The following is a 59,104-nucleotide window of genomic DNA, read 5'->3' as shown; positions in this document are numbered from 1 at the left end:
GGAGAGACTGGGTTGATGGAGAACTGGGGGAGAGACTGGGCTGTTGGAGGACTGGGGGCTAGTGGAGGACAGGGGGAGAAACGGGGCTGGTGGAGGACGGGGAGAGAATGGGCTGTTGGAGGACTGGGGGAGGGACTGGGCTGGTGGAGAGACTGGGCTGGTGGAGGACTGGGGGAGAAACGGGGCTGGTGGAGGACTGGGGTAGAAACGGGGCTGGTGGAGGACTGGGGTAGAAACGGGGCTGGTGGAGGACTGGGGGAGAAACGGGGCTGGTGGAGGACTGGGGGAGAAACTGGGCTGGAGGACTGGGGGAGAGACTGGGCTGGAGGACTGGGTGAGAGACTGGGCTGGTGGAGGACTGGGGGAGAGACTGGGCTGGTGGAGGACTGGGGGAGAGACTGGGCTGGAGGACTGGGGGAGAGACTGGGCTGGAGGACTGGGGGAGAGACTGGGCTGGTGGAGGACTGGGGGAGAGACGGGGCTGGTGGAGGACTGGGGGAGAAACGGGGCTGGTGGAGGAATGGGGGAGAAACGGGGCTGGTTGAGGACTGGGGGAGAAACGGGGCTGGTGGAGGATTGGGGGCTAGCGGAGGACAGGGGGAGAAACGGGGCTGGTGGAGGACGGGGAGAGACGGGGCTTGTGGAGGACTGTAGGAGAAACGGGGCTGGTGGAGGACAGGGGGCTAGCAGAGGACAAGGATAAATGGGGCTGGTGGAGGACTGGGAGAGAGACTGGGCTGGTGGAGGACTGGGGGAGAGACTGGGCTGTTGGAGGACTAGGGGAGAGACTGGGCTGGTGGAGGACTGGGGGAGAGACTGGGCTGGTGGAGGACTCGGGGAGAGCCTGGGCTGGTGGAGCACTAGGGGAGAGACTGGGCTGGTGGAGGACTGGGGGAGAGACTGGGCTGGTGGAGGACTGGGGGAGAGACTGGGCTGGTGGAGAACTGGGGGAGAGACTGGGCTGGTGGAGGACAGGGGGAGAAACGGGGCTGGTGGAGGACTGGGGGAGAGACTGGGCTGGTGGAGGACAGGGGAAGAAACGGGCCTGGTGGAGGACTGGGGGAGAGACTGGGCTGGTGGAGGACTGGGGGAGAGACTGGGCTGGTGGAGGACAGGGGGAGAAACGGGGCTGGTGGAGGACTGGGGGAGAGACTGGGCTGTTGGAGGACTGGGGGAGAAATGGGGCTGGTGGAGGACTGGGGGAGAGACTGGGCTGGTGGAGGACAGGGGGAGAAACGGGCATGGTGGAGGACTGGGGGAGAGACTGGGCTGGAGGACTGGGGGAGAGACTGGGCTTGTGGAGGCCTGGGGGAGAGACGGGGCTGGAGGACTGGGGGAGAGACTGGGCTGGAGGACTGGGGGAGAGACTGGGCTGGTGGAGGACTGGGGGAGAGACTGGGCTGGTGGAGGACTGGGGGAGAGACTGGGCTGGAGGACTGGGGGAGAGACTGGGCTGGAGGACTGGGGGAGAGACTGGGTGAGAGACTGGGCTGGTGGAGGACTGGGGGATAGACTGGGCTGGTGGAGGACTGGGGAGAGACTGGGCTGGAGGACTGGGGGAGAGACTGGGCTTTTGGAGGACTGGGGGAAAGACTGGGCTGGTAGAGGCCTGGGGGAGAGACTGGGCTGGAGGACTGGGGGAGAGACTGGGCTGGTGGAGGCCTGGGGGGGAAACGGGGCTGGTGGAGGACTGGGAGAGAGACTGGGCTGATGTAGGACTGGGGGAAAGACTGGGTTGATGGAGAACTGGGGGAGAGACTGGGCTGGTGGAGGACTAGGGGCTAGTGGAGGACAGGGGGAGAAACGGGGCTGGTGGAGGATGGGGAGAGAATGGGCTGTTGGAGGACTGGGGGAGAGACTGGGCTGGTGGAGGACTGGGGGAGAAACGGGGCTGGTGGAGGACTGTGGGAGAAACGGGGCTGGTGGAGGACTGGGGGAGAAACGGGGCTGGTGGAGGACTGGGGGAGAAACTGGGCTGGAGGACTGGGGTAGAGACTGGGCTGGAGGACTGGGTGAGAGACTGGGCTGGTGGGGGACTGGGGGAGAGACTGGGCTGGTGGAGGACTGGGGGAGAGACTGGGCTGGAGGACTGGGGGAGAGACTGGGCTGGAGGACTGGGGGAGAGACTGGGCTGGTGGAGGACTGGGGGAGAGACGGGGCTGGTGGAGGACTGGGTGAGAGACTGGGCTGATGGAGAACTGGGGTAGAGACTGGGCTGGTGGAGGACTGGGGGCTAGTGAAGGACAGGGGGAGAAACGGGGCTGGTGAAGGACGGGGAGAGAATGGGCTGTTGGAGGACTGGGGGATAGACTGGGCTGGTGGAGAGACTGGGCTGGTGGAGGACTGGGGGAGAGACTGGGCTGGAGGACTGGGGGAGAGACTGGGCTGGAGGACTGGGGGAGAGACTGGGTGAGAGACTGGGCTGGTGGAGGACTGGGGGATAGACTGGGCTGGTGGAGGACTGGGGGATAGACTGGGCTGGTGGAGGACTGGGGAGAGACTGGGCTGGAGGACTGGGGGAGAGACTGGGCTTTTGGAGGACTGGGGGAAAGACTGGGCTGGTAGAGGCCTGGGGGAGAGACTGGGCTGGAGGACTGGGGGAGAGACTGGGCTGGTGGAGGCCTGGGGGGGAAACGGGGCTGGTGGAGGACTGGGAGAGAGACTGGGCTGATGTAGGACTGGGGGAAAGACTGGGTTGATGGAGAACTGGGGGAGAGACTGGGCTGGTGGAGGACTAGGGGCTAGTGGAGGACAGGGGGAGAAACGGGGCTGGTGGAGGATGGGGAGAGAATGGGCTGTTGGAGGACTGGGGGAGAGACTGGGCTGGTGGAGGACTGGGGGAGAAACGGGGCTGGTGGAGGACTGTGGGAGAAACGGGGCTGGTGGAGGACTGGGGGAGAAACGGGGCTGGTGGAGGACTGGGGGAGAAACTGGGCTGGAGGACTGGGGTAGAGACTGGGCTGGAGGACTGGGTGAGAGACTGGGCTGGTGGGGGACTGGGGGAGAGACTGGGCTGGTGGAGGACTGGGGGAGAGACTGGGCTGGAGGACTGGGGGAGAGACTGGGCTGGAGGACTGGGGGAGAGACTGGGCTGGTGGAGGACTGGGGGAGAGACGGGGCTGGTGGAGGATTGGGTGAGAGATTGGGCTGATGGAGAACTGGGGTAGAGACTGGGCTGGTGGAGGACTGGGGGCTAGTGAAGGACAGGGGGAGAAACGGGGCTGGTGAAGGACGGGGAGAGAATGGGCTGTTGGAGGACTGGGGGATAGACTGGGCTGGTGGAGAGACTGGGCTGGTGGAGGACTGGGGGAGAGACTGGGCTGGTGGAGGACTGGGGGAGAGACGGGCTGTTGGAGGACTGGGGGAGAAATGGGGCTGGCGGAGGACTGGGGGAGAAACGGGGCTGGCGGAGGAAAGGGGGAGAGACGGGCTGGCAGAGGACAGGGGGAGAAACGGGGCTGGCGGAGGACAGGGGGAGAGACGGGTTTGGCGGAGGACAGGGGGAGAGACGGGGCTGGCAGAGGACAGGGGGAGAGACGGGGCTGGCGGTGGACAGGGGGAGAGACGGGGCTGGCGGAGGACCGAGGGAGAGACGGGGCTGGCGGAGGACCGAGGGAGAGACGGGGCTGGCAGAGGACGAGGGAGAGACGGAGCTGGTGGAGGACTGGTGGAGGACTGGGGACTAGCGGATGACAGGGGGAGAAACGGGGCTGGTGGAGGACTGGGGGAGAGAATGGGCTGGTGGAGGACTGGGGCAGAGACTGGGCTGGTGGAGAGACTGGGCTGGTGTAGGACTGGGGGAGAGAATGGGCTGGTGGAGGACTGGGGGAGAGACTGGGCTGGTGGAGAGACTGGGCTGGTGGACGACTGGGGGAGAGACGGGGCTGTTGGAGGACTGGGGGAGAAACGGGGCTGGCGGAGGACTGGGGGAGAAACGGGGCTGGCGGAGGAAAGGGGGAGAGACGGGGCTGGCAGAGGACAGGGGGAGAAACGGGGCTGGTGGAGGACAGGGGGAGAGACGGGTTTGGCGGAGGACAGGGGGAGAGACGGGGCTGGCAGAGGACAGGGGGAGAAACGGGGCTGGCAGAGGACAGGGGGAGAAACGGGGCTGGCATAGGACAGGGGGAGAAACGGGGCTGGCAGAGGACAGGGGGAGAGACGGGTTTGGCAGAGGACAGGGGGAGAGACGGGGCTGGTAGAGGACAGGGGGAGAAACGGGGCTGGCAGAGGACAGGGGGAGAAACAGGGCTGGCGGAGGACTGGGGGAGAGACGGGTTTGGCGGAGGACAGGGGGAGAGACGGGGCTGGCAGAGGACAGGGGGAGAGACGGGGCTAGCAGAGGACTGAGGGAGAGACGGCGCTAGCGGAGGACCGAGGGAGAGACGGGGCTGGCGGAGGACCGAGGGAGAAATGGGGCTAGCGGAGGACCGAGGGAGAGATTCCCTGTCTTAGATCAGTTAGGATCAACACTTTATTTTAAGAATGTGAAATGTCAGAATAATAGTAGAGTCTGTTGACCTATTTGTCAAACCCATTTGCTCGTGCTCTGCTGTACAGTATAGTCATTTCTGACGAAGATCATAACATGGTGTCAGAAGTGCTTCAACCTCGTCAAATATAAGACCGAAGAGATTATTTCACAGAAAATAATAATGTTTGTTGAGTTTTGTTGGAGTTTAGAGTGATGAAAGTACCTAACAGCTAACTGCTCTCTCATATCTCTTCATTGAGCAGAGCAGTCCAGGCGGAGCCGTTGATATAGAAACACACACACTCAGAGCCGCCATGAGCAGAATGCATGCAGAGTTAGCGATCAAGTGACAAACAGAGAGGAGCAGCTAAGGGGATTTACTAATGGAGGATGTTATTTCTGATTTCGGGCCTTAAATTTGTCAGAAGCAATCGGGACAATTTTTTAAATTTTTTATTTCACCTTTATTTAACCAGGTAGGCAAGTTGAAAACAAGTTCTCGTTTAAAACTGCGACCTGGCCAAGATAAAGCAAAGCAGTGTGACACAGACAACAACACAGAGTTACACATGGAGTAAACAATAAACAAGCCAATAACACAATAAACAAGTCAATGACACAGTAGGAAAAAAATAAGGTCTATGTACAGTGTGTGCAAAATGCATGAGGAGGTTGGCAATAAATAGGCCATAGGAGCGAATAATTACAATTTAGCAGATTAACACTGGAGTGATAATTGAGCAGATGATGATGTGCAGGTAGAGATACTGGTGTGCAAAAGAGCAGAAAAGTAAATAAAATAAAAACAGTATGGGGATGAGGTAGGTAGATTGGGTGGGCTATTTACAGATGGACTATGTACAGCTGCAGCAATTCGTTAGCTGCTCAGATAGCTGATGTTTAAAGTTGGTGAGGGAAATAAAAGTCTCCAACTTCAGCGATTTTTGCAATTCGTTCCAGTCACTGGCAGCAGAGAACTGGAAGGAAAGGAGGTGTTGGCTTTGGGGATGATCAGTGAGATATACCTGCTGGAACGTGTGCTACGGGTGGGTTTTGTTATCGTGACCAGTGAACTGAGATAAGGCGGAGCTTTACCTAGCATAGACTTATAGATGACCTGGAGCCAGTGGGTCTGGCGACGAATATGTAGCAAGGGCCAGCTGACTAGAGCATACAGGTCGCAGTGGTGGGTGGTATAAGGTGATTTGGTAACAAAACGGATGGCACTGTGATAGACTGCAACCAGTTTGCTGAGTAGAGTATTGGAAGCTATTTTGTAGATGACATCGCCGAAGTCGAAAATCGGTAGGATAGTCAGTTTTACTATGGTAAGTTCGGCGGCATGAGTGAAGGAGGCTTTGTTGCGAAATAGAAAGTCGATTCTAGATTTGATTTTGGATTGGAGATGTTTAATGTGAGTCTGGAAGGAGAGTGTACAGTCCTACCAGACACCTAGGTATTTGTAGTTGTCCACATATTCTAGGTCGGAACCGTCTAGGGTGGTGATGCTAGTCGGGCGGGCGGGTGCGGGCAGCGATCGGTTGAAAAGCATGCATTTGGTTTTACTAGCGTTTAAGAGCAGTTGGAGGCCATGGAAGGAGTGTTGTATGTCATTGAAGCTCGTTTGGAGGTTAGTTAGCACAGTGTCCAAGGAAGGGCCAGAAGTATACAGAATGGGTTCGTCTGCGTAGAGGTGGATCAGGGAATCGCCCGCAGCAAGAGCGACATCATTGATATATACATAGAAAAGAGTCGGCCCGAGAATTGAACCCTGTTGGACCCCATAGAGACTGCCCGAGGTTCGAACAACATGCCCTCCGATTTGACACACTGAACTATCTTTAAGGTAGGGCTTAAACCTCTTGTACATGGGTAGGGCCTAAACCTCTTGGACATGGGTAGGGCCTAAACCTCTTGGACATGCGTAGGGCTTAAACCTCTTGGACACGGGTAGGGCCTACACCTCTTGGACACGGGTAGGGCCTAAACCTCTAGGACATGGGTAGGGCCTAAATCTCTTGGACACGGGTCGGGCCTAAACCTCTTGGACATGAGTAGGGCCTAAACCTCTTGTACACGGGTAGGACCTAAACATCTTGGACATGGGTAGGGCCTAAACCTCTTGGACATGTGTAGGGCTTAAACCTACACATGTAGCATTCCAGAGGGACATCAGAGACTGTAACGTCCTTTGCTTCACTGAAACATGGCTCACTGGAGAGACTCTATCCGAAGCGGTGCAGCCAACGGGTTTCTCCACGCATCGCGCTGACAGAAACAAACATCTTTCTGGTAAGAAGAGGGGCGGGGGCGTATGCCTCATGGCCAACGTGACATGGTGTGATGAAAGAAACATACAGGAACTCAAATCCTTCTGTTCACCTGATTTAGAATTCCTCACAATCAAATGTAGACCGCATTATCTACCAAGAGAATTCTCTTCGATTATAATCACAGCCGTATATATCCCCCCCCAAGCAGACACATCAATGGCTCTGAACAAACTTTATTTAACTCTCTGCAAACTGGAAACGATTTATCCGGAGGCTGCATTCATTGTAGCTGGGGATTTTAACAAGGCTAATCTGAAAACAAGACTCCCTAAATTTTATCAGCATATCGATTGCGCAACCAGGGGTGGAAAGACCTTGGATCATTGTTACTCTAACTTCCGCGACGCATATAAGGCCCTGCCCCGCCCCCGTTTCGGAAAAGCTGACCACGACTCCATTTTGTTGATCCCTGCCTACAGACAGAAACTAAAACAAGAGGCTCCCGCGCTGAGGTCTGTCCAACGCTGGTCCGACCAAGCTGACTCCACACTCCAAGACTGCTTCCATCACGTGGACTGGGAGATGTTTCGTATTGCGTCAGATAACAACATTGACGAATACGCTGATTCGGTGTGCGAGTTCATTAGAACGTGCGTTGAAGATGTCGTTCCCATAGCAACGATTAAAACATTCCCTAACCAGAAACCATGGATTGATGGCAGCATTCGTGTGAAACTGAAAGCGCGAACCACTGCTTTTAATCAGGGCAAGGTGTCTGGTAACATGACCGAATACAAACAGTGCAGCTATTCCCTCCGCAAGGCTATCAAACAAGCTAAGCGCCAGTACAGAGACAAAGTAGAATCTCAATTCAACGGCTCAGACACAAGAGGCATTTGGCAGGGTCTACAGTCAATCACGGACTACAGGAAGAAATCCAGCCCAGTCACGGACCAGGATGTCTTGCTCCCAGGCAGACTAAATAACTTTTTTGCCCGCTTTGAGGACAATACAGTGCCACTGACACGGCCTGCAACGAAAACATGCGGTCTCTCCTTCACTGCAGCCGAGGTGAGTAAGACATTTAAACGTGTTAACCCTCGCAAGGCTGCAGGCCCAGACGGCATCCCCAGCCGCGCCCTCAGAGCATGCGCAGACCAGCTGGCCGGTGTGTTTACGGACATATTCAATCAATCCCTATACCAGTCTGCTGTTCCCACATGCTTCAAGAGGGCCACCATTGTTCCTGTTCCCAAGAAAGCTAAGGTAACTGAGCTAAACGACTACCGCCCCGTAGCACTCACATCCGTCATCATGAAGTGCTTTGAGAGACTAGTCAAGGACCATATCACCTCCACCCTACCTGACACCCTAGACCCACTCCAATTTGCTTACCGCCCAAATAGGTCCACAGACGATGCAATCTCAACCACACTGCACACTGCCCTAACCCATCTGGACAAGAGGAATACCTATGTGAGAATGCTGTTCATCGACTACAGCTCGGCATTCAACACCATAGTACCCTCCAAGCTCGTCATCAAGCTCGAGACCCTGGGTCTCGACCCCGCCCTGTGCAACTGGGTACTGGACTTCCTGACGGGCCGCCCCCAGGTGGTGAGGGTAGGCAACAACATCTCCTCCCCGCTGATCCTCAACACTGGGGCCCCACAAGGGTGCGTTCTGAGCCCTCTCCTGTACTCCCTGTTCACCCACGACTGCGTGGCCACGCACGCCTCCAACTCAATCATCAAGATTGCGGACGACACAACAGTGGTAGGCTTGATTACCAACAACGACGAGACGGCCTACAGGGAGGAGGTGAGGGCCCTCGGAGTGTGGTGTCAGGAAAATAACCTCACACTCAACGTCAACAAAACTAAGGAGATGATTGTGGACTTCAGGAAACAGCAGAGGGAACACCCCCCTATCCACATCGATGGAACAGTAGTGGAGAGGGTAGCAAGTTTTAAGTTCCTCGGCATACACATCACAGACAAACTGAATTGGTCCACTCACACAGACAGCATCGTGAAGAAGGCGCAGCAGCGCCTCTTCAACCTCAGGAGGCTGAAGAAATCCGGCTTGTCACCAAAAGCACTCACAAACTTCTACAGATGCACAATCGAGAGCATCCTGGCGGGCTGTATCACCGCCTGGTATGGCAACTGCACCGCCCTCAACCGTAAGGCTCTCCATAGGGCAGTGAGGTCTGCACAACGCATCACCGGGGGCAAACTACCTGCCCTCCAGGACACCTACACCACCCGATGTCACAGGAAGGCCATAAAGATCATCAAGGACATCAACCACCCGAGCCACTGCCTGTTCACCCCGCTATCATCCAGAAGGCGAGGTCAGTACAGGTGCATCAAAGCTGGGACCGAGAGACTGAAAAACAGCTTCTATCTCAAGGCCATCAGACTGTTAAACAGCCACCACTAACACTGAGTGGCTGCTGCCAACACACTGACACTGACTCAACTCCAGCCACTTTAATAATGGGAATTGATGGGAAATGATGTAAATATATCACTAGCCACTTTAAACAATGCTACCTTATATAATGTTACTTACCCTACATTATTCATCTCATATGCATACGTATATACTGTACTCTATATCATCGACTGTATCCTTATGTAATACATGTATCACTAGCCACTTTAAACTATGCCACTTTGTTTACATACTCATCTCATTTGTACATACTGTACTCGATACCATCTACTGTATCTTGCCTATGCTGCTCTGTACCATCACTCATTCATATATCCTTATGTACATATTCTTTATCCCCTTACACTGTGTACAAGACAGTAGTTTTGGAATTGTTAGTTAGATTACTTGTTATTTCTGCATTGTCGGAACTAGAAGCACAAGCATTTCGCTACACTCGCATTAACATCTGCTAACCATGTGTATGTGACAAATGAAATTTGATTTGATTTGATTTGATTTGATTTGAACCTCTTGGACATGGGTAGGGCCTAAACCTCTTGGACACGGGTAGGGCCTAAACCTCTTGGACACAGGGAGGGCCTAAACCTCTTGGACACGGGTAGGGCCTAAACCTCTTGGACACGGGTAGGGCCTAAACCTCTTGGACACGGGTAGGGCCTAAACCTCTTGGACACGGGTAGGGCCTAAACCTCTTGGACACGGGTAGGGCCTAAACCTCTTGGACACGGGTAGGGCCTAAACCTCTTGGACACGGGTAGTGCCTAAACCTCTTGGACACGGGTAATCTACACACAATACCCCATAATGACAAAGCTAAAACAGGTTTAGAATTTAGCAAATGTATTAAAAATAGGACACAATCACATTTACATACAGTCATGAAAAGGTAAGTACTCCCTTTGGAAACACCCTTTTTAATATAATAACATATTTGGACACATGGATATTTGAGCTAAATTCCAACCACCAAAAAATGTACTTGAATGAAACTGTTATGCAATTAAAATAAACAAAAAGGCAATATGCTGAATACATTTTTTTTTACACCTCTACTTTTACCATCACCTACAATTATGATCAGGTGCACCAAAACAGATGGAAATGATTAGTAAATCATTAGAGTACCTTGGGAGGGTCCTACCTTCCATAAAGATTAGAAGCGTGGTCTGGTTTGGTCTTAACCATATGACTGTGTGGTAACACATCACGCAAAGATCAAAATACCTCCAAGGCCCTCAGAAGAAACATTATTGAGTCTGGGAGGGGTTTACAAATCCAGTAGTTCCAAGTATATTGTTCCACTGTCCGACGGATCATCTACAAAATGGAGGAAATTCCAGACCACTGGCAATCTACCTCGGACAGGTCGTCCCACCAAATTTAGCCCAAAAGCTGACCGAAAGAGGCTCAGAGAAGTCTCTAAGAGGGAAACATCAAGAAATCTAGAGGCCTCTTGCCACAATCAATATGGAAGTGCATGAGTCAACTGTCGGAAAGACACTGCACAAACTTGGCCTACATGGGAGGTCAGGAACGAAGAAGCCTCTGCTCTCAAAAAATAATATTAAGACAAGACTGGCATTTGCCAGACAACACCTGGGCAAAGACCAAACTACTGGAACAATAGGCTCTGGACAAATTAGTCAAAAAGGTGGAGTTGTTGGCTGCAATGCCAGACGCCATCTTCAGCGAAAACAAAACACTCATACCAACCGTAAAGCATGGAGGCGGTGGCATTATGGTTTGGGACTGCTTTGCTGCCTCAGGGCCTGGCCAACTTGCCATCATTGTCAACCATGAATTCAATATTGTACCAGAGAATTCTTGAGGAGAATGTTAGGCCATCTGTCAAAAGGCCGAATCAAACATGGATCTTGCAACAGGACAATGATCCAAAACAAACAAGCAAAGCTACAACATAATGGCTCAAAATAAGAAATGGAAGGTTATGGAATGGCCGAGTCAGAGCCCAGATCTCAATCCTGTCCAAATGTAGGGTTATGGAATGGCCGAGTCAGAGCCCAGATCTCAATCCTGTCCAAATGTAGGGTTCTGGAATGGCCGAGTCAGAGCCCAGATCTCAATCCTGTCCAAATGTAGGGTTCTGGAATGGCCGAGTCAGAGCCCAGATCTCAATCCTGTCCAAATGTAGGGTTATGGAATGGCCGAGTCAGAGCCCAGATTTCAATCCTGTCCAAATTGACTTTTTCACATGACTAATGATTCAAACCCCTTCCTCAGTACTTTCTTGAAGCACCTTTGGCAGTGATTACAGCCTCGAGTCTTCTTGGGTATGACGCTACAAGCCTGGCACACCTGTATTTGGGGAGTTTCTCACATTCTTTTCTGCAGATACTCTCAAGCTCTGTCAGGTTGGATAGGGAATGTTGCTGCACAGCTATTTTCAGGTCACTTCTGAGATGTTTGATTGGGTTCATTTCCGGGCTCTGACTTGTCCCGAAGCCACACCCGCGTTGTCTTGGCTGTGTGCTTAGGATCGTTGTTCTGTTGGAAGGTGAACCTTCGCCACAGTCTGAGGACCTGAGTGCTATGGAGCAGATTTTCATTAAGGGTCTCTGTGTACTTTGCTCCGTTTATCTTTCCTTTGATCCTGACTAGTCTCCCAGTCCCTGCCGCTGAAAAACATCCCCACAGCCACCACTATGCTTCACCGTAGGGATGGTGCCAGGTTCTCTCCAGATGTGACGCTTGGCATTCAGGCCAAATAATTCAATCTTGGTTTCATCAGCCCAGAGAATCTTGTTTCTCATGATCTGAGAGTCTTTAGGTGCCTTTTGGCGAACTCCAAGAGAAACTCCAAGAGAAACTCCAAGTGGACTGTCATGTGCTTTTTACTGGCCACTCTACCATAAAGGCCTGATTGGTGGAGTGCTGCAGAGCTAGGAGAACCTTCCAGAAGGACAACCATCTCTACAGAGGAACTCTAGAGCTCTGTTAGAGTGACTTTCGGGTTCTTCGTCACGTCCCTGACCAAGGCCCTTCTCCCGCAATTGCTTAGTTTGGCTGGGCGGGCAGCTCTCGGACTAGTCTTGGTGGTTCCAAACTTCTTTAATTTTAGAATGAGGGAGGCCACTGTGATCTTGGGGACCTGAGCTTAATTTATAGCAAAGGGTGTGGATACTTATGTAAATAAGGTATTTAGTTTTCTCTTTGTCATTATGGGGTATTGTGTGTAGATTGATGGGGGGGAAAAAATATTTATTACATTAGAATAATTTATTATTATTAGAATAAGGCTGAAATGTAACCAAATGTGGAGATAGTCAAAGGGTCTGAATGCTTTCCGAATGCACTGTCCATTTTAAATCCTAACTGACGAACTACCCGTGTGCTTCTGTCTGCAGACCTGCCAGGTAAAGTGTTCAATTTGTTGAGTAACAACTGACAAGGAGTTTGGAAAAAGAGAATAAACAGATTTGCACAAAGAGATTTAATAAACATATCCCAGAATCTTACACTAATCACAATTTCTCTGCCTCTGTGTTGGTCAGGTTTTCACCTTCCCCATGGTGTCAGACATGGCCCATGTGAAGCTGAAGTTCCTCTTCAACGTCACTGTGTGTCTCCGGGTTCTTCACTGACCTCCGGAAGACCCAGTCCCTCTTCTCTATGGCTACTAGAGCCCACAGCAATGACTTCATCCTTTATAAGCCCAGTGTTGGGGTCTACCAGGAAACTGATGAAGGTGATGAGTAGAGACTGGACTTGAACAGACTGATGAAGGGGATGTGTTTGTAAGAGACTGAGTATTTGTATTTACTATGGATCCCTATTCCTGCCAAGGCAGCAGCTCCTCTTCCTGGGGTTTATTATGGATCCCCATTAGTTTCTGCCAAGGCAGCAGCTACTCTTCCTGGGGTTTATTATGGATCCCCATTAGTTCCTGCCAAGGCAGCAGCTACTCTTCCTGGGGTTTATTATGGATCCCCATTAGTTTCTGCCAAGGCAGCAGCTCCTCTTCCTGGGGTTTATTATGGATCCCCATTAGTTTCTGCCAAGGCAGCAGCTACTCTTCCTGGGGTTTATTATGGATCCCCATTAGTTCCTGCCAAGGCAGCAGCTACTCTTCCTGGGGTTTATTATGGATCCCCATTAGTTCCTGCCAAGGCAGCAGCTCCTCTTCCTGGGGTTTATTATGGATCCCCATTAGTGTCTGCCAAGGCAGCAGCTCCTCTTCCTGAGGTTTATTATGGATCCCCATTAGTTTCTGCCAAGGCAGCAGCTTCTCTTCCTGGGGTTTATTATGGATCTCCATTAGTTCCTGCCAAGGCAACAGCTCCTCTTCCTGGGGTTTATTATGGATCCCCATTAGTTCCTGCCAAGGCAACAGCTACTCTTCCTGGGGTCCAGCAGAATTTAGGCAGTTATACAATTTAAAGAATATTGCAATACATTCATAACATATTTCACAACAGACTAAGTGTGTGTGGATGCGTGCTTATTAGTAACTGGGATAAGTAATTTCATAAATGTGTGAAGTGCAGCGTCTGGTTGCTCCTCATTACACACCACAGACCAACAAATATTCTTTACGTCATCAACATATGAATCACTACGAAACTTATTGTATGACCTCTTATACACTATATTAGGCCCAGCCTTTGGAACTTTGGTTTTCCTAGATATGGCTACTATATTGTGATCACTGCAGAGCTGTTTCCTACAGCCATGAGCTGTTTCTTACAGTCATGAGCTGTTTCTTACAGTCATGAGCTGTTTCTTACAGTCATGAGCTGTTTCCTACAGCCATGAGCTGTTTCCTACAGCCATTATCTGTTTCCTACAGCCATGATCTGTTTCTTTCAGTCATGAACTGTTTCTTACAGCCATGAGCTGTTTCTTACAGTGATGAGCTGTTTCTTACAGTGATGAGCTGTTTCTTACAGTGATGAGCTGTTTCTTACAGTCATGAGCTGTTTCCTACAGCCATGAGCTGTTTCCTACAGCCATGAGCTGTTTCTTACAGTCATGAGCTGTTTCTTACAGTGATTAGCTGTTTCTTACAGTGATGAGCTGTTTCTTACAGTCATGAGCTGTTTCCTACAGCCATGAGCTGTTTCCTACAGCCATGAGCTGTTTCCTACAGCCATGAGCTGTTTCTTTCAGTCATGAACTGTTTCTTACAGTGATGAGCTGTTTCTTACAGTCATTAACTGTTTCTTACAGTCATGAGCTGTTTCTTACAGTGATGAGCTGTTTCTTACAGTGATGAGCTGTTTCTTACAGTCATGAACTGTTTCTTACAGTCATGAGCTGTTTCTTACAATGATGAGCTGTTTCTTACAGCCATGAGCTGTTTCTTACAGTGATGAGCTGTTTCTTACAGTCATGAGCTGTTTCTTACAGTCATGAGCTGTTTCTTACAGTCATGGGCTGTTTCTTACTTGCTGAAACAGCATGATGTTATGGCATTCAAGATCAGAGCCACTTTCCCTAAGAATCAAAACTCTTCAGTTAGTTGTTCTACCTGGTTACAATGCCTTCAGAAAGCATTCATACCCCTTCACTTATTCCACATTTTGTTACAGCCTAAATTCAAAGTGATTTTTTTTTTTTAAATGTTGGCAAATTTATTGAAAACTAAATACAGAAATATCTAATTCACACCCCTGAATGTGGCAAAGCAATTCACTTTTGGTCCTGAATATGAGGCAGTATGTTTGGGGCAAATCCAATACAACACATCACTAGGTACTACTCTCCATATTTTCAAGCACATTGGTGGCTGCATCATGTTATGGGTATGCTTGTAATCGTTATGGAATGGGAAGTTTTTCAAGATAAAGAAATTTAATGGAGCCAAGCACAGCCAAAATCCTAGAGGAAAACCTGGTTCAGTCTGTTTTCCACCACACACTGGTGTCACGCCCTGACCTTAGAGAGACGTTTTATTTCTCTATTTGGTTAGGTCGGGGTGTGATTTGGGGTGGGCATTCTATGTTGTGTATTTCTATGTTGGCCTGATATGGTTCCCAATCAGAGACAGCTGTTTATCGTTGTCTCTGATTGGGGATCATATTTAGGCAGCCCTTTTTCCCACTTTCTGGTGTGGGATCTTGTCTACATTTATTGCCTTAGTGCACAACAGTAGCTTCACGTTTTGTTTGGTTGTTTGTTGTTTTTGTTCAGTGAGTTTCGGTTTATTCAAATTATGTGGAACTCTACTCACGCTGTGCCTTGGTCAGATCATTACGACGATCGTGACAGAAGGTCCCACCAAAAATGGACCAAGCATTTTTGGGAGGAGATCCTGGATGGAAAAGGACCCTGGATGCAGGCCGGGGAGTATCACCGTCCTCAGGAGGAGACAGAGGTAGCGAAAGCGAAACGGCGACAGTTCCCAGTCCAGAGCTTCCGGCGACAGTTCCCAGTCCAGAGCTTCCAACGACGTTTCACAGTCCGGAACCTCCAAAGATGGTCCACAGTCCAGAACCTCCAAAGACGGTCAAAAGTCCGGGATCTCCAGCGACGCGCCCCAGTCCGGGGTCTCCAGCGACGTTCCCCAGTCCGGGATCTCCAGCGACGCGCCCCAGTCCGGGATCTCCAGCGACGTTCCCCAGTCCGGGGCCTCCAGCGACGCGCCCCAGTCCGGGATCTCCAGCGACGTTCCCCAGTCCGGGGCCTCCAGCGACGCGCCCCAGTCCGGGGTCTCCAGCGACGCGCCCCAGTCCGGGGTCTCCAGCGACGCGCCCCAGTCCGGGGCCTCCAGGGACGCGCCCCAGTCCGGGGCCTCCAGCGACGCGCCCCAGTCCGGGGTCTCCAGCGACGCGCCCCAGTCCGGGGTCTCCAGCGACGCGCCCCAGTCCGGGGCCTCCAGCGACGCGCCCCAGTCCGGGGTCTCCAGCGACGCGCCCCAGTCCGGGGCCTCCAGGGACGAGCCGCAGTCCAGAGCCTCCAGCGGTGGTTCCCAGTTCTGAGCCTCCAGCGGTGGTTCCCAGTCCAGAGCCTCCAGCGGTGGTTCCCAGTTCTGAGCCTCCGGCGATGATCCACGGTCCGGTTCCACAGAAGCGGAGGGATCAGTGAAGGGAGCGGGGACTACATCCCGAACCGGAGCCACCACCGAGGGTAGATGCCCACCCGGACCCTCCCCTATAGGTTCAGGTTTGCGGCCGGGAGTCCACACCTTTGGGGGGGGGGGGGGGGGGTACTGTCACGCCCTGACCTTAGAGAGCCGTTTTATTTCTCCATTTGGTTAGGTTGGGGTGTGATTTGGGGTGGGCATTCTATGTTGTGTATTTCTATGTTGGCCTAATATGGTTCCCAATCAGAGACAGCTGTTTATTGTTGTCTCTGATTGAGGATCATATTTAGGCAGCCCTTTTTCCCACTTTCTGGTGTGGGATCTTGTCTACATTTAGTTGCATTAGTGCACAACAGTAGCTTCACATTTCGTTTGGTTGTTTATTGTTTTTGTTCAGTGAGTTTCGGTTTATTATAATTATGTGGAACTCTACTTACGCTGCGCCTTTCTATTTCTGTGTTTGGCCTGGTATGGTTCTCAATCAGAGGCAGCTGTCAATCGTTGTCCCTGATTGAGAACCATATTTAGGTAGATTAATTCACCTTTCAGCAGGACAATAACCTAAAACCCAAGGCCAAATATACACTGGAGTTGCTTACCAAGAAGACAGTGAATGTTCCTGAGTGGCCGAGTTAAGTTTTGACTTAAATCTACTTGCAAATCTATGGCGAGACCTGAAAATGGTTCTCTAGCAAAGATCAACAACCAATTTGATAGAGTTTGAAGACTTTTGAAAAGAACAATGGGCAAATGTTGCACAATTCAGGAAAACTCTTAGAGACTCGCAGCTGTAATCACTCTTAGAGACTTACCCAGACAGACTCACAGCTGTAATCACTCTTAGAGTCTTACCCAGAAAGACTCGCAGCTGTAATCGCTGCCAAAGGTGCTTCTACAAAGTATTGACTCTGGGTTGTGAATACTTATGTAAATGAGATATTTCTATGAAAACATGTTTTCACTTTGTCATTATGGGGTATTGTGTGTAGATGGGTGAAAACAAATTAATTGAATCCATTTTGAATTCAGGCTGTAAGTCAAGTGGTATGAATACTTTCTAAAGGCCCTGTATACCCACTCCATAGACACTCCAACACCTTCTACATTCCATCTTAAAGTCCGGCACAAATTATGTTGTTAGTGGCCATCAGAGAAAAGGAAAGTCAACACATTTTTTATTATTATTAGCGTTCAAGCTAGTCAATCATGTTCAGTTTAAACTCCTGAGAAGTCAGAGGTGAAAGGTCAGAGGTGATTCTGCACCAGGACACGGTAGAGACAGTAGAGCTCAAATGTCCGTGACACAGTAGTTGAGCTCATACAAACATCATGAAAGACAAGGTGGGACTCTATCAAGATACAGTATGCTGTCATGATCTCTTCTCTTATGAACATGGTTACCATGTTCCATCTCATAGTTTAACGCATCCATGTTTATTTTTTCTGTCTGTCTGTGAGTTCTGACTCAGAGAAAATAGAAAGGAAAATATGTTTCTTATCATTTCATGGTGACCTTCATTCGGTGACGTGTATTCATGGATGCCAAGGTAAGCCAGCCTTCCCCAAAACATTGACGAAGGAAAAAAAAAATACTTAAAATAATTCATCTTTGGTCTCTCTGCGTTTCATAATGTACCTTCAGTTCCCAAGAGGCTGAATGTATCTCACAGAAGAAAGCATTCAGGCGAGCAAAACAGCGCCCCTCTGTCTCTCTACATAGAGCCCATCTATCTGATGCAGTCTGGTCATAAAGAGTATGATATTGTTGCCGCCTGTAGCATTGAAGGCAAGGGAAGCCAATCAGCATTGAGCTCAACTGTGAATGTTCCTGCCGCACGTAAAGAAAGAGTTAAGGGAAGCCAATCAGCATTGAGCTCAACTGTGAATGTTCCTGCCGCACGTAAAGAAAGAGTTAAGGGAAGCCAATCAGCATTGAGATCAACTGTGAATGTTCCTGCCGCACGTAAAGAAAGAGTCAAGGGAAGCCAGCTTGGATTTGGCGTCACTCCTATCAAATCATACGTCATTGACAGAAAGACTTGAATTGTTGCATCTCGTTGTGTTGTTATCCACACACACACACACAGAAATCAGGACCGTGGACAGCCACATCATATTTAGCTTACGTTGATTGGACTAAATTGTTTTCGGTATATTTTAATTGTCACTGTATTAGACTAAGCAGAGGTGATTTGATGATGTTGAAAAGGTCCTAGAATAGTGGAGGCAGCTCCTGTTTTCTTTGCGCCTTTCAGTACATCTCTACGGGCTATTTAACCAAGAAGGAGGGTAGGAGGCACAGGCCTCCACAATCACCCGACCTCAACCCAATTGAGATGGTTTGGGAAGGGTTCGACTACAGAGTGAAGGAAAAGCAGCCAACAAGTGCTCAGCATACAGTTGCAGTCAGAAGTTTACATACACTTAGGTTGAAGTCATTAAAACTTGTTTTTCAACCACTCCACAAATTTATTGTTAACAAACTATAGTTTTGGCAAGTCGGTTAGGACATCTACTTTGTGCATGACACAGGTAATTTTTCCAACAATTGTTTACAGACAGATTATTTCACTTATAATTCACTGTATCACAATTCCAGTGGGTCAGAAGTTTACATACACTAAGTTGACTGTGCCTTTAAATGGCTTGGAAAAGTCCAGAAAATTATGTCATGGCTTTAGAAGCTTCTGATAGGCTAATTGACATAATTTGAGTCAATTGGAGGTGTACCTGTGGATGTATTTCAAGGCCTACCTTAGAACTCAGTGCCTCAGTGCCTCTCATCATGGGAAAATCAAAAGAAATCGGCCAAGACCTCAGAAAAAAATTCTAGCAATTTCCAAACGCCTGAAGGTACCACGTTCATCTATACAAATAATAGTATGCAAGTATAAACACCATGGGACCACGCAGCCATCATACTGCTCAGGAAGGAGATGCATTCTGTCTCCTAGAGATGAACGTACTTTGGTGAGAAAAGTGCAAATCAATCCCAGAACAACAGCAAAGGACCTTGTGAAGATGCTGGAGGAAACAGGTACAAAAGTATCTAAATCCACAGTAAAACGAGTCCTATATCTACATAACCTGAAAGGCCGCTCAGCAATGAAGAAGCCACTACTCCAAAACCACCATAAAAAAGCCAGACGACGGTTTGCAACTGCACATGGGGACAAAGATTGTACTTTTTCGAGAGATGTCCTCTGGTCTGATGAAACAAAAATAGAACTGTTTGGCCATAATGACCATGGTTATGTTTGGAGGAAGAAGGGGGATGCTTGCAAGCCGAAGAACACCATCCCAACCGTGAAGCACGGGGTTGGCAGCATCATGTTGTGGGGGTGCTTTGCTGCAGGAAGGACTGGTGCACTTCACAAAATAGACGGCATCATGAGGGAGGAAAATTATGTGGATATATTGAAGCAACATCTCAAGACATCAGTCAGGAAGTTTTGCTTGGTCACAAATGGGTCTTCCAAATGGACAATGACTCCAAGCATACTTCCAAAGTTGTGGCAAAATGGCTTAAGGACAACAAAGTCAAGGTATTGGAGTGGCCATCACAAAGCCCTGACCTCAATCCCATAGAAAATTTGTGAAACTGAAAAAGCATGTGCGAGCAAGGTGGCCTACAAACCAGACACAGTTACAGACACAGGCCAAAATTCACCCAACTTAACGTGGGAAGCTTGTGGAAGGTTACCCAAAACGTTTGTCCCAAGTTAAGCAATTTAAAGGCAATGCTACCAAATACTAATTGAGTGTATGTAAACTTCTGACCCACTGGGAATGTGATGAAAGAAATAAAAGCTGAAATAAATAATTCTCTCTACTATAATTCTGACATTTCACATTCTTAAAATAAAGTGTTGATCCTAACTGACCTTAGACAGGATTTTTTTACGAGGATTAAATGTCAGGAATTGTGAAAAACTGAGTTTAAATGTAGTTGGCTGAGGTGTATGTAAACTTCTGACTTCAACTGTATGTGGGAACTCCTTCAAGACTGTTGGAAAACCGGTCCAGGTGAAGTTGGTTGAGAGAATTTCCAGAGCGTGCAAAGCTGTCATCAAGGCAAAGGGTGGCTACTTTAAAGCATAATAAAAAATATATTTTGATTTGTTTAACACTTTTTTGGTTACTACATTATTCCATATGTCTTATTTCATAGTTTTAATGTCTTCACTATTATTCTACAATGTAGAAAATAGTGAAAATAAAGAAAAACCCTTGAATGAGTAGGTGTGTCCAAACTTTTGACTGGTACTGTATAAGCTTACCTCTCAAGCTGTCTGTTCCCTCCTGACTGGTGGTTATTTTTTAAAGAAACTACATATGCTTCTCTGCATCTCTGCTAAAATCTGAGTAAAAGACTGAAAGGAATATGGGTATTATTTAGTAAATTGAATAATTGCTTGCCAGCTAAGAAACGTAGACAAGCTAGCTACTTGGTGGCTTCTTGGTAGCTCGTTATGAGTTTGGGAGATTGGGACCCTGTCTGGACTAGCTAAAGCCAACTTTATAAAATTGCTAGGTGGCTAGTAGTATTACAGAGAAATAACAACAAAATAATGTACCAATTATTTTGTGAATTATTAAACATTTTAAGGGACAAATCTGGGGGCACTTGCCCCTGTGCCCCCTATTGGCATGACGCCTCTGATTCTTTCCCCAAGGCAAGTGTTTGGTCCTCGCTTCAGCAGCTGGCGACAGACGGGTCTGACCCATATTTCCTCGTCATAGCGAGGTCTCCCCCAGCTGATTGCGTGATTCTCTCACCTCCGGATCAAGCTGCCTTCTGTTGGAGCTCCTTCCTCAAACGGAATATGCAGAAACACAAGGGACATTTTGGTGAGAGACACGGCACAGCCACAGCAAGCGGCTGATGAGACAATAGCCTGTAGCTCACCGTCAACAATAATACATATCGTGCTTCGTGGTCTGTCGTCATTCCATCCGGTCTGGAACGTTCCGCGGTTTACCTTTCAAGATCGTTCATCCCCATCGGTGTGATATTTGACAGGTCCCTTTGTTGGGTGGAGTCAAGTCCGCAATTTTCTATATTGGAATCATCACTGGCATCATTTCAGGTGGGGGAAACAAATCACGTTCATAACAGTTGTTTTCAGGGCTCCTACATGCATTATGATATATTCAAATATTGTAAGTTCATTTGGAAATGTTAATTATGAAACTAGTGGATTTATAGCGTATTGGCTTTAAAGTAATCTAAAACCATTGTAGGCTAAGGAAGGGGGGAGAACAGCAGGAGAACAGCCCTTATTGCCATGGTGATAAATAACGCAGTAGCGCCTTAGTTCCACCGTTAGATCTGGTTAAATAAGCCCTACAATGAGCCCTATAATTAAGGCTATATATTTAGTGCTTATAGTCTCTGGTTATAATGGTGTGTGTGGGGTGTTGGGGTTAGGTTATTACACTAGATGATGCCCGGGTCTGTAACAACGTTATCAGTTGCTACCGGGTTATAACAGGTTGTTTTGGGCGCACCAACCATTGAAAATGATTCAATTGAATAACCTAGTAGCCTAGTTGTTATGTCTCGTGGGTTTCATAACCATGTCATTATAACAATAAACAAATGTTGAGATGAGAGGCAGGATTTCAGTTCAACCATTTACAATGCATCAGGAAACTATTCAGACCCCTTGACTTTTTCCTCATTTTGTTACCTTACAGCCTTATTCGAAAATGGATTTAAAAAAGGTTTACTCTTCAATCTACACACAACACCCCATAATGACAAGTGAAATTTAGACATTTTTGCAAATTTATGAAACATGAAAACATATACATTTACATAAGTATTCAGACCTTTTGATGTAAGACTCAAAATTGAGTGGTGACCAAGTACCTGATGGTCACTGACAGAGCTCCAGAGTTCCTCTGTGGAGATGGAAGAACTTTCCAGAAGGACAACCATCTCTGCAGCACTCCACCAATCAGGCCTTTATGGTAGTGGCCAGACGGAAGCCACTCCTCAATAAAAGGCACATGACAGCCTGCTTGGAGTTTGAAAAAAAGGCACCTAAAGGACTCTCAGACCATGAGAAACAAGATTCTCTGGGCTGATGAAACCAAGAATGAACTCTTTGGCCTGAATGCCAAGCCTCACGTCTGGAGGAAACCTGGGACCATCCCTACAGTGAAGCATGGTGGTGGCAGCATCTTGCTGTGGGGATTTTTTTTCAGAGGCAGGGACTGGGAGACTAGTCAGGATCGAGGGAAAGATTAATGGAGCAAAGTACGAAGAGATCCTTGATGAAAACCTGCTCCAGAGCTCTCAGTACCTCAGACTGGGGCAAAGATTCACGCCAAGATAACGCAGGATTGGCTTCAGGATAAGTCTCTGAATGTCCTTGAGTGTCCCAGCCAGAGAACAGACTTGAATCCGATCGAACATATCTGGAGAGACCTGAAAATAGTTGTGCAGTGACGCTCCCCATCCAACCAGACACAGCTTGAGAGGATCTGCAGAGAAGAATAGGAGAAACTTCCCAAATACAGGTGTGCCAAGCTTGTAGCGCCATACCCAAGAAGACTCAAGGTTGTAATCGCTGCCAAAGTTGCTTCAACAAAGTACTGAGTAAAAGGTCTGAATACTTATGTAAATGTAATATTTCAGTTTTTATTTTTATAAATGTTTTACAAATCTCTAAAAACCTGTTTTTGCTTTCTCATTATGGGGTATTGTGTGTTGACCGATGAGGGGAAAAAAACATTGAATCAATTTTAGAATAAGGCTGTAATGTAACAAAATGTGGAAAAAGTCAAGTGGTCTGAATACTTTCCGATAGAAAGAGACATACCAATACACAACATCTCCTCCCCACTGACTAAAATTGTCCCCATCTAAAGTAAAATGAAGAACAACCTTACAAGTCCAACCGTCTAGGTGATATCTCTGGTAGGAAAGAGGAGGTCAAACTGACTCTCAACAGCAATGTCTCAAGACTGGGGCGTTATGGTTAGACAGGGTTAGACTGTGGAGTTAGGGTTAGACTGTGTTCCACTGTGTAGTTAGGGTTAGACTGGGTTAGACTGTGGAGTTATGGTTAGACTGGGTTAGACTGGAGTTAGGGTTAGACTGTGGAGTTAGGGTTAGACTGGGTTAGACTGTGGCGTTAGGTTTAGACTGTGGAGTTAGGGTTAGGCTGGGGAGTTAGGGTTAGACTGTGGTGTTAGGGTTAGACTGTGGCATTAGGGTTAGACTGGTTTAGACTGTGGCGCTAGGGTTAGACTGGGTTAGACTGTGGTGTTAGGGTTAGACTGGGTTAGGGTTAGACTGGATTAGACTGTGGTGTTAGGGTTAGACTGGGTTAGACTGTGGCGTTAGGGTTAGACTGTGGTGTTAGGGTTAGACTGGTGTCAGGGTTAGACTGGGTTTGACTGGGTTAGACTGGGTTACACTGTGGAGTTAGGGTTAGACTGGGTTTGACTGGGTTAGACTGGGTTAGACTGTGGAGTTAGGGTTAAACTGGGTTAGACTGTGGAGTTAGGGTTAGACTGTGGAGTAATGGTTAGACTGGGTTAGACTGGGGCGTTAGGGTTAGACTGGGTTAGACTGGGTTTGACTGTGGAGTTAGGGTTAGACTGTGGAGTTAGGATTAGACTGTGGAGTAAAGGTTAGACTGGGTTAGACTGTGGAGTTAGGGTTAGACTGTGGAGTAAGGGTTAAACTGGGTTAGACTGGGGCGTTAGGGTTAGACTGGGTTAGACTGTGGAGTTATGGTTAGACTGGATTAGACTATGGAGTTAGGGTTAGACTGGGTTATACTGTGGAGTTAGGGTTAGACTGGGTTAGACTGTGGAGTTAGGGTTATACTGTGGAGTTAGGGTTAGACTGGGTTAGACTGGGTTAGACTGTGGAGTTAGGGTTAGACTGGGTTAGACTTGGTTAGACTGGGTTAGACTGTGGAGTTAGGGTTAGACTGTGGAGTTAGGGTTAGACTGGGTTAGACTGTGGTTTTAGGGTTAGACTGGGTTAGACTGTGGAGTTAGGCTGTGGTGTTAGACTGTGGTGTTAGGGTTAGACTGGAGTTAGGGTTAGACTGTGGTGTAGGGTTAGACTGTGGTGTTAGGGTTAGACTGTGTTAGACTGTGGAGTTAGGGTGTGTTATAGGGTTAGACTGGGTTAGACTGTGGAGTTAGGGGTTGACTGTGATGTTAGGATTAGACTGGGTTAGACTATGGAGTTAGGGTTAGACTGGTGTTAAGGTTAGACTGTGGAGTTAGGGTTAGACTGGGTTAGACTGGTGTTAGGGTTAGACTGGTTTAGACTGTGGAGTTAGGGTTAGACTGTTTTAGACTGTGGAGTTAGGGTTAGACTGTGGTGTTAGTGTTAGACTGGGTTAGACTCTTGTCTTAGGGTTAGACTGGTTTAGACTGTGGCGCTAGGGTTAGACTGTTGTTATGGTTAGATTGGTGTTAGGGTTAGTTAGGGTTAGACTGGGTTAGACTGTGGCGTTAGGGTTAGACTGGTTTTAAGGTTAGACTGTGGAGTTAGTGTTAGACTGGGTTAGACTGTGGCGTTAGGGTTAGACTGGGTTAGACTGGTGTTAGGGTTGGACTGGGTTAGACTGTGGTGTTAGGGTTAGACTGTGGTGTTAGGGTTGGACTGGGTTAGACTGTGGTGTTAGGGTTAGACTGTGGTGTTAGGGTTAGACTGGGTTAGACTCTGGTGTTAGGGTTAGACTGGTTTAGACTGTGGCGCTAGAGTTAGACTTCTGTTAGGGTTAGACTGGGTTAGACTGTGGTGTTAGGGTTAGACTGGGTTAGGGTTAGACTACATTAGACTGTGGTGTGAGGGTTAGACTGGGTTAGACTGTGGCGTTAGGGTTAGACTGGGTTAGACTGGTGTCAGGGTTAGACTGGGTTAGACTGTGGAGTTAGGGTTAGACTGGGTTACACTGTGGAGTTAGAGTTAGACTGGGTTTGACTGGGTTAGACTGGGTTAGACTGTGGAGTTTGGGTTAGACTGTGGAGTAAGGGTTAGACTGGGTTAGACTGGGGCGTTAGGGTTAGACTGGGTTAGACTGGGTTTGACTGTGGAGTTAGGGTTAGACTGTGGAGTAAGGGTTAGACTGGGTTAGGGTTAGACTGGGTTAGACTGGGTTAGACTGTGGTGTTAGGGTTAAACAGTGTTAGACTGTGGAGTTAGGGTTAGACTGGGTTAGACTGTGGTGTTAGGGTTAGACTGTGGAGTTAGCTTTAGACTGGGTTAGACTGTGGTGTTAGGGTTAGACTGTGGAGTTAGGGTTTGTTAGGGTTAGACTGGGTTAGACTGTGGAGTTAGGGTTAGACTGTGGTGTTAGGGTTAGATTGGGTTAGACTGTGGCATTAAGGTTAGACTGTGGAGTTAGGGTTAGGCTGGGGAGTTAGGGTTAGACTGGGTTAGACTGTGGAGTTATGGTTAGACTGGGTTAGACTGTGGAGTTAGGGTTAGACTGGGTTAGACTCTGGAGTTTGGGTTAGACTGTGGAGTTAGGGTGAGACTGGGTTAGACTGTGGTGTTAGGGTTAGACTGGGTTAGACTGTGGAGTTAGGGTTAGACTGTTTTAGACTGTGGCGCTAGGGTTAGACTGTTGTTAGGGTTAGACTGGTGTTAGGGTTAGTTAGGGTTAGACTGGGTTAGACTGTGGCGTTAGGGTTAGACTGGTTTTAAGGTTAGACTGTGGAGTTAGGATTAGACTTGGTTAGACTGTGGTGTTAGGGTTAGACTGGGTCAGACTGTGGAGTTAGGGTTAGACTGTTTTAGACTGTGGAGTTAGGGTTAGACTGTGGTGTTAGTGTTAGACTGGGTTAGACTCTGGTGTTAGGGTTAGACTGGTTTAGACTGTGGCGCTAGAGTTAGACTTCTGTTAGGGTTAGACTGGGTTAGACTGTGGAGTTAGGGTTAGACTGTTTTAGACTGTGGAGTTAGGGTTAGACTGTGGTGTTAGGGTTAGACTGGTTTTAAGGTTAGACTGTGGAGTTAGGGTTAGACTGGGTTAGACTGGTGTTAGGGTTGGACTGGGTTAGACTGTGGTGTTAGGGTTAGACTGTGGTGTTAGGGTTAGACTGGGTTAGACTCTGGTGTTAGGGTTAGACTGGTTTAGACTGTGGAGCTAGAGTTAGACTTCTGTTAGGGTTAGACTGGGTTAGACTGTGGTGTTAGGGTTAGACTGGGTTAGGGTTAGACTCCATTAGACTGTGGTGTGAGGGTTAGACTGTGGATTTAGGGTTAGACTGGGTTAGACTGGGTTTGACTGGGTTAGACTGGGTTAGACTGTGGAGTTAGGGTTAGACTGGGTTAGACTGTGGAGTTAGGGTTAGACTGTGGAGTAAGGGTTAGACTGGGTTAGACTGGGGCGTTAGGGTTAGACTGGGTTAGACTGTGTTTGACTGTGGAGTTAGGGTTAGACTGTGGAGTAAGGGTTAGACTGGGTTAGGGTTAGACTGGGTTAGACTGGGTTAGACTGTGGTGTTAGGGTTAAACAGTGTTAGACTGTGGTGTTTGGGTTAGACTGTGGCGTTAGGGTTAGACTGGGTTAGACTGTGGTGTTAGGGTTAGACTGGGTTAGACTTGGTTAGACCGGGTTAGACTGTGGAGTTAGGGTTAGACTGGGTTAGACTGTGGTGTTAGGATTAGACTGGGTTAGACTGTGGAGTTAGGGTTAGACTGGGTTAGACTGTGGTGTTAGGGTTAGACTGGGTTAGACTGTGGTGTTTAGGTTAGACTGTGGTGTTAGGGTTAGACTGGGTTAGACTGTGGTTTTAGGGTTAGACTGGGTTAGACTGTGGAGTTAGGGTTAGACTGAGTTAGACTGTGGTGTTAGGTTTAGACTGTGGAGTTAGCTTTAGACTGGATTAGACTGTGGTGTTAGGGTTAGACTGTGTTAGACTGTGGAGTTAGGGTTTGTTAGGGTTAGACTGGGTTAGACTGTGGAGTTAGGGTTAGACTGTGGTGTTAGGGTTAGACTGTTTTAGACTGTGGCGCTAGGGTTAGACTGTTGTTAGGGTTAGACTGGTGTTAGGGTTAGTTAGGGTTAGACTGGGTTAGACTGTGGCGTTAGGGTTAGACTGGTTTTAAGGTTAGACTGTGGATTTAGGGTTAGACTGGGTTAGACTGTGGTGTTAGGGTTAGACTGGGTTAGACTGTGGAGTTAGGGTTAGACTGTTTTAGACTGTGGAGTTAGGGTTAAACTGTGGTGTTAGTGTTAGACTGGGTTAGACTCTGGTGTTAGGGTTAGACTGGTTTAGACTGTGGCGCTAGAGTTAGACTTCTGTTAGGGTTAGACTGGGTTAGACTGTGGAGTTAGGGTTAGACTGGGTTAGACTGTGGCGTTAGGGTTAGACTGTGGTGTGAGGGTTAGACTGTGGATTTAGGGTTAGACTGGGTTAGACTGGTGTCAGGGTTAGACTGAGTTAGACTGTGGAGTTAGGGTTAGACTGGGTTACACTGTGGAGTTAGGGTTAGACTGGGTTTGACTGGGTTAGACTGTGGAGTTAGGGTTAGACTGGGTTAGACTGTGGAGTTAGGGTTAGACTGGGTTAGACTGGGGCGTTAGGGTTAAACTGGGTTAGACTGGGTTTGACTGTGGAGTTAGGGTTAGACTGTGGAGTAAGGGTTAGACTGGGTTAGACTGTGGTGTTAGGGTTAAACAGTGTTAGACTGTGGTGTTAGGGTTAGACTGGGTTAGACTGTTGAGTTAGGGTTACACTGGGTTAGACTGTGGAGTTGGGGTTAGACTGTGGAGTTAGCGTTATACTGTGTTGTTAGTGTTAGACTGGCTTAGACTGTGGTTTTTTGGGTTAGACTGGGTTAGAATGGAGTTAGGGTTAGACTGTGGCGTTAGGGTTAGACTGGGTTAGACTGTGGTGTTAGGGTTAGACTGGGTTAGACTTGGTTAGACCGGGTTAGACTGTGGAGTTAGGGTTAGACTGGGTTAGACTGTGGTGTTAGGATTAGACTGGGTTAGACTGTGGAGTTAGGGTTAGACTGGGTTAGACTGTGGTGTTAGGGTTAGACTGGGTTAGACTGTGGAGTTAGGGTTAGACTGGGTTAGACTGTGGTTTTAGGGTTAGACTGGGTTAGACTGTGGAGTTAGGGTTAGACTGGGTTAGACTGTGGTGTTAGGGTTAGACTGTGGAGTTAGCTTTAGACTGGGTTAGACTGTGGTGTTAGGGTTAGACTATGTTAGACTGTGGAGTTAGGGTTTGTTAGGGTTAGACTGTGGAGTTAGGGTTCGACTGTGGTGTTAGGGTTAGATTGGGTTAGACTGTGGCATTAAGGTTAGACTGTGGAGTTAGGGTTAGGCTGGGGAGTTAGGGTTAGACTGGGTTAAACACTGGTGTTAGGGTTAGACTGGGTTAGACTGTGGAGTTATGGTTAGACTGGGTTAGACTGTGGAGTTAGGGTTAGACTGGGTTAGACTCTGGAGTTATGGTTAGACTGGGTTAGACTGGAGTTAGGGTTAGACTGGGGAGTTTGGGTGAGACTGTGGTGTTAGGGTTAGACTGGGTTAGACTGTGGAGTTAGGGTTAGGCTGAGGAGTTAGGGTTAGACTGGGTTAAACACTGGTGTTAGGGTTAGACTGGGTTAGAGTGTGGAGTTATGGTTAGACTGGGTTAGACTGGGGCATTAGGGTTATACTGTGGTGTTAGGGTTAGACTGGGTAAGACTGGGGCATTAGGGTTAGACTGGGTTAGACTGTGGTGTTAGGGTTAGACTGGGTTAGACTGTGGTTTTAGGGATAGACTGGGGCGTTAGGGTTAGACTGGGTTAGACTGGTGTTAGGGTTGGACTGGGTTAGACTGTGGTGTTAGGGTTAGACTGTGGTGTTAGGGTTGGACTGGGTTAGACTGTGGTGTTAGGGTTAGACTGTGGTGTTAGGGTTAGACTGGGTTAGACTCTGGTGTTAGGGTTAGACTGGTTTAGACTGTGGTGCTAGAGTTAGACTTCTGTTAGGGTTAGACTGGGTTAGACTGTGGTGTTAGGGTTAGACTGGGTTAGGGTTAGACTACATTAGACTGTGGTGTGAGGGTTAGACTGGGTTAGACTGTGGCGTTAGGGTTAGACTGGGTTAGACTGGTGTCAGGGTTAGACTGGGTTAGACTGTGGAGTTAGGGTTAGACTGGGTTACACTGTGGAGTTAGAGTTAGACTGGGTTTGACTGGGTTAGACTGGGTTAGACTGTGGAGTTTGGGTTAGACTGTGGAGTTAGGGTTAGACTGTGGAGTAAGGGTTAGACTGGGTTAGACTGGGGCGTTAGGGTTAGACTGGGTTAGACTGGGTTTGACTGTGGAGTTAGGGTTAGACTGTGGAGTAAGGTTAGACTGGGTTAGGGTTAGACTGGGTTAGACTGGGTTAGACTGTGGTGTTAGGGTTAAACAGTGTTAGACTGTGGTGTTTGGGTTAGACTGGGTTAGACTGGTGTTAGAGTTAGACTGGGTTAGACTGTGGAGTTGGGGTTACACTGTTTTAGACTGTGGAGTTAGCGTTATACTGTGTTGTTAGTGTTAGATTGGCTTAGACTGTGGCGTTAGGGTTAGACTGGGTTAGACTGTGGTGTTAGGGTTAGACTGGGTTAGACTTGGTTAGACCGGGTTAGACTGTGGTGTTAGGATTAGACTGGGTTAGACTGTGGAGTTAGGGTTAGACTGGGTTAGACTTTGGTGTTAGGGTTAGACTGGGTTAGACTGTGGAGTTAGGGTTAGACTGGGTTAGACTGTGGAGTTAGGGTTAGACTGGGTTAGACTGTGGTGTTAGGTTTAGACAGTGTTAGACTGTGGTGTTTGGGTTAGACTGGGTTAGACTGTGGTTTTAGGTTAGACTGGGTTAGACTGTGGAGTTAGGGTTAGACTGGGTTAGACTGTGGTGTTAGGGTTAGACTGTGGAGTTAGCTTTTGACTGGGTTAGACTGTGGTGTTAGGGTTAGACTGTGGAGTTAGGGTTTGTTAGGGTTAGACTGGGTTAGACTGTGGAGTTAGGGTTAGACTGTGGTGTTAGGGTTAGATTGGGTTAGACTGTGGCATTAAGGTTAGACTGTGGAGTTAGGGTTAGGCTGGGGAGTTAGGGTTAGACTGGGTTAGACTGTGGAGTTATGGTTAGACTGGGTTAGACTGTGGAGTTTGGGTTAGACTCTGGAGTTTGGGTTAGACTGTGGAGTTAAGGTTAGACTGGAGTTAGTGTTAGACTGTGGAGTTAGGGTGAGACTGTGGTGTTAGGGTTAGACTGGGTTAGACTGTGGAGTTAGGGTTAGACTGTTTTAGACTGTGGCGCTAGGGTTAGACTGTTGTTAGGGTTAGACTGGTGTTAGGGTTAGTTAGGGTTAGACTGGGTTAGACTGTGGCGTTAGGGTTAGACTGGTTTTAAGGTTAGACTGTGGAGTTAGGATTAGACTGTGGTGTTAGTGTTAGACTGGGTTAGACTCTGGTGTTAGGGTTAGACTGGTTTAGATTGTGGCGCTAGAGTTAGACTTCTGTTAGGGTTAGACTGGGTTAGACTGTGGAGTTAGGGTTAGACTGTGGTGTTAGTGTTAGACTGGGTTAGACTCTGGTGTTAGGGTTAGACTGGTTTAGATTGTGGCGCTAGAGTTAGACTTCTGTTAGGGTTAGACTGGGTTAGACTGTGGAGTTAGGGTTAGACTGTTTTAGACTGTGGAGTTAGGGTTAGACTGTGGTGTTAGGGTTAGACTGGTTTTAAGGTTAGACTGTGGAGTTAGGGTTAGACTGGGTTAGACTGTGGCGTTAGGGTTAGACTGGGTTAGACTGGTGTTAGGGTTGGACTGGGTTAGACTGTGGTGTTAGGGTTAGACTGTGGTGTTAGGGTTAGACTGGGTTAGACTCTGGTGTTAGGGTTAGACTGGTTTAGACTGTGGAGCTAGAGTTAGACTTCTGTTAGGGTTAGACTGGGTTAGACTGTGGTGTTAGGGTTAGACTGGGTTAGGGTTAGACTCCATTAGACTGTGGTGTGAGGGTTAGACTGTGGATTTAGGGTTAGACTGGGTTAGACTGGTGTCAGGGTTAGACTGGGTTAGACTGTGGAGTTAGGGTTAGACTGGGTTACACTGTGGAGTTAGAGTTAGACTGGGTTTGACTGGGTTAGACTGGGTTAGACTGGGTTAGACTGTGGAGTTAGGGTTAGACTGGGTTAGACTTTGGTGTTAGGGTTAGACTGGGTTAGACTGTGGAGTTAGGGTTAGACTGGGTTAGACTGTGGAGTTAGGGTTAGACTGGGTTAGACTGTGGTGTTAGGTTTAGACAGTGTTAGACTGTGGTGTTTGGGTTAGACTGTGGTGTTAGGGTTAGACTGGGTTAGACTGTGGTTTTAGGTTAGACTGGGTTAGACTGTGGAGTTAGGGTTAGACTGGGTTAGACTGTGGTGTTAGGGTTAGACTGTGGAGTTAGCTTTTGACTGGGTTAGACTGTGGTGTTAGGGTTAGACTGTGGAGTTAGGGTTTGTTAGGGTTAGACTGGGTTAGACTGTGGAGTTAGGGTTAGACTGTGGTGTTAGGGTTAGATTGGGTTAGACTGTGGCATTAAGGTTAGACTGTGGAGTTAGGGTTAGGCTGGGGAGTTAGGGTTAGACTGGGTTAGACTGTGGAGTTATGGTTAGACTGGGTTAGACTGTGGAGTTAGAGTTAGACTGGGTTAGACTCTGGAGTTTGGGTTAGACTGTGGAGTTAAGGTTAGACTGGAGTTAGTGTTAGACTGTGGAGTTAGGGTGAGACTGTGGTGTTAGGGTTAGACTGGGTTAGACTGTGGAGTTAGGGTTAGACTGTTTTAGACTGTGGCGCTAGGGTTAGACTGTTGTTAGGGTTAGACTGGTGTTAGGGTTAGTTAGGGTTAGACTGGGTTAGACTGTGGCGTTAGGGTTAGACTGGTTTTAAGGTTAGACTGTGGAGTTAGGATTAGACTGGGTTAGACTGTGGTGTTAGGGTTAGACTGGGTTAGACTGTGGAGTTAGGGTTAGACTGTTTTAGACTGTGGAGTTAGGGTTAGACTGTGGTGTTAGTGTTAGACTGGGTTAGACTCTGGTGTTAGGGTTAGACTGGTTTAGACTGTGGCGCTAGAGTTAGACTTCTGTTAGGGTTAGACTGGGTTAGACTGTGGAGTTAGGGTTAGACTGTTTTAGACTGTGGAGTTAGGGTTAGACTGTGGTGTTAGGGTTAGACTGGTTTTAAGGTTAGACTGTGGAGTTATGGTTAGACTGGGTTAGACTGTGGCGTTAGGGTTAGACTGGGTTAGACTGGTGTTAGGGTTGGACTGGGTTAGACTGTGGTTTTAGGGTTAGACTGTGGTGTTAGGGTTAGACTGGGTTAGACTCTGGTGTTAGGGTTAGACTGGTTTAGACTGTGGAGCTAGAGTTAGACTTCTGTTAGGGTTAGACTGGGTTAGACTGTGGTGTTAGGGTTAGACTGGGTTAGGGTTAGACTCCATTAGACTGTGGTGTGAGGGTTAGACTGTGGATTTAGGGTTAGACTGGGTTAGACTGGTGTCAGGGTTAGACTGGGTTAGACTGTGGAGTTAGGGTTAGACTGGGTTACACTGTGGAGTTAGAGTTAGACTGGGTTTGACTGGGTTAGACTGGGTTAGACTGGGTTAGACTGTGGAGTTAGGGTTAGACTGGGTTAGACTTTGGTGTTAGGGTTAGACTGGGTTAGACTGTGGAGTTAGGGTTAGACTGGGTTAGACTGTGGAGTTAGGGTTAGACTGGGTTAGACTGTGGTGTTAGGTTTAGACAGTGTTAGACTGTGGTGTTTGGGTTAGACTGTGGTGTTAGGGTTAGACTGGGTTAGACTGTGGTTTTAGGTTAGACTGGGTTAGACTGTGGAGTTAGGGTTAGACTGGGTTAGACTGTGGTGTTAGGGTTAGACTGTGGAGTTAGCTTTTGACTGGGTTAGACTGTGGTGTTAGGGTTAGACTGTGGAGTTAGGGTTTGTTAGGGTTAGACTGGGTTAGACTGTGGAGTTAGGGTTAGACTGTGGTGTTAGGGTTAGATTGGGTTAGACTGTGGCATTAAGGTTAGACTGTGGAGTTAGGGTTAGGCTGGGGAGTTAGGGTTAGACTGGGTTAGACTGTGGAGTTTTGGTTAGACTGGGTTAGACTGTGGAGTTAGAGTTAGACTGGGTTAGACTCTGGAGTTTGGGTTAGACTGTGGAGTTAAGGTTAGACTGGAGTTAGTGTTAGACTGTGGAGTTAGGGTGAGACTGTGGTGTTAGGGTTAGACTGGGTTAGACTGTGGAGTTAGGGTTAGACTGTTTTAGACTGTGGCGCTAGGGTTAGACTGTTGTTAGGGTTAGACTGGTGTTAGGGTTAGTTAGGGTTAGACTGGGTTAGACTGTGGCGTTAGGGTTAGACTGGTTTTAAGGTTAGACTGTGGAGTTAGGATTAGACTGGGTTAGACTGTGGTGTTAGGGTTAGACTGGGTTAGACTGTGGAGTTAGGGTTAGACTGTTTTAGACTGTGGAGTTAGGGTTAGACTGTGGTGTTAGTGTTAGACTGGGTTAGACTCTGGTGTTAGGGTTAGACTGGTTTAGACTGTGGCGCTAGAGTTAGACTTCTGTTAGGGTTAGACTGGGTTAGACTGTGGAGTTAGGGTTAGACTGTTTTAGACTGTGGAGTTAGGGTTAGACTGTGGTGTTAGGGTTAGACTGGTTTTAAGGTTAGACTGTGGAGTTAGGGTTAGACTGGGTTAGACTGTGGCGTTAGGGTTAGACTGGGTTAGACTGGTGTTAGGGTTGGACTGGGTTAGACTGTGGTGTTAGGGTTAGACTGTGGTGTTAGGGTTAGACTGGGTTAGACTCTGGTGTTAGGGTTAGACTGGTTTAGACTGTGGAGCTAGAGTTAGACTTCTGTTAGGGTTAGACTGGGTTAGACTGTGGTGTTAGGGTTAGACTGGGTTAGGGTTAGACTCCATTAGACTGTGGTGTGAGGGTTAGACTGTGGATTTAGGGTTAGACTGGGTTAGACTGGTGTCAGGGTTAGACTGGGTTAGACTGTGGAGTTAGGGTTAGACTGGGTTACACTGTGGAGTTAGAGTTAGACTGGGTTTGACTGGGTTAGACTGGGTTAGACTGTGGAGTTAGGGTTAGACTGGGTTAGACTGTGGAGTTAGGGTTAGACTGTGGAGTAAGGGTTAGACTGGGTTAGACTGGGGCGTTAGGGTTAGACTGGGTTAGACTGTGTTTGACTGTGGAGTTAGGGTTAGACTGTGGAGTAAGGGTTAGACTGGGTTAGGGTTAGACTGGGTTAGACTGGGTTAGACTGTGGTGTTAGGGTTAAACAGTGTTAGACTGTGGTGTTTGGGTTAGACTGTGGAGTTAGGGTTAGACTGGGTTAGACTGTGGAGTTAGGGTTAGACTGGGTTAGACTGGTGTTAGGGTTAGACTGGGTTAGACTGTGGAGTTGGGGTTACACTGTTTTAGACTGTGGAGTTGGGGTTACACTGTGTTGTTAGTGTTAGACTGGCTTAGACTGTGGCGTTAGGGTTAGACTGGGTTAGACTGTGGTGTTAGGGTTAGACTGGGTTAGACTTGGTTAGACCGGGTTAGACTGTGGAGTTAGGGTTAGACTGGGTTAGACTGTGGTGTTAGGATTAGACTGGGTTAGACTGTGGAGTTAGGGTTAGACTGGGTTAGACTGTGGTGTTAGGGTTAGACTGGGTTAGACTGTGGTGTTTGGGTTAGACTGTGGTGTTAGGGTTAGACTGGGTTAGACTGTGGTTTTAGGTTAGACTGGGTTAGACTGTGGAGTTAGGGTTAGACTGGGTTAGACTGTGGTGTTAGGGTTAGACTGTGGAGTTAGCTTTTGACTGGGTTAGACTGTGGTGTTAGGGTTAGACTGTGGAGTTAGGGTTTGTTAGGGTTAGACTGGGTTAGACTGTGGAGTTAGGGTTAGACTGTGGTGTTAGGGTTAGATTGGGTTAGACTGTGGCATTAAGGTTAGACTGTGGAGTTAGGGTTAGGCTGGGGAGTTAGGGTTAGACTGGGTTAGACTGTGGAGTTATGGTTAGACTGGGTTAGACTGTGGAGTTAGGGTTAGACTGGGTTAGACTCTGGAGTTTGGGTTAGACTGTGGAGTTAAGGTTAGACTGGAGTTAGTGTTAGACTGTGGAGTTAGGGTGAGACTGTGGTGTTAGGGTTAGACTGGGTTAGACTGTGGAGTTAGGGTTAGACTGTTTTAGACTGTGGCGCTAGGGTTAGACTGTTGTTAGGGTTAGACTGGTGTTAGGGTTAGTTAGGGTTAGACTGGGTTAGACTGTGGCGTTAGGGTTAGACTGGTTTTAAGGTTAGACTGTGGAGTTAGGATTAGACTGGGTTAGACTGTGGTGTTAGGGTTAGACTGGGTTAGACTGTGGAGTTAGGGTTAGACTGTTTTAGACTGTGGAGTTAGGGTTAGACTGTGGTGTTAGTGTTAGACTGGGTTAGACTCTGGTGTTAGGGTTAGACTGGTTTAGATTGTGGCGCTAGAGTTAGACTTCTGTTAGGGTTAGACTGGGTTAGACTGTGGAGTTAGGGTTAGACTGTTTTAGACTGTGGAGTTAGGGTTAGACTGTGGTGTTCGGGTTAGACTGGTTTTAAGGTTAGACTGTGGAGTTAGGGTTAGACTGGGTTAGACTGTGGCGTTAGGGTTAGACTGGGTTAGACTGGTGTTAGGGTTGGACTGGGTTAGACTGTGGTGTTAGGGTTAGACTGTGGTGTTAGGGTTAGACTGGGTTAGACTCTGGTGTTAGGGTTAGACTGGTTTAGACTGTGGAGCTAGAGTTAGACTTCTGTTAGGGTTAGACTGGGTTAGACTGTGGTGTTAGGGTTAGACTGGTTTAGGGTTAGACTCCATTAGACTGTGGTGTGAGGGTTAGACTGTGGATTTAGGGTTAGACTGTGTTAGACTGGTGTCAGGGTTAGACTGGGTTAGACTGTGGAGTTAGGGTTAGACTGGGTTACACTGTGGAGTTAGAGTTAGACTGGGTTTGACTGGGTTAGACTGGGTTAGACTGGGTTAGACTGTGGAGTTAGGGTTAGACTGGGTTAGACTTTGGTGTTAGGGTTAGACTGTGGAGTTAGGGTTAGACTGGGTTAGACTGTGGAGTTAGGGTTAGACTGGGTTAGACTGTGGTGTTAGGTTTAGACAGTGTTAGACTGTGGTGTTTGGGTTAGACTGTGGTGTTAGGGTTAGACTGGGTTAGACTGTGGTTTTAGGTTAGACTGGGTTAGACTGTGGAGTTAGGGTTAGACTGGGTTAGACTGTGGTGTTAGGGTTAGACTGTGGAGTTAGCTTTTGACTGGGTTAGACTGTGGTGTTAGGGTTAGACTGTGGAGTTAGGGTTTGTTAGGGTTAGACTGGGTTAGACTGTGGAGTTAGGGTTAGACTGTGGTGTTAGGGTTAGATTGGGTTAGACTGTGGCATTAAGGTTAGACTGTGGAGTTAGGGTTAGGCTGGGGAGTTAGGGTTAGACTGGGTTAGACTGTGGAGTTATGGTTAGACTGGGTTAGACTGTGGAGTTAGGGTTAGACTGGGTTAGACTCTGGAGTTTGGGTTAGACTGTGGAGTTAAGGTTAGACTGGAGTTAGTGTTAGACTGTGGAGTTAGGGTGAGACTGTGGTGTTAGGGTTAGACTGGGTTAGACTGTGGAGTTAGGGTTAGACTGTTTTAGACTGTGGCGCTAGGGTTAGACTGTTGTTAGGGTTAGACTGGTGTTAGGGTTAGTTAGGGTTAGACTGGGTTAGACTGTGGCGTTAGGGTTAGACTGGTTTTAAGGTTAGACTGTGGAGTTAGGATTAGACTGGGTTAGACTGTGGTGTTAGGGTTAGACTGGGTTAGACTGTGGAGTTAGGGTTAGACTGTTTTAGACTGTGGAGTTAGGGTTAGACTGTGGTGTTAGTGTTAGACTGGGTTAGACTCTGGTGTTAGGGTTAGACTGGTTTAGACTGTGGCGCTAGAGTTAGACTTCTGTTAGGGTTAGACTGGGTTAGACTGTGGAGTTAGTGTTAGAATGTTTTAGACTGTGGAGTTAGGGTTAGACTGTGGTGTTAGGGTTAGACTGGTTTTAAGGTTAGACTGTGGAGTTAGGGTTAGACTGGGTTAGACTGTGGCGTTAGGGTTAGACTGGGTTAGACTGGTGTTAGGGTTGGACTGGGTTAGACTGTGGTGTTAGGGTTAGACTGTGGTGTTAGGGTTAGACTGGGTTAGACTCTGGTGTTAGGGTTAGACTGGTTTAGACTGTGGAGCTAGAGTTAGACTTCTGTTAGGGTTAGACTGGGTTAGACTGTGGTGTTAGGGTTAGACTGGGTTAGGGTTAGACTCCATTAGACTGTGGTGTGAGGGTTAGACTGTGGATTTAGGGTTAGACTGGGTTAGACTGGTGTCAGGGTTAGACTGGGTTAGACTGTGGAGTTAGGGTTAGACTGGGTTACACTGTGGAGTTAGAGTTAGACTGGGTTTGACTGGGTTAGACTGGGTTAGACTGGGTTAGACTGTGGAGTTAGGGTTAGACTGGGTTAGACTTTGGTGTTAGGGTTAGACTGGGTTAGACTGTGGAGTTAGGGTTAGACTGGGTTAGACTGTGGAGTTAGGGTTAGACTGGGTTAGACTGTGGTGTTAGGTTTAGACAGTGTTAGACTGTGGTGTTTGGGTTAGACTGTGGTGTTAGGGTTAGACTGGGTTAGACTGTGGTTTTAGGTTAGACTGGGTTAGACTGTGGAGTTAGGGTTAGACTGGGTTAGACTGTGGTGTTAGGGTTAGACTGTGGAGTTAGCTTTTGACTGGGTTAGACTGTGGTGTTAGGGTTAGACTGTGGAGTTAGGGTTTGTTAGGGTTAGACTGGGTTAGACTTTGGAGTTAGGGTTAGACTGTGGTGTTAGGGTTAGATTGGGTTAGACTGTGGCATTAAGGTTAGACTGTGGAGTTAGGGTTAGGCTGGGGAGTTAGGGTTAGACTGGGTTAGACTGTGGAGTTATGGTTAGACTGGGTTAGACTGTGGAGTTAGGGTTAGACTGGGTTAGACTCTGGAGTTTGGGTTAGACTGTGGAGTTAAGGTTAGACTGGAGTTAGTGTTAGACTGTGGAGTTAGGGTGAGACTGTGGTGTTAGGGTTAGACTGGGTTAGACTGTGGAGTTAGGGTTAGACTGTTTTAGACTGTGGCGCTAGGGTTAGACTGTTGTTAGGGTTAGACTGGTGTTAGGGTTAGTTAGGGTTAGACTGGGTTAGACTGTGGCGTTAGGGTTAGACTGGTTTTAAGGTTAGACTGTGGAGTTAGGATTAGACTGGGTTAGACTGTGGTGTTAGGGTTAGACTGGGTTAGACTGTGGAGTTAGGGTTAGACTGTTTTAGACTGTGGCGCTAGAGTTAGACTTCTGTTAGGGTTAGACTGGGTTAGACTGTGGAGTTAGTGTTAGAATGTTTTAGACTGTGGAGTTAGGGTTAGACTGTGGTGTTAGGGTTAGACTGGTTTTAAGGTTAGACTGTGGAGTTAGGGTTAGACTGGGTTAGACTGTGGCGTTAGGGTTAGACTGGGTTAGACTGGTGTTAGGGTTGGACTGGGTTAGACTGTGGTGTTAGGGTTAGACTGTGGTGTTAGGGTTAGACTGGGTTAGACTCTGGTGTTAGGGTTAGACTGGTTTAGACTGTGGAGCTAGAGTTAGACTTCTGTTAGGGTTAGACTGGGTTAGACTGTGGTGTTAGGGTTAGACTGGGTTAGGGTTAGACTCCATTAGACTGTGGTGTGAGGGTTAGACTGTGGATTTAGGGTTAGACTGGGTTAGACTGGTGTCAGGGTTAGACTGGGTTAGACTGTGGAGTTAGGGTTAGACTGGGTTACACTGTGGAGTTAGAGTTAGACTGGGTTTGACTGGGTTAGACTGGGTTAGACTGTGGAGTTAGGGTTAGACTGGGTTAGACTGTGGAGTTAGGGTTAGACTGTGGAGTAAGGGTTAGACTGGGTTAGACTGGGGTGTTAGGGTTAGACTGGGTTAGACTGTGTTTGACTGTGGAGTTAGGGTTAGACTGTGGAGTAAGGGTTAGACTGGGTTAGGGTTAGACTGGGTTAGACTGGGTTAGACTGTGGTGTTTGGGTTAGACTGTGGAGTTAGGGTTAGACTGGGTTAGACTGTGGAGTTAGGGTTAGACTGGCTTAGACTGGTGTTAGGGTTAGACTGGGTTAGACTGTGGAGTTGGGGTTACACTGTGTTGTTAGTGTTAGACTGGGTTAGACTGTGGTGTTAGGGTTAGACTGGGTTAGACTTGGTTAGACCGGGTTAGACTGTGAAGTTAGGGTTAGACTGGGTTAGACTGTGGTGTTAGGATTAGACTCGGTTAGACTGTGGAGTTAGGGTTAGACTGGGTTAGACTGTGGTGTTAGGGTTAGACTGGGTTAGACTGTGGTGTTTGGGTTAGACTGTGGTGTTAGGGTTAGACTGGGTTAGACTGTGGTTTTAGGGTTAGACTGGGTTAGACTGTGGAGTTAGGGTTAGACTGAGTTAGACTGTGGTGTTAGGTTTAGACTGTGGAGTTAGCTTTAGACTGGGTTAGACTGTGGTGTTAGGGTTAGACTGTGTTAGACTGTGGAGTTAGGGTTTGTTAGGGTTAGACTGGGTTAGACTGTGGAGTTAGGGTTAGACTGTGGTGTTAGGGTTAGACTGTTTTAGACTGTGGCGCTAGGGTTAGACTGTTAGGGTTAGACTGGTGTTAGGGTTAGTTAGGGTTAGACTGTGGCGTTAGGGTTAGACTGGTTTTAAGGTTAGACTGTGGAGTTAGGGTTAGACTGTTTTAGACTGTGGAGTTAGGGTTAAACTGTGGTGTTAGTGTTAGACTGGGTTAGACTCTGGTGTTAGGGTTAGACTGGTTTAGACTGTGGCGCTAGAGTTAGACTTCTGTTAGGGTTAGACTGGGTTAGACTGTGGAGTTAGGGTTAGACTGGGTTAGACTGTGGCGTTAGGGTTAGACTGTGGTGTGAGGGTTAGACTGTGGATTTAGGGTTAGACTGGGTTAGACTGGTGTCAGGGTTAGACTGGGTTAGACTGTGGAGTTAGGGTTAGACTGGGTTACACTGTGGAGTTAGGGTTAGACTGGGTTTGACTGGGTTAGACTGGGTTAGACTGTGGAGTTAGGGTTAGACTGGGTTAGACTGTGGAGTTAGGGTTAGACTGGGTTAGACTGGGGCGTTAGGGTTAAACTGGGTTAGACTGGGTTTGACTGTGGAGTTAGGGTTAGACTGTGGAGTAAGGGTTAGACTGGGTTAGATTGTGGTGTTAGGGTTAAACAGTGTTAGACTGTGGTGTTAGGGTTAGACTGGGTTAGACTGTTGAGTTAGGGTTACACTGGGTTAGACTGTGGAGTTGGGGTTAGACTGTTTTAGACTGTGGAGTTAGCGTTATACTGTGTTGTTAGTGTTAGACTGGCTTAGACTGTGGTTTTAGGGTTAGACTGGGTTAGAATGGAGTTAGGGTTAGACTGTGGCGTTAGGGTTAGACTGGGTTAGACTGTGGTGTTAGGGTTAGACTGGGTTAGACTTGGTTAGACCGGGTTAGACTGTGGAGTTAGGGTTAGACTGGGTTAGACTGTGGTGTTAGGATTAGACTGGGTTAGACTGTGGAGTTAGGGTTAGACTGGGTTAGACTGTGGTGTTAAGGTTAGACTGGGTTAGACTGTGGAGTTAGGGTTAGACTGGGTTAGACTGTGGTTTTAGGGTTAGACTGGGTTAGACTGTGGAGTTAGGGTTAGACTGGGTTAGACTGTGGTGTTAGGGTTAGACTGTGGAGTTAGCTTTAGACTGGGTTAGACTGTGGTGTTAGGGTTAGACTATGTTAGACTGTGGAGTTAGGGTTTGTTAGGGTTAGACTGTGGAGTTAGGGTTCGACTGTGGTGTTAGGGTTAGATTGGGTTAGACTGTGGCATTAAGGTTAGACTGTGGAGTTAGGGTTAGGCTGGGGAGTTAGGGTTAGACTGGGTTAAACACTGGTGTTAGGGTTAGACTGGGTTAGACTGTGGAGTTATGGTTAGACTGGGTTAGACTGTGGAGTTAGGGTTAGACTGGGTTAGACTCTGGAGTTATGGTTAGACTGGGTTAGACTGGAGTTAGGGTTAGACTGGGGAGTTTGGGTGAGACTGTGGTGTTAGGGTTAGACTGGGTTAGACTGTGGAGTTAGGGTTAGGCTGAGGAGTTAGGGTTAGACTGGGTTAAACACTGGTGTTAGGGTTAGACTGGGTTAGAGTGTGGAGTTATGGTTAGACTGGGTTAGACTGGGGCATTAGGGTTAGACTGTGGTGTTAGGGTTAGACTGGGTAAGACTGGGGCATTAGGGTTAGACTGGGTTAGACTGTGGTTTTAGGGATAGACTGGGGCGTTAGGGTTAGACTTGGTTATACTGTGGCATTGGGGTTAGACTGTGGATTTAGGGTTAGACTGGTGTTAGGGTTAGTTAGGGTTAGACTGGGTTAGACTGTGGCGTTAGGGTTAGACTGGGTTAGACTGTGGTGTTAGGGTTAGACTGGGTTAGACTGTGGTGTTAGGGTTAGACTGTGGAGTTAGCTTTAGACTGGGTTAGACTGTGGTGTTAGGGTTAGACTGTGTTAGACTGTGGAGTTAGGGTTTGTTATGGTTAGACTGTGGAGTTAGGGTTAGATTGGGTTAGACTGTGGCATTAAGGTTAGACTGTGGAGTTAGGGTTAGGCTGGGGAGTAAGGTTAGGCTGGGTTAAACACTGGTGTTAGGGTTAGACTGGGTTAGACTGTGGAGTTATGGTTAGACTGGGTTAGACTGTGGAGTTAGGGTTAGACTGGGTTAGACTCTGGAGTTATGGTTAGACTGGGTTAGACTGGAGTTAGGGTTAGACTGGGGAGTTTGGGTGAGACTGTGGTGTTAGGGTTAGACTGGGTTAGACTGTGGAGTTAGGGTTAGGCTGAGGAGTTAGGGTTAGACTGGGTTAAACACTGGTGTTAGGGTTAGACTGGGTTAGAGTGTGGAGTTATGGTTAGACTGGGTTAGACTGGGGCATTAGGGTTAGACTGTGGTGTTAGGGTTAGACTGGGTAAGACTGGGGCATTAGGGTTAGACTGGGTTAGACTGTGGTTTTAGGGATAGACTGGGGCGTTAGGGTTAGACTTGGTTATACTGTGGCATTGGGGTTAGACTGTGGATTTAGGGTTAGACTGGTGTTAGGGTTAGTTAGGGTTAGACTGGGTTAGACTGTGGCGTTAGGGTTAGACTGGTGTTAAGGTTAGACTGTGGAGTTAGGGTTAGACTGGGTTAGACTGTGGTGTTAGGGTTAGACTGGGTTAGACTGTGGTGTTAGGGTTAGACTGTGGAGTTAGCTTTAGACTGGGTTAGACTGTGGTGTTAGAGTTAGACTGTGTTAGACTGTGGAGTTAGGGTTTGTTATGGTTAGACTGTGGAGTTAGGGTTAGACTGTGGTGTTAGGGTTAGATTGGGTTAGACTGTGGCATTAAGGTTAGACTGTGGAGTTAGGGTTAGGCTGGGGAGTTAGGGTTAGACTGGGTTAACCACTGGTGTTAGGGTTAGACTGGGTTAGACTGTGGAGTTAGGGTTAGACTGGAGTTAGGGTTAGACTGGGGAGTTTGGGTGAGACTCTGGTGTTAGGGTTAGACTGGGTTAGACTGTGGAGTTAGGGTTAGGCTGAGGAGTTAGGGTTAGACTGGGTTAAACACTGGTGTTAGGGTTAGACTGGGTTAGAGTGTGGAGTTATGGTTAGACTGGGTTAGACTGGGGCATTAGGGTTAGACTGTGGTATTAGGGTTAGACTGGGTAAGACTGGGGCATTAGGGTTAGACTGGGTTAGACTGTGGTGTTAGGGTTAGACTGGGTTAGACTGTGGTGTTAGGGTTAGACTGGGTTAGACCTAGGCATTAGGGTTAGACCGGGTTAGACTGTGGTTTTAGGGATAGACTGGGGCGTTAGGGTTAGACTTGGTTATACTGTGGCATTGGGGTTAGACTGTGGATTTAGGGTTAGACTGGTGTTAGGGTTAGTTAGGGTTCGACTGGGTTAGACTGTGGCGTTAGGGTTAGACTGGTGTTAAGGTTAGACTGTGAAGTTAGGGTTAGACTGGGTTAGACTGGTGTTAGGGTTGGACTGGGTTAGACTGGTGTGTTAGGGTTAGACTGGGTTAGGGTTAGACTGGATTAGACTGGAGTTAGGGTTAGACTGCGTTATACTGTGGAGTTAGGGTTAGACTGGGTTAGACTGTGGAGTTAGGGTTAGACTGGGTTAGACTGTGGAGTTCGGGTTAGACTGTGGAGTGAGGGTTAGACTGGGTTAGACTGGGTTAGACTGTGGAGTTAGGGTTAGACTGTGGAGTTAGGGTTAGACTGGGTTAGACTGTGGCGTTAGGGTTAGACTGGGTTAGACTGTGGAGTTAGGGTTAGACTGGGTTAGACTGTGGAGTTATGGTTGGACTGTGGAGTAAGGATTAGGCTGGGTTAGACTGTGGCGTTAGGGTTAGTCTGGGTTAGACTGTGGTGTTAGGGTTAGACTGGGTTAGACTGTGGAGTTAGGGTTAGACTGGGTTAGACTGTGGTGTTAGGGTTAGACTGTGGTGTTAGGGTTTGACAGTGTTAGACTGTGGTGTTTGGTTTAGCCTATTGCGTTAGGGTTAGACTGGGTTAGACTATGGTTTTAGGGTTAGACTGGTTTAGAATGTGGAGTTAGGGTTAGACTGGGTTAGACTGTGGTGTTAGGGTTAAACTGTGGAGTTAGGGTTAGACTGTGGTGTTAGGGTTAGACTGTGTTAGACTGTGGAGTTAGGGTTTTTAGGGTTAGACTGGGTTAGACTGTGGTGTTAGGGTTAGTTAGGGTTAGACTGTGGTGTTAGGGTTAGTTAGGGTTAGACTGGTTTAGACTGTGGAGTTAGGGTTTGACTGTGATGTTAGGATTAGACTGGGTTAGACTGTGGAGTTAGGGTTAGAATGGTGTTAAGGTTAGACTGTGGAGTTAGGGTTAGACTGGGTTAGACTGTGGAGTTATGGTTAGACTGGGTTAGACTGTGGAGTTAGGGTTAGACTGGGTTAGACTGTGGAGTTAGGGTTAGACTGGGTTAGACTGGTGTTAGGGTTAGACTGGGTTGGACTGTGGAGTTAGGGTTAGACTGTGGTGTTAGTGTTAGACTGGGTTAGACTGTGGAGTTAGGGTTAGACTGTGGAGTAAGGGTTAGACTGGGGCGTTAGGGTTAGACTGGGTTTGACTGTGGAGTTAGGGTTAGACTGTGGCGTTAGGATTAGACTGGGTTTGACTGTGGTGTTAGGGTTAGACAGTGTTAGACTGTGGTGTTAGGGTTAGACAGTTTTAGACTGTGGAGTTAGGGTTAGACTGGGTTAGAATGGAGTTAGGGTTAGACTGTGGCGTTAGGGTTAGACTGGGTTAGACTGTGGAGTTAGGGTTAGACTGTGGAGTAAGGGTTAGACTGGGTTAGACTTGGTTAGACTGGGTTAGACTGTGGAGTTAGGGTTAGACTGGGTTAGACTGTGGAGTTAGGGTTAGACTGGGTTATACTGTGGAGTTAGGGTTAGACTGGGTTAGACTGTGGAGTTAGGGTTAGACTGGGTTAGACTGTGGAGTTAGGGTTACACTGGGTAAGACTGTGGAGTTAGGGTTAGACTGGGTTAGACTGGGTTAGACTGTGGAGTTAGGGTTAGACTGGGTTAGACTGTGGCGTTAGGGTTAGACTGGGTTAGACTGGGGAGTTAGGGTTAGACTGGGTTAGACTGTGGAGTTAGGGTTAGATTGTGGAGTAAGGGTTAGACTGGGTTAGACTTGGTTAGACTGGGTTAAACTGTGGAGTTAGGGTTAGACTGTGGCGTTAGGGTTAGACTGGGTTAGACTGTGGAGTTAGGGTTAGACTGTGGAGTTAGGGTTAGACTGGGTTAGACTGTGGTGTTTGGGTTAGACTGTGGAGTTAGGGTTAGACTGTGGTGTTAGTGTTAGACTGGGTTAGACTGTGGAGTTAGGGTTAGACTGTGGAGTAAGGGTTAGACTGGGGCGTTAGGGTTAGACTGGGTTAGACTGGGTTTGACTGTGGAGTTAGTGTTAGACTGTGGCATTAGGATTAGACTGGGTTTGACTGTGGTGTTATGGTTAGACTGGGTTAGACTGGTGTTAGGGTTAGACTGGGTTAGACTGTGGAGTTAGGGTTAGACTGTGGTGTTAGTGTTAGACTGGGTTAGACTGTGGAGTTAGGGTTAGACTGTGGAGTAAGGGTTAGACTGGGGCGTTACGGTTAGACTGGGTTAGACTGGGTTTGACTGTGGAGTTAGGGTTAGACTGTGGCGTTAGGATTAGACTTGGTTTGACTGTGGTGTTAGGGTTAGACAGTGTTAGACTGTGGTGTTAGGGTTAGACTGTTTTAGACTGTGGAGTTAGGGTTAGACTGTGGAGTAAGGGTTAGACTGGGTTAGACTTGGTTAGACTGGGTTAGACTGTGGAGTTAGGGTTAGACTGGGTTAAACTGTGGAGTTAGGGTTAGACTGTTTTAGACTGTGGAGTTAGGGTTAAACTGTGGTGTTAGTGTTAGACTGGGTTAGACTCTGGTGTTAGGGTTAGACTGGTTTAGACTGTGGAGTAAGGGTTAGACTGGGGCGTTACGGTTAGACTGGGTTAGACTGGGTTTGACTGTGGAGTTAGGGTTAGACTGTGGCGTTAGGATTAGACTGGGTTTGACTGTGGTGTTATGGTTAGACTGGGTTAGACTGTGGAGTTGGGGTTAGACTAGGTTAGACTGGTGTTAGGGTTAGACTGGGTTAGACTGTGGAGTTAGGGTTAGACTGTGGTGTTAGTGTTAGACTGGGTTAGACTGTGGAGTTAGGGTTAGACTGTGGAGTAAGGGTTAGACTGGTGCGTTAGGGTTAGACTGGGTTTGACTGTGGAGTTAGGGTTAGACTGTGGCGTTAGGATTAGACTGGGTTTGACTGTGGTGTTAGGGTTAGACAGTGTTAGACTGTGGTGTTAGGGTTAGACTGTTTTAGACTGTGGAGTTAGGGTTAGACTGAGTTAGAATGGAGTTAGGGTTAGACTGTGGAGTTAGGGTTAGACTGTGGAGTAAGGGTTAGACTGGGTTAGACTTGGTTAGACTGGGTTAGACTGTGGAGTTAGGGTTAGACTGGGTTAAACTGTGGAGTTAGGGTTAGACTGTTTTAGACTGTGGAGTTAGGGTTAAACTGTGGTGTTAGTGTTAGACTGGGTTAGACTCTGGTGTTAGGGTTAGACTGGTTTAGACTGTGGAGTAAGGGTTAGACTGGGGCGTTACGGTTAGACTGGGTTAGACTGGGTTTGACTGTGGAGTTAGGGTTAGACTGTGGCGTTAGGATTAGACTGGGTTTGACTGTGGTGTTATGGTTAGACTGGGTTAGACTGTGGAGTTGGGGTTAGACTGGGTTAGACTGGTGTTAGGGTTAGACTGGGTTAGACTGTGGAGTTAGGGTTAGACTGTGGTGTTAGTGTTAGACTGGGTTAGACTGTGGAGTTAGGGTTAGACTGTGGAGTAAGGGTTAGACTGGTGCGTTAGGGTTAGACTGGGTTTGACTGTGGAGTTAGGGTTAGACTGTGGCGTTAGGATTAGACTGGGTTTGACTGTGGTGTTAGGGTTAGACAGTGTTAGACTGTGGTGTTAGGGTTAGACTGTTTTAGACTGTGGAGTTAGGGTTAGACTGAGTTAGAATGGAGTTAGGGTTAGACTGTGGCGTTAGGGTTAGACTGGGTTAGACTGTGGAGTAAGGGTTAGACTGGGTTAGACTTGGTTAGACTGGGTTAGACTGTGGAGTTAGGGTTAGACTGGGTTAGACTTTGGTGTTAGGGTTAGACTGTGGAGTTTAAGGTTAGACTGTGGTGTTAGGGTTAGACTGTGGTTTTATTTTTAGACTGGGTTAGACAGAGGAGGATGGAAAGCCCTCTGGGCTGATGGTGAGATGGTTGGAATGCCCCTCGGGCTGATGTCGAGGTTGTAATGCCCCTCAGGGCTGATGTAGAGGTGGTTGGAGTGCCCCTCAGGGCTGATGTAGAGGTTGTAATGCCCCTCAGGGCTGATGTCGAGGTGGTTGGAGTGCCCCTCAGGGCTGATGTAGAGGTGGTTGGAATGCCCCTCAGGGCTGATGTATAGGTTGGAATGCCTGTCAGAGCTGATGTACTGGTTGGAATGACCTTCAGGGCTGATGTACAGGTTGGAATGACCCTCAGGGCTGATGTAGAGATGGTTGTAATTCCCCTCAGGGCTGATGTACAGGTTGGAATGCCCATCAGGGCTGATGTAGAGATGATTGGAATGCCCCTCAGGGCTGATGTAGAGATGATTGGAATGCCCCTCAGGGCTGATGTATAGGTTGGAATGACCCTCAGGGCTGATGTACAGGTTTATCTAACCCTAACTCCACAGTCTAACCCTAACACCACAGTCTAACCCAGTCTAACCCTAACTCCACAGTCTAACCCAGTCTAACCCTAAAACCACAGTCTAACCCAGTGTAACCCTAACGCCACAGTCTAACCCAAACACCACAGTCTAACTTTGTCTAACCCTAACACCACAGTCTAACCCAGTCTAACCCTAACTCCACAGTCTAACCCTAAAACCACAGGGCTGATGTAGAGATGATTGGAATGCCCCTCAGGGCTGATGTATAGGTTGGAATGCCCCTCAGGGCTGTTGTACAGGTTGGAATGACCCTCAGGGCTGATGTAGAGATGGTTGTAATGCCCCTCAGGGCTGATGTAGAAGTGGTTGTAATGCCCCTCAGGGCTGATGTAGAGGTGGTTGGAATGCCCCTCAGGGCTGATGTACAGGTTGGAATGCCCATCAGGGCTGATGTAGAGATGATTGGAATGCCCCTCAGGGCTGATGTAGAGATTGGAATGCCCCTCAGTGCTGATGTACAGGTTGGAATGCCCCTCAGGGCTGATATAGAGGTTGGAATGCCCCTCAGGGCTGATGTAGAGATGGTTGTAATGCCCCTCAGGGCTGATTTACAGGTTGGAATGCCCCTCAGGGCTGATGTAAAGGCGGTTGGAATGCCCCTCTGGGCTGATGTAGAGATTGGAATGCCCCTCAGGGCTGATGTACAGGTTCGAATGCCCCTCAGGGCTGATGTAGAGATGTTCGTCAGACCTCTTCGCTCCATGTCTTGTTTGTGCTTCTTCAACTGCAGATTAAAAGATATTCAACTCTTAAGACAATATAACCTCCTGGTTCTGGCTTCATCAATCATATTTCTTTCTTTCTAGATTTCTTCTACTCAACCCCTAGATCATCATCATGAAGGACGACGTCGCCAACAGCACTCACCCAGCCTCTTGACTCCATGTGTCTTTGTACTGCCAGGTCATCGTCATGAAGGACAGTGTGGTCAACAACAACAGCATCTCCCACGCCAGGAAAGCTGTGGAACAACTCAAGATGGAGTCTTGTATGGACAGGATAAAGGTAAGGTACTGTAGGGGTGGGTGTGTGTGTGTGTGTGTGTGTGTGTGTGTGTGTGTGTGTGTGTGTGTGTGTGTGTGTTTGTGTGTGTGTGTGTGTGTGTCTGTGGGTGTCTGTGTGTGTCTGTGTGTGTGTTAGATCAGAGTGATCCTCCAGGTTTGGTGAAGTTTATCCCAAATGGCACCCTATTCCCTTGATAGTGTACTACATAATGACACCCTATTCCCTTGATAGTGTACTACATAATGACACCCTATTCCCTTGATAGTGTACTACATAAAGACACCCTATTCCCTTGATAGTGCACTACTTTTGACCAGGGCCCATTGGCAGAAGTAGTGCACTATATAGGGAATAGGGTGTCATTATGTTGTGTGCTATATAGGGAATAGGGTGCCATTATGTAGTCCACTATATAGGGAATAGGGTGTCATTATGTAGTCCACTATATAGGGAATAGGGTGTCATTTGGGACATACACCAGGTGAGTGCCAGATTGACCAGTAGAATAATGCTGATGATAACAGATCAGCATAGTGCCGTGACGTCTTAGGTCTGTGCCAGTGTATTTATATATGGAAACCTATTTTTTGGGGGCGTGTTTAGATTATTTAATGGATGATAATTGTTCAAAGCAGAGCTTGACTTTCATTCAAAAAGTGGCTGCTCTTAAAATTGACCATGGGGAGATAAATCTAGGTTTATAGATTCAACAAGTTATTCAGTTGAGACAGGATCTGCGGAGGGCTCTCTCTTTATTTTTGTACACCTACTCATTCAAGGGTTTTTCTTTATGTTTACTATTGTCTACATTGTAGAATAATAGTGAAGACATCAAAACTATGAAAAAACATATGGAATCATGTAGTAACCAAAAAAGTGTTAAACAAATCAAAATAGATTTTATATTTGCCTTAATGACATCTTTGCACACTCTTGGCATTCTCTCAACCAGTTTCATGAGGTAGTCACCTGGAATGCATTTCAATTAACAGGTGTGCCTTGTTCAAAGTTAATTTGTTGAATTTCATTCCTTCTTAATGCGTTTGACACAATCAGTTGTGTTGTGACAAGATAGGGGTGGTATACAAAAGATAGCCCTATTTGGTAAAAGACCAAGTCCATATTATGGCAAGAACAGCTCAAATAAGCAAAGAGAAATGACAGTCCATCATTACTTTAAGACATGAAGGTCAGTCAATCCGGAAAAGTTCAAGAACTTTAACATTTTCTTCAATTGCAGTCACAAAGACCATCAAGAGCTATGATGAAACTGGCTGGTTGAGAGAATGCCAAGAGTGTGCAAAGCTGTCATCAAGGCAAAGGGTGGCAACTTTTAAGAATCGAAAATATACAGTTATAGTAGTCATTCAAGGGTTTTTCTTTATTTTGACTATTTTCTACATTGTAGAATAATAGTGAAGACATCAAAACGATGAAATAACACATACGGAATCATGTAGTAACCAAAAAAAGAAACATACATTTTATATTTGAGATTCTTCAAAGTAGCCACGCTTTGCCTTGATGACTCCCAATATTTCTCAGTGGATAAATCCTCCCCTCCCAGATGGTGGGATGTTGTGTCTGTAAAAGGAAAGAGAGAGAGAAGCAGTTGGGATCACAGATCTCTGTTTTATTCTTTTTTTATTTCACCTTTATTTAACCAGGTGTTGAGAACAAGTTCTCATTTACAACTGTGACCTGGCCAAGATAAAGCAAAGCAGTGTGACAAAGACAACAACACAGAGTTACACATAAACAAACATGTTGTTTGTCAATAATACAAGAGAAAAATATATGTACAGTGTGTGCAAATGTAGAAGAGTAGGGAGGTAAGGCAATAAATATGCCATAGAGGCGAAATAATTAACATTTAGCATTAACACTGGAGTGGTAGATGTGCAAATGATGATGTGCAAGTAGAGATACTGGGGTGCAAAGGTGGGCTGTGTACAGGTGCAGTGATCGGTAAGCTGCTCTGACAGCTGATGCTTCAAGTTAGAGAGGGAGATATAAGACTCCAGCTTCAGTAATTTTTGCAATTCGTTCCAGTCATTGGCAGCAGAGAACTGGAAGGAAAGGCGACCAAAGGAGGTGTTGACTTTGGGAATGACCAGTGAAATATACCTGCTGGAACGTGTGCTACGGGTGGGTGCTGCTATGGTGACCAGTGAGCTGAGATAAGGCGGGGCTTTACCTAGCAAAGACTTATAGATGACCTGGAGCCAGTGGGTTTGGCGACGAATATGTAGTGAGGGCCAGCCAATGAGAGCATACAGGTCGTAGTGGTGGGTAGTATATGGGGCTTTGGTGACAAAACAGATGGCACTGTGATAGACTACATCCAGTTTGCTGAGTAGAGTGTTGGAGGCTATTTTGTAAATGACATCGCCCAAGTCGAGGATCGGTAGGATAATCAGTTTTACGAGGGTATGTTTGGCAGTGTGAGTGAAGGATGCTTTGTTGCAAAATAGGAAGCCAATTCTAGATTTAATTTTGGATTGGAGATGCTTAATGTGAGTCTGGAAGGAGAGTTTACAGTCTAACCAGACACCTAGGTATTTGTAGTTGTCCACATATTCTAATTCAGAACCGTCCAGAGTAGTGATGCTAGTCGGGCGGGAGGGTGCGGGCAGCAATCGGCTGAAGAGCATGCACTTAGTTTTACTAGCATTTAAAAGCAGTTGGAGGCCTCGGAAGGAGTGTTGTATGGCATTGAAGCTCGTTTGGAGGTTTGTTAGAACAGTGTCCAAAGAAGGGCCAGATGCATACAGAATGGTGTCGTCTGTGTAGAGGTGGATCAGAGAAACACCAGCAGCAAGAGCGACGTCATTGATATATACAGAGAAAAGAGTCGGTCTGAGAACTGAACCCTGTGGCACCCCCATAGAGACTGCCAGAGGTCCAGACAACAGGCCCTCCGATTTGACACACTGAACGCTATCTGAGAAGAAGTTGGTGAACCAGGCGAGGCAATCATTTGAGAAACCAAGGCTATTGAGTCTGCCGATGAGAATGCGATGATTGACAGAGTCGAAAGCCTTGGCCAGGTCGATGAAGATGGCTGCACAGTACTGTCTTTTATCGATGGCGGTTATGATATCGTTAAGGACCTTGAGCGTGGCTGAGGTGCACCCATGACCAGCTCAGACACCAGATTGCATAGTGGAGAAGGTACGGTGGGATTCGAAATGGTCGGTGATCTGTTTGTTAACTTGGCTTTCGAAGACCTTAGAAAGACAGGGTAGGATAGATATAGGTCTGTAGCAGTTTGGGTCTAGAGGGTCTCCCCCTGTGAAGCGAGGGATGACCGCGGCAGCTTTCCAATCTATGGGGATCTCAGACGATACGAAAGAGAGGTTGAACAGTTTAGTAATAAGGGTTGCAACAATTTTGGCAGATAATTGTAGAAAGTGAGGGTCCAGATTGACTAGCCCGGCTGATTTGTAGGGATCCAGACTTTGCAGCTCTTTCAGAACATCAGCTGTTTGGGTTTGGGTGAAGGAGAAATGTGTGTGTGGGGGGGGGGGGGGGGGGGGGGGGGGTCTCTTGGACAAGTTGCTGCAGGGGGTGCTGAGATGTTGGCCGGGGTAGGGGTAGCCAGGTGGAAAGCATGGCAAGCCGTAGAAGAATGCTTATTGATCGATTATCGTAGATTTAACGGTGGTGAAGGTGTTTCCTAGCCTCAGTACAGTGGGCAGCTGGGAGGAAGTGCTCTTATTCTCCATGGACTTTACAGTGTCCCAAAACATTTTGGAATTGGTGCTACAGAATGCAAATGTATGTTTGAAAAAGCTAGCCTTAGCTTTCCTAACTTACTGAGTATATTGGTTCCTGACTTCCCTCCTCTACACAGCATATTCAGTCTCTGTGCATCTTATTGAGGGATCACTGGTCTCATTAATTGCCTCATCACACAGAATAATGTTTTGATTTGATTTGATCTGTGCTAATGAGCAGAGCTCTCCTTCGCTCTTCTATCCTCCCCTCCATCAAAAGGTTCTACTGTAATTACAGATAGTCTGGAACCCTCCATCATGAGCCTCTACTGTAATTACAGATAGTCTGGAACCCTCCATCATGAGCCTCTACTGTAATTACAGATAGACAGTCTGGAACCCTCCTCTCCTCACAAGGCTCTACTGTAATTACAGATAGTCTGGAACCCTCCATCATGAGCCTCTACTGTAACTACAGATAGACAGTCTGGAACCCTCCTCTCCTCACAAGGCTCTACTGTAATTACAGATAGACAGTCTGGAACACTCCATCACCAGGCTCTACTGTAATTACAGATAGACAGTCTGGAACCCTCCTCTCCTCACAAGGCTCTACTGTAATTGCAGATAGTCTGGAACCCTCCATCACAAGGCTCTACTGTAATTACAGATAAACAGTCTGGAACCCTCCATCACGAGGCTCTACTGTAATTACAGACAGATAGTCTGGAACCCTCCATCACGAGGCTCTACTGTAATTACAGATAGAGAGTCAAACCCTCCATCACGAGGCTCTACCATAATTACAGATAGACAGTCTGGAACCCTCCATCACGAGGCTCTACTGTAATTACAGACAGATAGTCTGGAACCCTCTATCACGAGGCTCTACTGTAATTACAGATAGTCTGGAACCCTCCATCACGAGGCTCTACTGCAATTACAAATAGACAGTCTGGAACCCTCCATCACAAGGCTCTACTGTAATTACAGACAGATAATCTGGAACCCTCTACCACGAGGCTCTACTGTAATTACAAATAGACAGTCGAACCCTCCATCACGAGGCTCTACTGTAATTACAGATAGACAGTCTGGAACCCTCCATCACGAGGCTCTACTGTAATTACAGATAGTCTGGAACCCTCCTGTCCTCACGAGGCTCTACTGTAATTACAGATAGTCTGGAACCCTCCTGTCCTCACGAGGCTCTACTGTTATTACAGATAGTCTGGAAGCCTCCTCTCCTCACGAGGCTCTACTGTAATTACAGATAGTCTGGAACCCTCCTGTCCTCTCCTACAGTGCATTCAGAAAGTATTGAGATCCCTTGACTTTCTCCATATTTTACATTACAGCCTTATTCTAAAATGTATATAAAAAAAAATATTCTCAAAGTGAAAACAGTTTTTTTTAATGTTTGCAAATGTTTAAAAAAAAGTTAAAATAGAAATACCTTATTTACATATGAATTCAGACCCTTCGCAAAGGAACTCAACATTGAGCTCAGGTGCATCCCGTTTCCATTGATCATCCTTGAGATGTTTCATCAACTTGATAGGAGACCACCTGTGGTAAATTCAATTGATTGGACATGATTTGGAAAGGCACACACCTATCTACAGTAGGGAGAACAAGTATTTGCTACACTGCCGATTTTGCAGGTTTTCCTACTTACAAAGCATGTAGAGATCTGTCATTTTATCATAGGTACACTTCAACTGTGAGAGACGGAATCTAAAACAAAAATCCAGAAAATCACATTGTATGATTTTTAAGTAATTAATTTGCATTTTATTGCATGACATAGGTATTTGATCACCTTACCAACCAGTAAGAATTCCGGCTCTCACAGACCTGTTCGTTTTTCTTTAAGAAGCCCTCCTGTTCTCCACTCATTACCTGTACTAACTGCACCTGTTTGAAATTGTTACCTGTATGAAAGACACCTGTCCACACACTCAATCAAACAGACTCCAACCTCTCCACAATGGCCAAGACCAGAGAGCTGTGTAAGGACATCAGGAATACAATTGTAGACCTGCACAAGGCTGGGATGGGCTACAGGACAATAGGCAAGCAGCTTGGTGAGAAGGCAACAACTGACGCAATTATTAGAAGATGGAAGAAGTTCAAGATGACGGTCAATCACCCTCGGTCTGGGGCTCCATGCAAGATCTCACCTTGTGGAGCATCAATGATCATGAGGAAGGTGAGGGATCAGCTCAGAACTACACTGCAGGACCTGGTCAATGACCTGAAGAGAGCTGGGACCACAGTCTCAAAGAAAACCATTAGTAACACACTACGCCGTCATGGATTAAAATCCTGCAGCGCACGCAGGGTCCCCCTGCTCAAGCCAGCGCATGTCCAGGCCCGTCTGAAGTTTGCCATCTGGATGATCCAGAGGAGGAATTGGAGAAGGTCATGTGGTCTGATGAGACAAAAATAGAGCTTTTTGGTCTAAACTCCACTCGCCGTGTTTGGATGAAGAAGAAGGATGAGTACAACCCCAAGAACACCATCCCAACCGTGAAGCATGGAGGTGGAAACATAATTCTTTGGGTATTCTTTTCTGCAAAGGGGACAGAAAGACTGCGCCATATTGAGGGGAGGATGGATGGGGCCATGTATCGCGAGATCTTGGCCAACAACCTCCCTTCCTCAGTAAGAGCATTGAAGATGGGTCGTGGCTGGGTCTTCCAGCATGACAACGACCCGAAACACACAGCTAGGGCAACTAAGGAGTGGCTCCGTAAGAAGCATCTCAAGGTCCTGGAGTGGCCTAGCCAGTCTCCAGACCTGAACCCAATAGAAAATCTTTGGAAGGAGCTGAAAGTCCGTATTGTCCAGTGACAGCCCCGAAACCTGAAGGAGCTGGAGAAGGTCTGTTTGGAGGAGTGGGCCAAAATCCCTGCAGCAGTGTGTGAAAACCTGGTCAAGAACTACAGGAAACGTATGACATCTGTAATTGCAAACAAAGGTTTCTGTACCACATATTAAGTTCTGCTTTTCTGATGTATCAAATACTTATGTCATTCAATAAAATGCAAATTAATTACAGAAAAATCATACAATGTGATTTTCTGGATTAGATTCCTTCTCTCACAGTTGAAGTGTACCTATCATAAAAATTACAGACCTCTAGATGCTTTGTAAGTAGGAAGACGTGCAAAATCGGCAGTGTATCAAATACTTGTTCTCCCCACTGTATATAAGGTCTCACAGTTGACAGTGCATGTCAGAGCAAAAACCAAGCCATGAGCTACAAGAAATTGTCCGTAGAGCTCCGAGACAGGATTGTACCGAGGCACAGATCTGGGGAAGGTTGCCCAAAAAATTCTGCAGCATTGAAGGTCCCCACGAACAGTGGCCTCCATCATTCTTTAATCGAAGAAGTTTGGAACCACCAAGACTCTTCCTAGAGCTGGCTGCCCGGCCAAACTGAGCAATCAGAGGTGAAGGGCCTCAGAGGTGAAGGGAGGTGACAAAGAACCTGATAGTCTCTCAGACAGAGCTCCAGAGTTCCTCTATGGAGATGGGAGAACCTTCCAGAAGGACAACCATCTCTACAGAACTCCACCAATCAGGACTTAGTAGAGTGGCCAGACGGAAGCCACTCCTCAGTAAAAGTCACATGACAGGCCGCTTGGAGTTTTCCAAAAGGCAGCTAAAGACTCTCAGACCATCAGAAACAAGATTATCTGGTCTGGTGAATCCAAGATTGAACTATTTGGCCTGATTGCCAAGCGTCACATCTGGAGGAAACCTGGCACCATCCCTACGGTGAAGCATGGTTGTAGCAGCATCATGCTGTGGGGATGATTTTCAGTGGCAGGGACTGGGAGAGTAGTCAGGATTGAGGCAAAGTACAGAGAGATCCTTGATGAAAACCTGCTCCATGGTGCTCAGGACCTCAGACTGGGGCAAAGGTTCACCTTCCAACAGGACAATAACCCTAAGCATACAGCCAAGACAACGCAGGAGTGGCTTCGGGACAACTCTCAGAATGTCTTTGAGTGGCTCAGCCAGAGCCCGGACTTGAACCCGATCGAACATCTCTGGAGAGACCTGAAAATGGCTGTACAGTGACGCTCCCCATCCAACCTGACAGAACTTGAGGATCTGCAGAGAAGAATGGGATAAACTCCCCAAATAAGGGTGTACAAGGCTTGTAGCATCATTCCCAAGAAGACTCGAGGTTGTAATCGCTGCCAAAGGTGCTTCAACAAAGTACTGAGTAAATGGTCTGAATACTTATTGAAATGCGATATTACATTTGCAAAAATGTCAAATAAACCTGTTTTTTTTTTGTCATTATGGGGTGTTGTGTGTATATTGATGAGGACAAATTGAATTTTAATACATTTTAGAATGCTGTAATGCAACAAAATGTTATCCAAGTCAAGGGGTCTGAATACTTTCTGAATGCACTGGAGACAGCATGGGACCCTTCTCCCCTCACCTCCTCCCCTCTCTTCTCCCCTCCCCTCCCCTCTCTTCTCCTCCTCCCCTCTCTTCTCCTCCTCCCCTCTCTTCTCCTCCTCCCCTCCTTCCCTCCCCTCTCTTCTCCTCCTCCCCTCTCTTCTCCTCCTCCCCTCCCCTCTCTTCTCCTCCTCCCCTCCTTCCCTCCCCTATCTTCTCCTCCTCCCCTCTCTTCTCCTCCTCCCCTCCCCTCTCTTCTCCTCCTCCCCTCTCTTCTCTCCTCTCCTCTCCTCCTCCTTCCCTCTCCTCTCCTTCTCCTCCTCTCCTCCTCCCCCTCCCCTCTCCTCTGCCTTATCCTACCTAATCATACCTGTCTTTCTCCCCTGTTCCTGTCTCCCAGGTCTCCAAAGCAGCAGCGGATCTGATGGTGTATTGTGACGCCCACATACGTGACGACCCCCTCATCGTGCCTGTGCCCGCCTCGGAGAACCCCTTTAGGGAGAAGAAGTTATTCTGCACCATCCTCTGATGCCCAGTAGGGGGCAGACCAGCCTTAGGCCGGACCCTGGTTCAGGTGTGGAATAACGCCTGCCGTCTCCTCTTCTGTCTTCACCGTACCTGAAGCTAACAAAACGCTGTGAAAGTAACCAGGAAGTGAATGCCCTTTCAGCCTTGTAGTTTTTCAACTTTTGTAGTTTTTTTTAATGGTCTTCAAGCGCAAAAAACATACATACATTTTCTTCATTACAAAGAATCTTCATAAAAGGCATCTGGTAGAAGTAAATTCAATCTTGAAGCCCATTCAAAGCCCAGTGTCCGGAAGTAAAGCGGCAGTAGTCCTCTTTAACAGCAAACTAACTTACCCACGTTACTACCGCTTAACATCAACCTGGCTACTGTTGAGTTGGGTTGAGGTTGCCAGGTGGACACTGTGTTGTTGGGCAGCTCTGTCCCAGGTGGCTGCATTGGGGAGGGTTTACATACCTTTCCATCTGGCAACCCGGTGACCGCGTCTGCGTGTTAGTCTCCAGTGTCGTTTCATTGGTTGGTTTGTTATAGCGCCTTCGTTGTTAGAGAGAAGCCTTCATTAGTACTTTATGATAACATGATGAGATTATATTTTTATTAACATGTCTTTTGTTTTTGTTTACACTAGCTTATTTTTTTTACAAGCCTCAGGAAACAAACACAAACCGTGGGAATAAAAATAAAAAAAAACATTCTAAAGCCCAGTATTTTATATAGGATCAAACCAACATACCATATAGCATGTTAGTCCCCACTATTCATTTCACATTCCCATCAGGAAGGAGGGAGGTGAGATGGGGGAGGAGGGGGGAGAGGGAAAGGGAAAGAATATGGGGAGGGAGAGGAGATGGGGAGGGAGGGGAGAGGGAGAGGAGATGGGGAGGGAGGGAGGGAAAAGTGAGGAGATGGGGAGGGAGAGGAGATGGGGAAGTAGAGGGGAGGGAGAGGAGATGGGGAGGTAGAGGAGAGGGAGAGGAGATGGGGAAGTAGAGGAGAGGGAGAGGAGATGGGGAGGTAGAGGAGAGGGAGAGGAGATGGGGAGGTAGAGGAGAGGGAGAGGAGATGGGGAAGTAGAGGGGAGGGAGAGGAGATGGGGAAGTAGAGGAGAGGGAGAGGAGATGGGGAAGTAGAGGAGAGGGAGAGGAGATGGGGAGGGAGGGAGGGAAAAGTGAGGAGATGGGGAGGGAGAGGAGATGGGGAGGGAGAGGAGATGGGGAAGTAGAGGGGAGGGAGAGGAGATGGGGAGGGAGGGGAGGGAGAGGAGATGGGGAGGGAGGGGAAAGGGAAAGAAGATGGGGAGGGAGAGGAAATGGGGAGGGAGGGAGAAAGAAGATGGGAAGGGAGGGGGAGATGGATAGGAGATGGGGAGGGCGGGGAGATGGTGAGTTACTAGGTCCTCTATAATGTCTCTCTGCTGGCGTCCCCCAGGGCTCAATACTAGGCCCTATAAAATGTCTCTCTACTGGTGTCCACCAGGGATCGATACTAGACCCTCTATAATTCTCTACTGGTGTCCCCCAGGGCTTGGTACTAGGTCCTCTTTAATGTCTTCTCTACTGGTGTCCCCCAGGGCTTAGTATTAGGTCCTCTTTAATGTCTTCTCTATTGGTGTCCCCAGGGTCCCCTTTAATGTCTTATGTTGTTTATTTCTTTATTTTATTGTACGTATAAGATCAAAATGTATTTCCTGAGCCTGTATCATTTTAAATGTATTTTGCCTGCCTGTCCTTAAGTGGATTAATACATTGTTGTGAAAGGCC

General features: G+C 47.5%; 1 protein-coding gene across 2 annotated transcripts; it reads left to right on the top strand.

Moving 5' to 3' along the window:
- The first annotated feature begins 20,978 nt into the window (after positions 1–20,978).
- Positions 20,979–58,150, top strand: LOC118942079 (guanine nucleotide-binding protein G(I)/G(S)/G(O) subunit gamma-4-like). 2 transcript variants are annotated; one of them, XM_036956446.1, is made up of 3 exons: positions 20,979–21,339; positions 48,571–48,672; positions 57,217–58,150. In XM_036956446.1, exons 2-3 carry the CDS (start codon positions 48,580–48,582, stop codon positions 57,343–57,345), a joined length of 222 nt encoding a protein of 73 aa, XP_036812341.1. In that variant the 5' UTR covers positions 20,979–21,339; positions 48,571–48,579; the 3' UTR covers positions 57,346–58,150. The 2 variants fall into 2 exon arrangements, with proteins under 2 accessions (XP_036812341.1, XP_036812340.1); XM_036956445.1 differs by having other exon boundaries at positions 48,474–48,672.
- The last annotated feature ends 954 nt before the right edge of the window (positions 58,151–59,104 follow it).

This window comes from Oncorhynchus mykiss, chromosome 20 (assembly GCF_013265735.2).
Source record: "Oncorhynchus mykiss isolate Arlee chromosome 20, USDA_OmykA_1.1, whole genome shotgun sequence".
Taxonomy (NCBI): Eukaryota; Metazoa; Chordata; class Actinopteri; order Salmoniformes; family Salmonidae; genus Oncorhynchus; species Oncorhynchus mykiss.
Note: the sequence above shows the minus strand (reverse complement) of the source record. Positions and strands in the feature narration are given on the sequence as shown.

Bases quoted from the DNA above. Each gene is read 5' to 3' on its own strand.
- LOC118942079 (XM_036956446.1), top strand. From the start codon at position 48,580: ATGAAGGACAGTGTGGTCAACAACAACAGCATCTCCCACGCCAGGAAA. The intron at 48,673-57,216 runs GTAAGGTACTGT...CCTGTCTCCCAG, and splicing joins CTTGTATGGACAGGATAAAG to GTCTCCAAAGCAGCAGCGGA.